The sequence below is a fragment of the Castanea sativa genome, chromosome 6, assembly GCF_040712315.1.
Source record: "Castanea sativa cultivar Marrone di Chiusa Pesio chromosome 6, ASM4071231v1".
Classification (NCBI taxonomy): Eukaryota; Viridiplantae; Streptophyta; class Magnoliopsida; order Fagales; family Fagaceae; genus Castanea; species Castanea sativa.
This window is the reverse complement of record NC_134018.1, coordinates 15,373,047-15,445,135: the sequence shown is the minus strand read 5'-3', so window position 1 is coordinate 15,445,135 and position 72,089 is coordinate 15,373,047. Positions and strand designations below refer to the sequence as shown.

Sequence of the window (72,089 nt, the reverse complement as noted above, 5' to 3'; positions counted from 1 at the left end):
TTTCATGCCTCGTCTCTCAAACGTTATGAAAAGTTAGATAGTGAAGTTATGGTTCCCAAGTCAATCCTGCTATGCTTCATAAAATCACAAGCATAACGATAAGCACCTTTTAATTGATATCATGATTTTTTATATATCATGATTTTTTAATTGATCTAAGCCTCTATCTGGATACGTAAAAAGTGACAGTGAAACGGCAACATATGAAGATAATAAATGCATAACAAAAAAAGCCAATATTAGTCTCTTATAAAATATTCCATACAAAAATCTAGCAATTAGGTCACCCCTTACATCCGTACATAAAAATAAAAAAAACAAAAACAAAAACTACTACAAAACAGCAATAACATGACTAAGCAACAGGCTGCTTGTCTTTTCTTTTTTCTGGTTCTCTATCTTTTTTCTTCCTTTTTACCAACTCTCCTTCAGCCAAGTCACTCTCAACTACTTCTTCCACGGGCTGGGCTGTAGGAGAAAGGTTTTTCGTTGTCGGCGCATCAGATTCAGGAGCAGAGACGGGCACAACTGGTTCACTGGTTGGCACAGGGGGAGCAGGGGCTAAGTGTAATGCCGGAGGATAATAAACGTTGTCTGGAGCGCGGAGTTCAGAATCGGTGGCTACTCCGGCAGCATCCAAAGCCCGACCCCATACCTCCAAGCAAAATGCTCTCGCAACCCCTTTGAGTTGGGCGGTCAAGCTATCAGCTGCTTTTTTCATTCCAGCGTCATACGCTGCTTGCTCAGCAGTGGCCTGCTCCTGCTCCTTGGTGGCTAGCGTTTTTTGCACTTGCTTAAGCTCAACTACAGTGAGGGCAAGTCTATTTTGAGCTTGCTTTTGAGCCTCAAGAGCAAGGTTCGCCTGCGCTTCGTAGCTTTGCAGAGCAGCCTCAGCATTTTTGTGAGCTTTTTCTACTTCAGATAAGCATGTGAGGGTCTCTTTTAAGTTTAGCTCTGCTTCTTTTTGAGCCTTCATAGCCACCTCAGCATTATGCTCAGCTTTCCGGGCAAGGTCAAAAGAGTGGTCTACCCATTCCTCGGCCATGAAGGAAGCCTGAACCGCCTATAATACACTTAACTAAGTTAGCCATAATAAAGAGTTAGGCTCATACAAGAAATATACAAGAGTATAGAAAATACCTTTGCTAAATCCTGTTTCAAGGACAGGAAGACTTCCCTCTTGCGGAATGACCGCAACTCAGCCATGTCTTCGGGAAGGCATAGAGCCTTCTCTAAACACTCGGCCACCAGGCTCGAGCTTCCCTTCTTCGGGTCCCTCAGGTTGGCGTCATCCAAAACAGGAGTACCCGAGCTAAGGGTAAAGTTGGGTCGCCAGGCTGATGCTTTTCGTGTAGACTCACTACTGGGGTCCTTGGACGAACCAGTAGGAGCAGACTTCTTGGAAAGGGCTTTTCCAGCCCTGGTATCTTTAGAAGAAGGGTCGAGACTCTCCCCTTCTTCGATTTCTATCACATTTTTACTACTTTGGCCCCTCTTTCATTTTTTGTCCATGATTTCCGAAGAAGGTGCACGAGTCACAGCAGGGGTAACTAGACGAGGAGGGACCGGCATCGCTGGTGAAGAATCGCCTGCGTGCGCTTGAAGCAAAGCCAATAGGTCGGGCTCTTTCTCTTGAAAACCCATTATGTTGGTCGAGGGGCTGGAATTGGAAGGAGCGTCTTCACGATAGAACACTTCAAAGTCCTTCTCTGTCACCTCGGGTTGAGTTGGCTCGGGAGTGGTAGCTCTTTCCTCGGGGACAAGATTAGCAGTTTGTTCCGGGGGATAATGTAATTGGGCGGCAAGCGGGGCAGGAAGCTGTGCGTCTTGAGTTCCTACAAGCGGAGGTGTAGGCAATAAGAATCCAGGGGCCGCAACGTCAATCTGAGCTAATCGAAGATCCCTTGCTCTGATTACGTTCTTCGGGCTTTAGAAATGTTTGGTGGATGGTGTGTATCCGAGGATGATGTGGGCTGCTCGGAGTTGTCCGTCCCTGTGTACAAATATTTCTGACCGAAGAATCCTGTTTAAATCAGCACGGTTCACAGCATACAAGTTCGGAGCGGTATGGTAATCGTCTGCAATAAGGAATGAAATCGTTAGAATGAATAAGTTAGGCAATACAAAACACATAAAAGGAAGTTGGTCACTCCTAAGTACTAGGTCAGTCCTCAGGAACCCTACCTGGCACCCCTTCTCGGGTAGGGCAGTGTAAGCCGTCATGCCAATTGCCCGAGATGACCAGGTAATCTTCATCCATCCCTTTACTTGAATCGGGTAAGCAAGAGATCAGCCTAACGGAGGGGAATCTACATTTCATGTAATATTTAATCCTGTCCCTTTTTTGGCAGTTGTACACCCAATTTACATCTTGCCAGGTCAAATTGGTCCCCATCCTTCGGTTAAGGGCGTGTACGCATCCTAAAATTCTAAGGACATTTGGGGAACACTGTGAGGGGGTAAGCCTATAGTTTATCAAAAAATCCCTAGTTACTCTACCCATAGGAATTTCCATGCCCCCCTCGATAAACGCAATCATTGGAATCAAAACGGATTCAGGTGAGCGAGATACGAGTGGAATCTCTTCTTCCTCACAATACATGATGTCTACGTCATCGGGGATCCTATATCGGTTTTTAAAGGCGGCCTTTGCCTCGTCTGTGTTAACTAGCTTAGCGTACCTACCCATTAATCCCCGTGACAAGAGGAGAAAAGCAAGCAAGTAGAAAGAAGCAAAAGGAAAATGAACACACCTCTGAAGATCGCTTAAAACTGGTCCTCGGGAGCTCACTCTTCTTTTAATACTTCAAAATGCCAAAATGAACTTCATCCAGCCTGAAGGTTTGCTTTTATAGGGGTGGGAAAGTAGAAATAATGAGGTAAAAATAAGGGCGGTAACTTTCCCGCTCATAACTAAGAGCGAAATCTGAGCCGTACATTACCCATCCAGCCGTAGAACGTGCGCAGGAAAAGAAACGCCAGACTCTATAAATGCTCCATCGTGGGATACGAGGCGCCAGACGCGGGTCATGGGGCAGTGAAAAGACGTCTGTACGTGTGAAAACAAAGGGACAGGTAAGAAGCGTGTATGCGAAGTTAAAACTTGGTTATTAATTTATGGTTAATAACTCAAGTGTTAAAGGGGCTGTTGTGAGGTGCCGAGGACCCAGGAACCCGAGGACCCGAGGAAGGGAAGGTCGACACGTAGTAAGCAAGAGAAAATAAAGGAATAAGGAAATTTACCTGATAATACCCAAAGATGAGGTGGCATGGGCACTGGTGACATAAGGGACATATTGCAAATATCTGAATGTGGCAGGATAACCTAGAAGATTGCATTAAATGTCCGGCACCAACCTTTCTGGCCGCATTAATTAGAAAATACCAACTTTGTCCGTTGCATTAATGTAGATATGACCTGAACAGTGTGGAACGCAGAGTTAGAGCTTTGTTCTATTACCGACCGACAGGTGTCGGGGGGAAAAGCTTGATAGATGGCAAGGTGTAAGGCTGAGATAATAGGAACCAATGATATAAATAGGAGCCGGAAGATACGGAAGGGGGACTTTTTGTTGTTAGACCCTCTCTACCAAATATATTGTATTCGGACCTTTGGTCAAGGAACAAGGAGTGAGAATCATAAGCTGGTTTATGATATTTTAGGTCCTTACAAATACAATAAAATAATATATCTATTACAATACAAAATTCATTTATTTATTATTTTCTTCTCTATTCTTGACTGTCTTCAAGCACCACCACCGCTAGTGTGAAACTCCTATGGGAAGAAAGAACAAAAAAGCCAGCAACCCCACCCCAAATCAGCCACAACACAAACACAAACCTATCAAATAACAATGAATTGTCAACCATAAAAATAACAAGTTTGAGCGATCCAACCAATTTGCTGATCACAAAAGGAATTCACAAGTGAGGCATATAGTGCAATCTTCATCACCTAAAATTCATTTTAGAACCTTAATTATAATCCCCATTGTGGTAGGTTGTAGATATCCCAGCCAAGCATCTAGAATGGCGCCCTTTTAACCCTCTTCAATGTCTGACAAACTTCTGTAAAATCACCAAGTGCTATTCTTTTCGTTGAGCCAAGCTTGGTTAGCTCCGCTACAGACCATTTCGTTCTGACCATTTGGTAGCTTCCACACCCACGGCATGACCACGACGTCGATGGAGACCAGAAGCGAGTTTTTTTTTCCTCTTTCTTAATTAAGGATGAGAGAATGAGTGAAGCGGAGGAAAAAAGAAAGTGAAAAAAGGAAGAAAGAAGTATTATTTTAATGAGAGGTGAGAATAAAAATTATTATTAGATTTTAGCTTTGAGCTACAGTTCATAGCCATAAATAGTTGTGCACTGTAGCTAAGTAAGTAAAAGTTTTACCAATACCACCACCAATGTTGCACACTTTTTATATATAGTGGTGCTAAAAATATCAATTTAGTTTTTTAACACCACCAATACTAACGCTCTTAGAGAGGGAAGGAGGGAGAGAGAGATGAGTTTGCGTAAAGTACAAGCAAGAAGAACGTAAAAGACGGATAACGGTGTAAAAAAATAGGATGGTAATGATATTGTTATGGTTATCATATAATCATTAGTATTGGAAAACAAATTATTACCAAGGACAGAGGATTTTCATGAATCATTATAGATTCACTTCCTTCTCTCTTTTCTTATTTATTTTTTTTCATTCCCACCACACATTTGCTTTTCTTTGGCTCTTCGTCTTTTGTTTTATTTTTTTACATCTTCCTCCATCTAACATCTCTTGTTGCATCTTGATGATGCACAAAAGTTGCTAGTGAGTTGATCGTCCACATGCGTGCTAATGGATGTACCTGAAGTGCAAAAGAGAAGAACCAATCAAAGGGCACCAGCAGCATACTGGCTAAAGACCCTCCAAAGGTTAAGTCAATGATAGAAGAATTTCCAAGAACTCAAGAGTGCAAGAGCTAGGGAGAATTCACGTACCTTGGGAAGGTTAGGGTTTATGGTTTATATAGTGGTGGAAAGCTGACCCGAATCCTTTGATACGGGGGAATTTCCTTGTAGAGAGAAGGATCCCAAGATACTTGGGATCACCTTTCCATATATAGGAGATTTGATTGAGTGAAAGGGTCTTTGGTCACTATCCACAAGTAATTCCCATATAAGGATGTATGAGTGGGCCCCACTCAAGTCCTATGGAAACCTTAAGGTGATGGGTCGTCGGGATTGGGGATCGGATCATCAGTCTGATCCGTCGGCCTGTGGGGTTGGTCATCCCTTTGGGATCGTCAGGGAGGTTCAGCATCCCCATACTGATCAATCAAAAATTATCCTTATCAACTGCCCCTTACTCCATGAGTCGTTGGGGTGGCTAACGGGTCGCAGAATGCATTGCCATAAATGCTTTGCCTCAGTGTTATGCGTCATAAATATGGGTAATTATCTCATTTTGATAGGGCTAGGGACATGTGTCACTCTCTAATTTGAGGAGCCAAGTGTCGCGACACTTCGTTTTCTATGCTAGAATGCCCTATAGATAGTCCAATGCCATTATTGTCCTCACTATTTGAACATTTTCCAGTCTTGATCCCAGAGCTCATTCGTCGGTACTCCTTCTTCGTCGGTACTCCTTCTTCGTCGATTTTTTGCGTTCCTCTGCTCTAGGTATGCCTTGTTAGTTTCTCTTTTTTCTTTTTTCCTCTTCCCCTTTTTTGTTAGTTACATAATTAGGAGGTAGAGTAGAATCTTAGTTTTCATTCATCGCTTATAGGCGAGAGATGTGTAGAGATAGTGATGCAATGAGTGATCGTACCCCGTCAGTCCGCATGGGTTCGAATGATGACTTGTCTAGTCATTCTAGCTAGGCTTGGGTACACGTCAAAGGATTCGTTGATTTTCGATAGGGAGTCAGCGTCTGATCCCCCTTCAGAGAAGCTAGTCCCTCGGGGCGACGACCAAGGGATATTTTCCTTCCCTACGACTGGTCCATCCATGATTTTCCAGTTGACATGAGCGACGAGATCTTTAGTAAGTAGAGGCCTCACTTCCAAATTCCTAACGACATGCCCATTTGGAAGGGTGACATAGGGGAGAAGTGTTACGATGGGAGGTTGTCTGAAGTAGGTTTTTATGAGACCGCCTTTATAGTAAGGCTTTGTTTGCCTTTATCCTCACTGCATCATCAATTGACCTCTTACATGTGCGTATCCATTAGTCCAATAGCCCATAATGTTTGGAGGATCTTCATTAGGGTTGAGGTGTTATGGGGTCAGTTCAATGGAGGTCGTTGCTCCCTAATTTTAAAGGAGTTTTTCTATTGCTACAAACCCCAAGAGATCCATCGATCCAAGGGCTTTTACAACATTGTGTGTCGTTGGGCTACCCTGAGATTGATATCTGATATGCCGAGCTCCAATCGTCAGTGGAAGGCTAGGTTCTTCTTCGTGCAAGGGGTTAATTGGGTGTATTGTCTCGACAAGTAGGGTAGCATAAGGTCTTTTTATGACCATTCTTGGGGACTCTTGAACAAGTCTGGTAAGTTGTTGGGACTGTCTGGGTCGTTGATTTGTGCTTTTCATTTGACTAATACAGTCTTCTTTGTTTGTTTCAGCCATAGCTTGTCCGACAATCCTTCTTGAGCAAGAGGCATTCCTAGAAAAGGTCTTTGAGATACCCTTTGAGGAGAGGTCCTGGAAGAGGCTTGTCAATTTGGACACACTTCACACTTTCTATGGAGGACCCGTCCCTTCTAAGGAAGCCTGGTGATTATATTATGTCTCAAGAGTTCATAAGTGTTTTTACTCGTCGCTTTTACTTTGCTTTAGTTTAAACTTGTACACTTTTTAACATGTTCGTCGGTTTTAGAAAGGGATCCCTTGAAGAACAAACAAGCTATGAAGAATAGGCAGGAGGAGATCAAGAAGGCTACGACCTTGAGGGTTCAAGGTGGGGGATCGTCGGCTTTGCCCCTTCATGTCTCCAAAAAGAGGAAGCATACCTCTGATGTTCAGTCGTTGAGTAAAGGTGCTAGTGGCTCATCCACTCATCCGGAGACACACGAGGTTGCTATTGATGCTCCTCGCCATGGGATTAGGAAGGATCTTATAAGTTGTCGCATTGCCATTAGAAAAGGTCCTATAATGTCCAATCCCCATTAAACGAAAGGCCATGGGGCGTTCATTGGGGTGAGTGGTTCTGATGGCTACCTCACGACATTACTGAAGTGTTGGCATTTGTCACATGCCTCACATAAGATTGGGCATCCTTCTGTAGTGTGAGCCAATAGTACCCCGCTCTTATAAGCTTGTTTTCAACGACCATGCCCCTGAGTGGTTCCCACACACCCCTTCATGGACTTCCCTCATGAAGTAGTCTGCTTCATGGGATCAAATACCTTAGGTATGGCCGGGAGAAGCCTCTCTTGTATACCACATCTACTCTCAACACAAAGCGTGCTACCCGAACCTTCAATCGTTGGGATTCATCACGGTCTTCGGGAAGTGTCCTATTCTTAAGGTAGGAGATGATTAGAGTTGTCCAGTCGATACCTTTTGGAATCATCTATATCTCCAATTCCTCAATTGAGGGAAATTACTAAATGAATGATAGGACCTGTCGATCGACCATCATGTGTTCTGCAGACGCAACTTTGGCCAATTGATAGCGTGCTCATTTTCTTCTCTTGGGACTTGTATGAATTCTACTGTAAAGGCTTAACTCGTCCGCCTTTCAATCAGGTCGAGATACTTTTTCATCCGTTTTCCCTAGGCTTTGAAATCATCGTTGATATGCACGACGACGACTTGGGAGTCGCTATGAAGGACGATTACTAAGGCCCTAGCCACTTTGGCTAAATCAAGTCTTGTGAGGACGGCTTCGTACATGACCTCATTGTTGGTCATCGAGAATTGGAGTTGGACGACACATTCGATGATGTCCCCTTCGGGGGATTAAAGGACTACCCCGATCCTTCCAGCATATTTGTTAAACGATCCATCCGTATGAATCTTCCAAGGGGCTACCCCCCAGTCGTCGGTTTTGCGAGTCGTAAATTTTGCGAAGAAGTTAGCTAAAGCTTGGGCTTTGATCGTGGTCCTCGGGTGGTACCGTATGTCGAACTTGCTTAGCTCTATTGCCCATAAGACCAATCGTCCGGCAACCTTAGGTTATCCATTGCTCTCCAAAGAAGCTTGTTCATTTGAACCATTATAGTATGTGCTTAGAAGTATGGCCTAAGCTTGTAGGCTTCTGTGATCAAAGCGAAGGCTAACTTTTCCATGGGGGGATATCTTTCCTCTACCCCCCTTAGTGCCTGACTAGTGTAGTATACAGGCAATCGCATGCGATCTTCCTCTCGGATTAGAGTTGAACTGACGATTATGGGGGACACGGCTAGGTATAGAAAAAGCTTTTCATCGGGTATGGATGAACTTAGGAGCGTTGGTAGGGATGGCCATGGGTAGGGTATTGATAAGGTATACCCATACCCTACCCAAAATATTTGCCCATGGATACCCGAATATCAATACCCATTAGTATCCATACTCGAATCTTACTGAGATCTATTATCCATGGATATCCATACCCTACCCGAAACCTGAAACCCATTTTATTTTATTTATTTTTAAATCCAAAACATTTTAACTTAAAAACTAACCAATAGCTTTATCTTAAAAAAGAAAAAACTAATCAATAAATTTAAAAAAAAAAAATTGATTAGTTTGTATCCATTTTTTTTTTTTTTTTGAGATAGAGATAGAAATTTTATTAGATAAAAAATTTTAAAAAATAAAATAAAATAAAGAAGCAACACATCATTCAACCTGTTTCAGATAACCTTGAAATAAAGAAGTAGTACAACCCTGAAACAAATGCAGGGGAACAAGGACCCGTTATGCAAAAAACAACAACTAAACAAATGCCAAGTGAGCAATATTTTCCTCTGAGCAAACAACAACAGAAATTACACAATCAAGTCATTGAGAAATATTTTCCTCTGCCTCTTCAGTTGTTTGTCAAGCAAATGCTAACTACTAAAATAAATTTCACAAAATCCCTTAACATAAAGGTCCATGTATCAGCAATAAAAGTCATCTAAACTCCATATTGTATCATAATGAATTCTAACAGCGTAGGACCTGTCAAAACAAACATAAATAATATTAAAAATCTAATGTCATTGGGTAGCATTTTTCCCCCAGAACTAACATAATCAAGGATAATCAAGGATAGTAATACCTGTCCATTAGTCTGAAAGCTCTATGGCATTACTTTCCTCCACTTCATTTCTTCATAATCATTGAGAACATTTTGAATGGTAGCATCTTTTTGTACACCTTTAAGTTCGTTCCATAACCAATTTTGCCCACACATCAATGCTTCTAAGGTATCATGATGAAGACGGCTACGGTGTGGACTTAACAATATCCCGCTAGTGCTAAACGCCAACTCTGAGGCAACTGTTGTCATAGGAATAGCCAAAATATCCCTTGCAATGTGTTGCAAGGTAGGATACTTACTACCATTATGCTTTCACCAACCCAAAACATCAAATTGTTCAATTCTTGGTTCCACTTTCTCATTAGTATAAAGTTCAAACTCCGATATAATAACCCTACCCCTTTGGCCTATGTTAGTAGTTGCATTACTAACAAACAAATCATAGTCCTTCATTGTATCATCATGTTCATGTGCAGCACTTGATGTAGGTGTAGAAGATGAGACTTGAGAATAAATGACTCCTCTATCAATGTTTTCTATGTCATACTCCGCAAATAACTCAAAAAGAAGGTTCTTAACCTTGTCAATTTCTTTATTAGCCTTACTACCATACATTTTATTAAAATAAAATGTCAATAACATCAATATATATCTTGGATCTAAAACAATAGCCAAACTCATGATGTCATGAACGTCACTCCAATATTTATCAAACTTAGCTAACATCTTTGCTGCCATTTTCTTAACTAACTCATCTTCACTTAAAAGCCACTGATTTAATTCCATCTTCAACTGGAAGACCGAAGGAAAATAATGATTAGTTGTAGGGTAGGCAGTACAAGAAAGCAACGCAGTAACTTTATGAAAGTAACCCAACTTCTCACAAACAATTTGTGCTACCTCCCAATCCCTATTAGTTGGAGTAGACTGATACTGAGGCTCACAACACAGTAAACGGGGAAAGACATCTTTATAAATCAAGGCAGTTGAAAGCATCAAATATGTAGAGTTCCAACGAGTCCTACAATCAAGTACCAGTTCCTTAGTACTTGCAATATGTGATTAGCGAGATATTTTTTCAAAACTTTTTGTTCTTTTTGGCAATTGTGTCCAAAAATATACACTACTTCGAACCTTCTCAATACCATCACCAATTACATTCAAACCCTCTTGAACAACCAAATTTAGAATATGTGCTGCACAATGCACATGCAACAATTTTCCACCTAAAATAAGTGAACTGGCTTGAAGCTTATCTGAAATAAGTTTCATCATGCCATCATTGTTGCTAGCATTATCTACAGTTATGGCAGATAACTTCAAATCAATGTTCCAATCAGAAAGACACCCCAAAAGGATTTTAGAAAGAGAATACTTATCATATGGAGATGGCATATGAATAAACCTAAAAAAATAAACATAAATATGGTAAACTAAAGAAATCAGAAAGCTGCAAACTAAAATTTGATAGCACCACTATTAAATTCACTTAAAAATTACCTCATAACTCGGCTTTCCAAAGTCCAAGAGTCATTTATGTAGTGCATTGTGATTACCATGAATGACCTCTTATTGTTGTTTGCAGTCCATAAGTCCGTTGTCATTGCAACTTTACTTGCATTTTTGTCAATTTCTACCATAGTCTTTTGCTTCTTTTCATTATAAATTTTTTTGCTATCTTCCTTCAATGTGTTTCTTCCTACTATCTTAAAATTTGGCCGAAGACCACCAACAAAATCCCAAAACCCAACATGATCTACAATTGCAAGAGGGTACTTATTCAAAATGACCATTCAAGCAAGGTCCCTCCTCGAAGCCTTTTGTTCCTCTTCATTAAAAACACTAGGGCTTGAGATCCCTTTACTTCTTGTCCTATTGTGTTGTTTGACAAGAATTTGCTTCCTAATATATGTTGCTTCCCTCGGAGGACTTGCTTTCCTCGGAGCACTTGGACAACTTTTTGCTATGTGCAGTTTTAAATAAGTTGTCCCTGATGTACTTGCTCCAGCCATAAGTCTTCCACAGTAGTTGTATTGGGCCTTAACTTTCCCATGAATATTTTTTTAAATGATTCCATACGTCTAAAGTTGTTCTTCTTTTAGTGCCTTATTGTTGTGGATTCTCAACTGGAACGGACTCAACTTCCTCTCTAAACAACGATTGTGATTCCGATGTCGTGCTAGTTGGAGGCCTTGGGGCTGGGGTTGAGGTAAAGGATGTGGTAGACATGTAGGCAACTACAAAGAGAGAGAGAAAGAGAGAAAGCAAGATAGATAAGATGAGGTCAATAAGATTGAGTACAAAAAATTGTTTCTTTAAATTGTTAATTCATATCAAGCTCTAGAATAAAATATTCTCCATTTATTGAAGACAAATCGACATTATATTCACAGAATGGATTGAAACATTCTACATATAAATATTCAATTAAGCAATATGTCTAGTTTTATGTAAAAGAAAAATGCATGGGGCAAATGATTCACATCAATATTGTGGAACAATCCTAAATAATGCATGCAATTCAAGGAAACTCAGAAAAAGTGCTGTTTTGAATGAGATTAAGAAAATTAAGTTAGTGCTACCTTGTGAAATGCCTAGTACAGATTTTATAGAAATTTGTCAATATCAGAAACCTATTCACAATTGTCAAATAAATTTTTCATCACTCAACATCAAAATTGTACTGCATTTCAGATGTGTACAGAGTACAGACTATTAGTTTTTAAAGAAAGGTTCAACCATTAACAAGAAATTAAGAATGCTTGAAGAATTACCAAGTCTTACATGCTCTGTTTGTGAAAAAATTTAGACAAATTCACTCCTCCCTATAAATAGACATATCCCCATATAGAACCAAAAACCTTAATGCAATCAAAAACCAAATCTAACACATACCCAGTTGATAAAATTTAATCAAAACCAAATTCAACACATGCTCAGCTGAATTCAAACTCTAAAACCAAAATCTAACACACACCCAGACGATAAATTGAATAAGACAACACAAGTAAACAACAAGCAAAGAACAAAAAACTAAACTAACAAAAGAGGGAAAAAGAATGTCATTTACCCGAGGAAAGAGAATGGTAGAAAGACCCAGTTGATTTATAGAGAACGAGGAACAAGAATAAAGCGCAAAATCAATGCCAAAACAAATAAATGTGTGTATATGTGAGAGGCAGAACCTTCGTCTCTCAACACGAAGCGGTGAGGAGAGATGATGAGGAGAGGCGGAGAGGCAGAGAGAGAGAGTGAGTGATGGTGAGAGAGGTTTAGGGTTTTTTTTTTTTTTTTTAAATATGGGTTGGGTTTGGATAATATCCATACCCTACCCAAAAAATTCGGGTAATACCCATACCCTACTCGGTTAAGCTCTACCCATAAAGAACCGAGTATTACCCAGAATATTTGGATCAGGTAGGGTTGGATATCCATTACCCAAATGGGTATGGCCATCCCTAAGCAGTGGGGATGCTAGGTATGCCTTCAATTCTTCGAATGCCTTTTGACATTCGTCGGTCCATTCAAAAGCTTTCTTCAGGATTCTAAAGAACAACAAGCATTTGTCAGTTGCTCGTAAGGAAAATTTGTTAAGTGCCGTGACTCTTCCGTTTAGGCTTTGTACCTTTTTGACGTTCTTCAGGGTTTCATCTTTAGGATCGCTTGGATCTTGTCAGGGTTGGCTTCGACACCCTGTTGGGATACTATGAAGCCAAAGAACTTTCCCGATGATACCCCAAACACACACTTGCTGGGATTGAGCTTCATTCCGTAAAGGCGAAGAGTTTCGAATATTTCCCTAAGGTCATTCAGTTGGTGATCCTCTTCTTTGATCTTTAATAACATGTCATTTGCATATACATTGACATTCTACCCAATCTGTCAGATGAACATCTTGTTTGCGAGCCTTTGGTACGCTACCCCCACATTTTTCAATCCGAATGGCATGACTTTGTAGCAAAAAAGGCCTTGGCTTGTGATGAACGACATCTTCTCTTAGTCAGACTCCTCAAGCTTAATCTAGTTGTAACCAGAGAAAGCATCTATGAAGCTTAACAACTAGTGTCCAGCCATCGAGTCCACAAGGAGGTCGATCCATGGTAAAGGATAGCTATCCTTTGAACAAGCTTTGTTTAGGTTGAAGTCTGCACACATTCTCCACTTCCCATTTGCCTTCTTGACCATGACCATGTTGGCCAACCATTCGGGGTAGTAAACTTCTCTAATGAAGCCCGCGTCCAACAGTTTATGAACCTCTTTGGCTATGGCCTTGTCCCTTTCTTGAGCAAAAACCCTCTTTCTTTGTTGGACTGGTGGAAAGGATGGGGAAACGTTGAGCTAATGGACCATGATACTAGGATCGACCCTAGGCATATCTTCATGGCTCCAAGCGACGATGTCGAGGTTTTCCCTTAGTTTAAGGATCAGCCCATTTCGGATTGAAGGGCTGGCTTGTGTGCCGATGCGAGTGATCCAATTTGTGTGCTCTTCGTCCAAGGAGATGGTTTTCAATCCCTTTATTGGCTCTACATTCTCTCGTCTTTCCTCAATGTTCATGGTTGTCATCTATTCATCCATCTCTAGCATGGCTATGTAACATTTCCAAGTTTCCATTTGCTCTCCATGGGCCTCTCCAATCCCATACTCCGTAGGGAACTTCAGTAGTAAGTGATACGTGGATGTGGACGTTTTCCATGCATTAAGCGTTGGTCGCCCGATGATGGCATTGTAGGCTAATGAGTAATCCATTACCAAGAAGGTGACATCCTTGGTGATTTGTTGAGGATAGGTGCCGATGGTAACCAGCAATGTAATGGACCCAATGGGCATGAACTTTGTTCCGCCGAAGCTAGGAATGGCAACGGGTCAGGTTTGGGCTGGGTTTTTGCATACTCAGGTCCGACCCGCGGGCCAAGACCTGAAACCCGGACCCGGCCCGATTATTAATCAGGTTTTTTTCCCGGGGCCCATACCTGCCCCGCCGAGCCCCACGGGCCCCATTTATCTTTTTGGGCCCAAATCTAGCCCAACAAAAAAAAAAAAATTTTTTTGAAGCCCATTAAATTTTTTTCATAGATTCAAGCCCATTCAAGCCATTTAGGGAGTTAGGGTTACAAATCTCAAATGCTCAATGATATATATGTATATATATAAGAGGGGGTTTAGTAATTTAACAAAACCGGGTTTTTATCCGGGGCGGGTTTCGGGTTTTTTTATAAAACCCGGACCCGATTCGAGTTTTTTTTTTAAAAAAAAAAAAAAACCCATACCCGACCCTATTCTTTATCGGGCCGGGTAAAATCCGGCCCATTAGGGTCGGGTCGGGCCGGGTATCTGCGGGGCGGATCTAAATTGCCATCCCTAGCCGAAGCCCACCGAGTCATTACTTACTGATCCTCATTTGCTTGAAGGTTAGATAGTAGAGGATGTCAACTAAACTTCCGTTATCCACCAAGACTCATTGGGTATTAAAGTTTGCTATGGTCAAACTGATCACCAAGGCATCGTAATGGGGATGGTGGACACGTCGAGTATCCTCCTCAGTGAAGCTTATAACCGAGTCATCCATCCGAGTAAGCTTGGGTGGATGATCGGTGAGTTAGACATTTTGCACCATTCATAGGTAGGTCTTCCTTGCCTTTCTTGAAGATCTGACCATTGTGCTCCCCCTAATAATCACTCTAATTTCTCCAATTGGGGCCTTGGGTTGTTCTTCAATTCATCGATTCGGCTCTTGGTTCCTTGGCGGGTTTTCTCCTGCCCTTTCTCGCCCTACCAATCATTGCAACTTTTCTTGTCTAATGAAGGCTTCAATCTGTTGCTTTAGGTCATAGCAATTGGAGGTGTCGTAACAATGGTCGCGGTGGAAGCGATAGTACTTCTTCCTCGGCCTTTTGTTTGGGTCGCTCTTTAACTTATCGGGTCATGTTAAGGCGTGGTCGTCCCTAATCTACATCAAAACCTGATCGAGTGGAGTGTTAAGCGGAGTGAAGTTGGTGATTAGTCCCGGCAAGGGCCTTGTCCTTCGTTCATCCCTTCTGTCACTCATTCGGGCTACCTTTCTTCCCCTATTTGGACGAGGATTGTCATGCTTCTCCCACTTCTTCGACCTGCCCCCTTTGGCGATCACGGCATGTCAGCCATAGTCTTTGGATCATTCTTGTAAACAAAGAATAAGAACTTTCTGGATTGGAGTCCATTGGTAAAGGCTGTGACCAGGACCTTATCGATGGCTTTGTCGATTAGTTGTGCCTTCTTATTGAATTGCGCAACATATGATCTCAAGCTCTTGTTATCCCACTGTTTGATGTTCAGGAGGCTTGCCGAAGGCCTCTTGTATCACTAACCTCCAATTAAATGTGTGATGAAGAGCCCACTTAATTCCTTGAAGGTTGAGACGAAATTAGGGGTAATCTTGCTAAACCATATTTGGGCTAGTCCTTTGAGTGTGGTGGGGAAGGCTCTACACATGATCTTATTCGGGACCCCTTGTAGATGCATGAAGGTTTTGAACAACTTCAGGTGGTCGAGGGGGTCCTTTGATCCATCGTGCGGTTCCACTTATGGCATTCTGAACTTGGCTAGAAGGGGGAAGGATGTGACTGGTGCAATGAAGGGAGAATCAGTGTGATGAACTTGTTCATCCAAGCTAGTGGATGCCCAACCCTTTAGGGCAACCATCATCATATCCGTCTTCTCTTTCATCATCTACATCTCTTGCGCCATGCCTAACGCGTTGACTTCCAGCTCGGAGGGACGACTAGTATCCTGCTAGTCTTGTCTATTGAAGACATTGCTTTCCTCTTGATCGTCCCTTTCTTGGTGATCATTCATCGGGGGACAATTTTTGTCGCGTTTGTCCCTATCATATCCATCATTCTGATCGTTCGGCTCCTGATCATTCCGCTGCTCCAACTGTTGTTCCAACTCATGGTTCCACTAAGTGAGGCGTTTGACCGCTACTACAAGGGTTTGCACCTGCCTTTCTAATGCATTGGGCAGGTTCTCGGTCTCTTGGTTGGTAGTGGCCATTGATCGTGTTAGGACCATACAAATCTTTGTCTTTGAAACAGCAATATGGCTTATCACTCGTCCCTACTGACGACACCAACTGATGGTGCACAAAAATCATCAGTGAGTTTATCGTCCACACGTTTGCCAATGGTTGTACCTGAGGAGAAACAGAGAAGAACCAATTAAAAGGCACCGGTGGGGTACTGGCCAAAGACTCTCCGAAGGTTAAGTCAATAATAGAAGAATCTCCAAGAACTCAAGAGTACAAGAGCTAGTGAGAATTCATGTACCTTAGGAAGGTTAGGGTTTGTGGTTTATATAGTGGTGGAGAGCTGACTCGAATCCCTTGATACAGGGGAATTTCCTTGTAGAAAGAAGGATCCCAAGATACTCGAGATCACCTTTCTATATATAGGGAATCTGATTGAGTGATAGGGTCTTTGGTTGTTATCCACAAGTAATTCGCATATAAGGATGTATGAGTGGGCCCCACGCAAGTCCCATGGAAACCCTAGGGTGATGGGTCGTTAGGATTGGGGATCGGACCATCAATCTGATCCGTCAGCCTGTGGGGTCGGTCATCCCTTTAGGATCGTCAAGGAGGTTCATCACCCCCATACCGATCAATCAAAAATTATCCTCATCACATGTGTCAGTAGAGAAGGAAAGAAATGTTTTGTGAGGGTTAGATCTCAAAAGTTAGAAAATTTGAGAGTTAAAGAAAGTTTAAAATTTTGAAAAGTGGAATTGTTGTGTGAGGGATTGCATAGTGTAATAGCCCTAGCAATGGCTATTACACCAGATATCAATCTGAAAGAAATGAAGTAAGGATGAAACAAATTGATGTGAAGATAATTGAAGGAAAAAGTACGTTGAGAAGAGAAGAAATTAACCCCTCTCTCTCTCTCTCTCTCTCTCTCTCTCTCTCTCTCTCTATATATATATATATATATATATATATATATATATCAATTCAAATGAAGTGAAGATGAAACAAATTGATGTGATGATAATTGAAGAAAAAAGTACATTGAGAAGAGAAGAAATTAACCCTCTCTCTCTCTCTCTCTCTCTCTCTCTCTCTCTCTCTCTCTCTCTCTCTCTCTCTCTCTATATATATATATATATATATATATATATATATATATATATATATATATATATATATATATAGATATGGTGTAACAACTGGGTTATTGCATGAGAAATAAATGCAAAAGATGATTTGATGAATATAAGTTCTATGTGTAAGAGCATTAACATTCAGGATTATTAAAAAAAAAAAAAACTTATTTTACACTACAAAAAACTACTTTATTTATTTTAACAATTCATTTAACAATACAACCAACATTTGATTTCTTATTTTTACATACAATCAAATGAAATAATAAAATAATACTAGCCTCATCAAATGCGTTCTACACATACGATGAGACTCTTCTTTTGAGTTTAATATAATTTATCAATTGTTAGTGAGCTTACACAAGAATGAATTTTTAAGAAACTAAAATTTAGGATTTGAAATAGAGTAAATTGCTGGTTTAATGTTTGCCACTAATTAGGAAAAAATGTATCAAAAGTGCGTGAGATATATTTAAATGAGAAATGATATGACCACAACATTAAATATATAGAGAGTATACTAATTTTTAGGAAAAAAGATTTTAATTACAATTTTAACCCCATTTTTTTTTATCTTTTAAGAATAAAGATTATCTAATTAGATTAGGGGTATTTTTGACATTTTTTAAAGTCATAACTAACTTTCCATATCCTCTTGATATATAGAGATAAACTACACAACCAAATAATATAAACTACTCCTCTGCTCCTTCCCTCTCTCTCTCTCTCTCTCTCTCTCTCCTGAAACAAACCAACCAGCCACCATTGAATCAACCAACCAACTAGCCACAACTGAACCAACCACACCAAAAACTGAACCAACCATCGAACCAACACCACCATTAAACCATACTAGCCGCCCAAATTGTTAATCACAATGATTCAAACCAAGGCCTTCGCCATCGATTCAAACCCAATGGAAGATTTTATACCCTCAATACTAATGCTCTATGCAAGTAAGAAGAAAGTAAGTACTAGAAGAAGATGGTTTGATGTTAAAATGAAAAGAAAAAGATCAAGTGCATTGCATTTGATTATATATCTTTCAATTATCCGTTACATTGTGATTATATTATGCAGAAATTATTGAATGACATTCATAATGAGTTTTATATTAATGGTATTTATTGGGAAATATGTTTCCTTTTTAAATAATAATTTTTGTTTTTTATTTTAAAATTTTATCTAACCAGAAAAGCTAATATATGCCTTGCACATGCAACAAAAACTAGTTGGAATAAAAATTTAGGGCTATGTTTTTGAGAATGAGAACAAAAATCAGCTTTATTGTGTTTTCATAATTAAAAATGGGTTTGGTTAGTTCAAAACAAGAGTCAGTTCGTTTCTCCATCAATGCGTGATTATTTATACTATTATTTAAAGGGTTTCTTTTATTTGGGATCTTCATTTTTTTTTGTTCAAAAATTGCCGAGTCCCGCACCCGTACCCGCACTCGCACCCGCACCCGCACCCGTGCTTCATAGCCTAGGGGCACTCCTCATCTTGTCTAGATCTCCCTCAAAGGACTTCAAATTCTTGCAAGACCAGCTTGAAGCTTGGCTTATGGGGTGGAGAAGTAAGTGTCTATCATGGGCGGGTAGGTGCACCCTTATAAACTCAATGGCTCAAACTCTCCCAACATATGTCATGTCCTCCTTTAACATCCCTTCTAAGATTTGTGATGGTCTTGATGCATCGACAAGGAGATTTTGGTGGAAGCCAAAGGATTCCGAAGGAAAATTCCTTGCTTGGAAAGCATGGGATAAGCTCTGCCTACCAAAAGGTAAAGGTGGTCTTGGTTATAAAAAAGCCAAAGACACCAATAGAGCACTTCTTGCAAAACTAACTTGGATGGTAGCATCCAAGAGAGATAGTTTATGCATGAAAATTCTTAGAGCCAAGTACAAAGTTCGTAATGACTAGCTATACAGGAAGCCTCTAAAATCCGCGTCGCCTATCTGGAAAGCTATTGAGAGAGTTAAAGATATCATTAGTAAGGGCGCTTGCTATCTCATTGGAAACAAAACATCTATCAATATTTGGCAATACCCTTGGGTCCCCTATATACAAGGATTAACCCCATCCAAAGTCAGCCAACTCTTATTCAAATCCAATGATGGTCTCCCAACTTATTGATCAAGTGTCTTTTGGTTGGAAAGCAAGCCTTATCAATGACCTGTTTGACCCTGAGTTTGCCAATGCCATTCTGTCCATACACCTACCACCTTCCCCAAGACCAGACAAGCTCTTATGGACACCCAATCCTAGTGGGAATTTCTCCGTCAAATCTACCTATCACATTGTAACCTAACCACACTCTCCACCACCTTAAGCAGATGTTATTTGGGGAAAAATTTGGAAGATAAAGGCTCCAGAAAGGACCAAAATGTTTATTTGGAGACTTGGAACCAACGCCATACCTACAAAAGAAAAGCTGCTCCACAGAATAAGTATTGATGACCCTTCTTGCGTGTTATGTGGCTGTGATATTGAATCCAGCTGCCACCTCTTCATCAAGTGTTCGGTTGCTAAAGCAATTTGGCACTCCAGCTGCTAAGGCCTTAGAGCTGACGAGTTACACATGTCCACAAATATTGACATTATGAAGCTAGTTCTAACTTCACCTCAAGCCTTATGCCCTCAGGAAGATCAATGGCTCATTTCTCTAAACATAACGCTGGTTCTTGACGAAATTTGGCACCTAAGAAACAAAGTCACATTTCAGGAGGCTCAAGTCGATATCCCCACTTTTATCAAGTAGATTCGGTTCAAGTTCCAAGAATTTACCTCCCTGGTTGTACAAGGGACATCCCCCCCAATCCCGGTCAATCACCTTACCTGGGAACCTCCTCCCTCTGGTTTGATAAAACTCAACGTGGATGTGGCCATATTTGTATCCTCCTTGGCTCTTGCTGTTGTGGCTAGAGATCACAAGGGCACTGTCATCAAAGTTTGTTCCATGCTCCACCAACTTTGCCCCCCATCTCTGCTATGCAATCCTTTGGGCAATGCAAATTGCTATCCATGAATGGTGGAGTCACGTCCAAATTGAATGAGATGCAAAATGCTACTTTGATGCACTTTTTGCCAATGATGTCCCTCCAGATTGGTCTATCTGTAATATCATTAGCAGCATTTTAAGTCTTAAAATTTACTTTGTTAGTATTTTTTTCCGGTGGGTCAAAAGAGAGTGCAATGCTGTAGCTCATACTGTTGCAAAACACTCCCTAGTCTTCAAAGAGTCTCTTTGCTGTAGTAAGGATAATCTTCCTAGTGTAGTTTATTTTACCTGTAGGAGGGATTTGTCTTCATGTTCCTTTTCCTTTGAATGAAATTTGAAGTTAAAAAAAAAAGAAGAAAAAAAAAGGAAAAGACAACATTGTGAGCAAATTGAATTGCACTCCAATACTCACGATAAGCAGATATTGCTAAAGGATATGGAACATCTATGCCTTGCTGGGGCCTACATAGCCATAGAATTTTAACAAAGGTGTCAGCCAAGGTTTGATACTCTACTTCTATTCTAGATCAATTCACTAAAATTTGCTTCTTGTTGCACCAAGACATAAGAGAGTTCCCGAGCAAAAGGCAAAATCCAATAGTTACAAGACGATCAATAGGAACCCTTGCCCAGTTAGCATCAGTGTATCCCCAAAGTGCAAAGGTGACAAGAAAGAGAAGTGAAGATCATGGAACAAGGTTCCTCTCAGATATCGAATAATTCAAAAAATAACAACATAATGAGCGGATCATGGTGCTGCCATGAATTGATTGACATTGCGTAAGATATAGGAGATGTCTAGTTGAGTGACAAAAAGGCTCCCAACCAACTATTTGTGAAGTGTAGCATAACAAAGAGGTTCTCTGTCATGAGCATTTAGGCTAGTGTTGTACTCTATAGGTGTGTCGACTATTTTGTTATCTGTAATGCCAGCTCAACAGATGAGGTTGGAGGTATACTTGGCCTAAGTAAGATAGTAGCCATTGGATGATGAGAAGACCTCAAGACTGAGGAAGTAACAGATGCGGCCAAAATCATTAATTTCAAAGTGTTAACCAAGGAATTTACTGAATTCCTGAATACTCTAGACATCAACACTCAGTAATCATGTCCTTCACATCAACAAAAGAAGAATGATATTGTATTCTGTGATCCTCTCCCAAAAAAAAAAGTATTTTGTGTGTCGAATGAACAGAGCTAAATTGTACAAGGTGGCTAAATATCCAACCTATATGGCCTATGGGAAGGTGGAGATGAAGTTAACAAACCATGCCTGTGTGGCTCTAATGTAATTGATCAACACACTTTGTAGGGATGGTTAGGCACTAACACAACTTCAACCGTTCACACGGTTTTGGCCTAATTAGAAAATTGATGGGCATTGGCCACAGCCTCTCACAAGTGGCTAAATTAGTGATGGAGTGGCTCGAATAGTTTGATTCTACTAGGAGCGACAAGTGTACTTACAAGTTTCTTCACAAAAATAGTTCATTACTTGATCGACTGAAGGCAGTGAGTAACAATGAAGTAGTTGACCTTGAACGGGATCAAAGTCATCAAGAAGTCCTATTATAAAATTATGGAGTTGTTGCTCACGATACTAATGAAACAAATTGGCTTTGAAGGAGACTTTTAAGGCGGGCTTGTAGAGGGCCAGTTGATTCTAAAGGAAAAACATTTGTGAATGAAACACAATGATGTGCTCCCTCAACTCTTGTGTGAGTTTGTATAGAAAAGCCATGAGCTGATGTAGTGATGTTCATTGGCAGCATTAAACTCAATATAGTGGGAAGTAGGAATATCTCACACTTACTCAGCTGTGTCATATCCTCTAAATTCCATGCTGACATATAGACCGAAGTGTTGTGCAGCTAGGAAATGATTTGAATGCCAAACATAGGAACTCAATTGCTTGTGTACATTTTTTTGATGAACCAATTGCTTGTGTACATATTTGAAAGCAAAACATAGGAACTCAAGATTTAAATTATCATATAATGTGATCATATGGGCTTCTTATTTTGCCTTACCAAGTTTTGCTTATTAGTTAATCATGTTAACTACATAAAATACAATATCACAAAGCAACTATTTTTGTGTATAACTAATCTAAAAAAATATCTCTTATTTTCTTTTCAAATGTGCATTATAGTTGATATATTTTTTAAAGTGCACCCATAAAGGCACATATCGATATTGCAGGGCACTCCACTTTTTTTCCCCCTTGCAAAATGTAATAAGCTTCTAGAAAATGTGAAAGATATGGTCAGAGGAGATACCAATTACAATCTTACTCGTCACATGGAAGACTTTTCTCATTATCTTCAAAAACATGTCATAGTTACAGAATAGTTTTCAATGAAAGACACGATTTTAGTTCAAAAAAAAGTGTAACAGGCCAACAGGGTGTGTAACAAGTAACAAACGCTACCCAATTTTCAATGCCACGTGATGGAGTTGGAAAAGGGATCCTCAAATGACCAGGTTCATGACTCACATCGGCATCCATTGTACTCGTAATTTTGTATACTTCTCTCACTAAATAATGGAGGAACCTCTGGTCTACGTTCAAATTCCACCTTGACATTTCTGCATTTCATAGCAAAATTTTCAAGGCCCACTCTAAAGTTCGCCAGCAGGACCAAGGTGCCTGAAAGTGAGTTTATTTTCGAAGGATCCCATTTGTAGCAGTTCGCCTTTTGTTGCATTTTTACTGAAAGATTAGATCTAATTTCAGCGAAAAAAAAGGGGGTTCCGAAGTGCCAAATACTTTCTATCCGTTTGCTCAGTGTAAACATATACGATGAAGGCCCTGAGTTGCAACAAATAACAGCTTGCTCTTAAATAAGCACGCCTTCTTGAATCATCTGTTTCTGCCTTTGCCTATCTAGAATTCATTTAGCTTGTACTTGGATACCTGTAAAGAGAAAAGTCTCATATTCTCCTAGAGAAAGTTTACATTGTGATAGAATGAACAAAATACGCCAATGCATATTCCATTCACTGCAAAGGGATTGTATTATATGTTACTTTCTCTGAACATAAAGGCACACATTTAGACAATGATTGTCTTTAAACCTCTTTTTGTGTATTATTTCTTTTCCTGCTTCTTAAGATTCTCTGCTACATTAGACAATCTCACTCCAAGCCATTCCATTAGAGATGGTGAGACTTTAGTTTCCCCTGGTAGAACCTTTGAACTGGGATTCTTCAGTCTAGGTAATTCAAAAGGCCGATACTTGGGAATATGGTATGGGATATCTACTGATGCAATTGTTTGGGTAGCTAATAGGGAGACTCCACTTGACAATAACTCAGGAGTTTTGAAGATTACCCATGAAGGAGATATTGTTCTTCTCAGCAACACAAGTAGTATTGTTTGGTCATTGAATACGTCAACAACTGCATCCAGTCCAGTTGTACAGCTCTTGGGTTCGGGAAATCTTGTTGTGAAAGATGGAAATGATAATAACTTGGAGAAACTTTTGTGGCAGAGTTTTGATTTTCCTTGCAACACATAGATTCCAGGAATGAAGATGGGAAAGAACTTTGTAACAGGTCAGGACTGGTTTTTAACATCTTGGAAGAGCACTGAAGATCCTGCTAAAGGTGAGTTTTCCTTAAGGATAGATACTCATGGGCTTCCACAGCTAGTTTCTATGAGGGGAGATAATAAAGAATAGAGCAGGGTCATGGAATGGCGTTGGTTATACAGGACGTCCTGCGTTAATACCGAATCCAGTATATGAGTCTAAATTTGTGTTGAATGAGAACGAAGTATATTTCCAGTTCAGACTCGTGAACAGTTCAGTCTTTTCAAGACTTGTATTTAACCCATCACGGACTGCAGGACGCTTCACGTGGATGGATCGGACACACAGTTGGGAACTCTTTGCTACATCCCAGGTAGATCAGTGTGAAAGTTATGCCTACTGTGGTGCAGACGCTATCTGCAATGCCAATGGCTCTCCAGTATGTGCATGCTTGGAAGGATTTGTGTCCAAATCTCCAAAAAAATGGTATTCAGTAGATTGGTCTGATGGTTGTGTTCGATGGACTCAATTAAAATGCAATGGAGATGGCTTCCAAAAATACACGAATGTGAAATTGCCTGACACATCTTCTTCCTAGTTTAATAGGACCATGAGCCTCAAGGAATATGAGGGATTGTGTATGAAAAACTGTCCTTGCACAGCATATTCAAATTTAGATATCAGCAGAGAAGGAAGTGGCTGTGTGCTTTGGTTCGGTATCTTGAATGATATGAAAGTATCCTCCCAGGGTGGGCAAGACCTATATGTAAGACTGGCCAACTACAAACAAGGTACTTTTTACTTCAGTTATTTATGCTCTGGATTGTGCTCTTTTATTATGAATTGAGGAAAAATTGGACAACTATATCGCTTGGTTTTCAATTGGTGGTTTTCTTTTTTAGAAGAATCGAATTGACTCAAAGATAAGAGCTCAATACAAGCACAAACTAGTGGTTGCTGGGCGGCATGCACAGTCTTGCACAGAAGAACCATAACAATCTCAGTATCTAGCTTCTATGGACAAACTAAACTTCCATCTTGTCCTAATTCAGAACAAACCATCAGGACTAACCCTTGCAATCACTAATTAATTTTCTTGCTAAATACAGAGAAAGGGATTCCCCTATACAGCCTAAGAATCTTTTTAAAAATGAGTTACTATAGTTCCCCTTAAACACCAACCAGCTCTAACTTCCCAATTAATAGCTTGGATTAAAATGTTCACTGATTAGGGTTGACAGACTATTATTTGCGTGTCTTTGGGGTGAAGGGGGGCCAAGTGGGAGATACGAACCAACATTGTAAAGCATAAAGAAAATCTGTTGGATGTTTGATTGAAGTCTGACACAACTGCAAGCTCGAGAACTGAAATAAAGTCTGAAAAGTGCAGTAGTGGTTGCTGTGCCATAGGAACTAGGATTTCATGTTATTGCACCCTACTGCTTTATCCGCCTTATTGGTACCATTTATCTTTCCTATTTAAGGTCAAGATAAATTTTTTTTTTATCAATTAGACTTGGCAAGCTACATGTATCTATGAAGCTAGTAATAACAGCCACATACATGTTCATTTACTCATCTTCCCATTTTCAGATAATACTACAAAAAACAGGGACTCCAGCAAGATAAGACAAGCAGGAAACATGGTTGCCTCTTCAATACTAGTCATTGGATTGATGTCATATGTGTGGAAGAAGAAACTTAGTTTCAAAGGTAAATCTTTAAAACATGGACTGGTAATTTCTGATGAATGATACATTTAAAACAAAGAAACATTACATTGAAGGTCTTAGAAATGCATCAGATTAGGTGGTTAGTTGATTCAATAATACCGTTCAAGTTATTCATGTCAATCCATATCCTAATATTTCAGGAATCACAAAGAATGATTACAACAATGAAGGTGGGAATGAAGAAATGGAGTTACCCATATTTGATATGATGGCCATAGCAAATGCCACCTGTAACTTTTCAAGCAACAACAAGTTGGGAGAAGGTGGTTTTGGACCTGTATATAAGGTTAAAAAAAATCCTAACTAGTTATTCTATCTTTTTTGGCAAAATTTCCTAATCTTTGGATTTTTAGGGGACACTGAATGGGGGGCAAATGGTAGCTGTAAAGAGGCTATCTAATAATTTGGGACAAGGACTGAATGAGTTCCAAAATGAAGTTCTATCAATTGCTAAACTACAACACCGCAATCTTGTAAAGCTTCTCGGTTGTTGCATTCATGGAAATGAGAAGATGTTGATCTATGAATATATGCCTAACAAAAGCTTGGACACCTTTATTTTTGGTTAGATTATTTTACCTTTTGCACTCCATGACATACATGTTAAGTATTGTCATCTTTCTTCAATGAAATGGCACTAACATGTGACATAAATTTTGTCAGATCATACAAGAAGCACATTACTAGATTGGCATAACCGCATCCACATTATTTGTGGCATTGCCAGGGGGCTTCTCTATCTTCATCAAGACTCTAGACTTAGAATTGTCCATAGAGATCTCAAAGCAGGCAATATCCTGCTAGATGATAATAAGAATCCAAAAATTTCAGACTTTGGCTTGGCTAGAACATTTGGGGGAGATCAAACTGAGGCCAAAACCAAAAGAATTGTTGGAACGTAGTAAGTACATTTAAACTTCTTATATGGTCAATACTACATTATTTTTTAAGCTTCTATTACTTTGCAATGGCTTTTTGTAGTGGTTATATGTCTCCTAAGTATGCGGGGCACAGAAAGTTCTCAATCAAGTCCGATATCTTTAGCTTTGGAGTCTTAGTGTTAGAGATAGTGATTGGGAAAAGGAATCAGGGATTTTGTCAATCAGACGACCACCTCAATCTTATTGGTTATGTAAGCGTGAAGAGTTTTATTCTACTAATTCACTTTGTTGACTAAAGTTTCAGTTTTAAGTCATGTAGTCCCTCTAAGCAAATTGTCCAATGACATGCTTTATCAATCATATACAAAGCCCTGGTTATTCTTATAATCCAGAAAAATAGTCATGGATAAAAAGTATTCCTACATAGAAATGAAATAGAAGTCCAAATCAACCACTGATATATATGTTTTGACCTGTTTAAGGCCTGGAGATTATGGATGGAAGATAAGGCAATGGAATTGATTGATAAATCATTATGCGACATGTGCACTTTATCTGATCAAGTTCTACGAAGCATTCATGTGGGCTTGTTATGTGTGCAACAAAGACCAGAAGATAGACCAGATGTGTCATCTGTGATTCTAATGTTAAGCAGTGAGATTTCATTGCCTAAGCCTAGTCAGCCAGGTTTCTATATGGAAAAGACTTTACCAACAAAGCATGAACCATGTTCAGTCAATGAAATTACTATCACATTAGAAAAGGGACGGTAAAATGTCATCACATTGTTCAAGACTAAACAGCTTTAGTTTATAGCAAGGGAACTCTTACTCTAATGTTTCTCATCAATCTAATTATACTTTACATGCGCAACTGGATCATGTCTTTCAAGCTGAACCTTCTATTATGTGTGGGTACTTGTTCTATTAATTCCTTCTATATGCATACTATAATATTACATCTAATTTAGTGGAAATGACATTAAATAATGGAATTCTTTATTTTTTTTGCTGAATAAATAGTTAATTTACTGCAAAACTAAGAGCTGCAATCCAGTTTGTGCCTGGGGCCATCTTGATCCAAAGCCTGAATTATCGATGGCGATAGATTAGAGAATTATCAAATAATGGAATTTGATAGTTTGATGAACCGTATATGACCATAAAAGCCATGCTATTATGATTTTTATTATTTTTTGGGATCTCGGATTTTGAGAGTTGAAAGTAATACCCTTAAAAAGCTTCTTTATGAAGAAAAAAAAAAGTAAATTAGTCACAAACTAGTATGATGCATGGGAAAGCTTTACATAAATGTATAACTTAATTTTATTTTTCTCAAGTTGAAACAATTTAAGTTCGTTTTTTTAGGTCTCTACCTAACCTAATGGCTAAAGCCACAGCTACAAGGATGCTCAAGACAAAGCCAACTAAAACCAAAACTGGTGAAGAAATGGAAAGCACCTCGAAGAAAATAAAAGATAGCAAAATACGAAATGAAACTCAGAAACAAAGAAAACTGTAGGTTATAAGCAGGTGATTATCAATATAGCAAAGTGCTTGCCATTATTATAGAAGATTAGTAAGTTGCTCATGCAATACATGAATAATGATGTAATATTTTATATAAGAAGGTTTTGGAGAATGTCGTACATATATTATAAAGAAAAAGTAAACTAATTTAATAATTAGAGCAAATAAACATATACATTTTGAGATATTAAAAATTAATTTAGTAGTAACGTATCATAAAGATCAACCTCCTCGAACTATATAATGAGTCAATGGCAAAGCGTTCTTTATCACAACAATGAGTTAAAGATTAAAAATAAAGAGATAAACCACGTATAAAAGAAAAGGCAACAGTGTAACAAAAAATATGAATATTTTCTTCAATATTCCTCCATAAGCATATTTTTTATTAGAATTATTATTTTTTGCCTTTGTTTTTAATACTAAAATGGTGGGTATGCTAAAAATCATCAAGAAGAGAGAAAGGTATGGTGTAAGCTCATGTAATTAATTATAGATTAATGAGATAATAGTAAAAATAAGTTAAATGCTAAATGCAAAATTAGAAGCCACATAACAGAACCTCATGCATTCATGCATGAGGTTTCTACTTTTATATTGATATTGATTATCATAAAATGTAACCATATCTCCCTTCAAACCTTTGATCGATCAATTTGCCATCTATACGTATGCAAAATCCCATATCTAGAAACATCAAATAGAAGGAGCACATAGCTCAAGAATTAATTTCCCATATAAATAATCAAAACAAATTCTAACAAAGGAAAACAAAAAGGATATATTTTGTTACATTATATCCAAAATTAAGAAATAACATTAAGTATAAAGTTGGCTCCAAACATATTTGGAGCTTTGAGCTCCAATCACCAATAGGAAGATGACATTTGTCCTTATGATATGCAATGCACATTACTCACTCGAAAGCCTTTTCCTAATAACCATGATAAGCTATTTGAGAGGTAAATCTAATGGGAGATATATCATACAGTTTTTAATAAGAAGCAAACATGAAAATCCAAAATATAAGACAATAACAACACGCACTTGAGGAAGAAAGAGTAAATTACACCAAAGTCTCTCTTTTATTATTATTATTATTATTATTTTTTTTTAAGTAAGAAAGAAACACCAAAGTCTGTTAAAACACAAATTTTTTTCACTCCATATATAAACACATTTAGACATGTATTTATAATTTTATACCCTTACGGAATCAGAAATTCAAAACAAAACTGCTTTGTTTAAACTTTGAATCAATATGAAGTTTTTCTATAAAATTTTCTGGTTGCTACCAATCAGAAGACAATGAAGCAGCTAAAGTGAAAGAATTCCAGTTCATTTTTCAGTAATCAACTTTTTTTTTTCTTTTTTGCTTTCCTTTTCTACTGAGAACAAATGACTAACCAAATCAGTAACTCCAATTTGCACTCTTTACAAGTGAGAATAAAACTCGCAAAAACTTCATGACTCAAATTCCAAAACCAAAAACCAATAAGCCTTGGGCCTCAACTTTCCCATTGGCCTAAATATAGCTTCTGTACAGAACGTTGCTTCTTTGCTAGCCCGATACCCACGAAGCCCACCACGATAATGCCACGGGTACAGGGCCCAAAACTAGTTGGACCTCAAATCCTAAAGCACCAAGCGTGAATCCATACTCTATCATGCCACAATCATGATCCGGGTAATCCTCGTCACCCCACCAAAAAGCCAGGAAGCACTACAAAGCCAGCTACAACATGAGCCGTGAAGATGAATGTCCTACTTGGTCGGGGAATGCAATTTCCCGAGGAGGTGAGTCCCAGTGAGCTTGGCGAAGCCTAGAGAGTATCGTTGCCAAGCAGTCCATCCAGCGGTGGAACTAGTTCCCATGCTACTCTCACCACCTCCCACTCCCAACTAAACACCCACTTAAGGGTAATAGCATTGGACCTCTCCTCCCACTCACTATGAAAACAATCATAACCTCTCCACTCCCTAGGGCTATAAATAAGAGATGGGAATTTAAGAGAAGGGGCTGGCAATTGGAGAGCAAATACTGAGGAAAGAGGGTAATCGTTCTGAAAAAGAGAGGGAGAGTAACTCTGAGAGGACAAAGAACAAGGGTATTTGGGTGCCGGGCATAGGACCACCCATTGTAGGAAATCCAAAAGCCCACAAAATAAATAAATTGTGAGCCCACATAGAAGTTGGGCTTGTCAGCTCCTTTTTGGGTGCGCACAATTGGCGCCGTCTGTGGGAAACTCCTACGTAGCTATGGTTTTATCATGACACACCTAGGAAAATGTCTGGGAGTCGACGAGGGAGTTATGCTGAAAGTGGTTATGGAGGGTCTTCGCAGGGGTCCACATGGCAAGAGAGAAGGTAGAAAAGGCATGAAGACAGGCAGCATGAGGAAGCAGAGCAGTCCGGGCTCGGAGAAAGATCGTTTCAAACACTCTAGACAGCGTCCGACGCCTCAGGGCACAACCGCGATGACAGAAGGGACCAGGAGCTTGAGCAGAGGGACTAGGAGCTTGAGCGTATACGTAGGATGGTGAGGGATTTGGAATTGGAAGCAAGGGGTAGACGTCAGAGAAGGGACCATGAGGAACGAAGGGAAAGGTCGGCTAGTGTGGGGAACCATCGTGCAGCAAGGTCCCATCAATCTGGGTCTCATCGACACCGCGATCGTTCAAGGGAATATGCGGACCGTGATTCAACTTCCCCAGATGGGGGATGACCTCGAAATATGGCCCTGGATGTAATGAGCCGAGCGTTGCGCCAAGCTGCCCGATCACCATTCTCAAGAGATATTGAAACTGCACCTATGTTGACCAGATTCACAAGGCCTCCGTTCAACTCTTACAACGGAAAGACAGACCCGGTGGCGCATGTAAGCCACTACATTCAAATGATGTTTCTGCATGCTCAAAATGAAGCGTTGATGTGTAAAGTTTTCCCTTCAAGCCTCGGGCCCACTGCCCTGAGGTGGTTTAACGGATTAAGGAAAAGGCTCGATCCACAGCTTCTCCGAACTAATCCAGGATTTTGGTGTAAGATTCATGACTTGCAACCGAGTTCTGCAGCCCGTGGACGCGTTGCTGTTGATGAAAATGGGGGCTGGGGAGACCCTCCGCAACTATGCTAACCGATACTGGGAGTTGTATAACGAGATCGGAGGGGGGAATGAAAAGATTACGGTGAGCACTTTCTGCATGGGGTTGCCCGAAGATTCCGGACTGAGGGAATCGTTGACGAAGTGACCTCCCGAGGATATAAGGCAGTTGATGAGGCATATCGAAGAGTATAAGCGGTTAGAAGATGATTGGTTGCAAAGCAAGGGGAAGGCCTCGGTCATAAATCATCCTCGGAATATTGATTTCCAACCCAGACCCCGAAAGGATCTAAGGATTCAAGAGCCCAGGCCAGGAATTAGAGAAGTTAATGTAGCTTTCAAGGAGCCGGTGCACAGGATCATCGATCGAATAAAAAACGAGCCGTATTTTAAGTGGCCGAACAAGATGAGGGGCGACCCATCGAGGAGAAATCAGAATTTGTATTGTACATACCACAAAGATAAAGAGCACACCACCGACCAGTGCAGAGTATTGAAAGACCATCTAGAACAGTTGGTGAATGAGGGGCATCTGAAAGAGTTTCTGGTGGCAACAAGAAATCAGGAGGCCAGGCAGGCAGATCGGCTACGTGGGAATCCTCTTCCACCCCCTCTGGGAGTAATAGAAGTCATCCATGCAGTTCCAAAGGGCGCTCCAGCGTCTAGGACAAGGGGGATATTGGTCGTGGTACTGATAGAAAGTTGCGCGAGTGAAAATTCTCCCGGGAAGAAGCTGAGGTACACTAAACAACCCATTGCATTTGATGATGATGATATGGAAGGCACCACTTAGCCGCACGACAATGCCTTGGTAGTCACGGCCCGTGTAAGAGGTTTCATAGTAAAAAGAATAATGATAGATCAGGGGAGCGGTGTGGATGTAATGTACCCTGACTTGTACAGGGGGCTTGGGCTAAAGAATGGAGACTTATCCAAGTATGATACGCCATTGATGGGGTTTGATGGCCATATGGTAATTCCAGAAGGGCAGATTTCACTCCTAGTCAGCATGGGAGGTAAGGAGGTAACTGTAACGTTCATAGTGGTCACTTCTTTCTCGCCATACACGACAATCCTTGGAAGGCCATGGATTCATGACATGGGGGCCATGCCGTCCACCCTGCATGTAAAGGTCACGTTCCGCACCGAGGATGGAATCACGGTGATAAAGGGCAATCAACAAGTAGCCCTACAATGCTTAGTGGCCGCAGCCAACCGACAGACTGGGCAAAGGGAGTCTAAGAAAAACCCCTTATAGCAACTATAGCAACCCCAAGAGGAAGTGGGGGCTAGCTGTGCCGAGGACCTGGTGAAAGTGAAGATTCTGCCTGATTGTGAAAGGAGTTTCCTGATAGGGGCAAGCTTGAAAGATGAAGAGAAGGTGGAGTTGTTGCTTTTCCTTGTACAAAACGTGGACGTATTTGCTTGGAGTCCATATGAGGTGCCCGGGGTTGACCCAGAATTTATAGTTCACAAGCTTAATGTGGACCCTTTATACCCTCCTAAGAAGCAGAGGTCAAAGAGATCGGCTAAAGAGCATGTCGAAGCCGTCAGACAAGAGGTGGGGAAGTTGAAGGAAGCTGGGGCCATAAAAGAAACGTTCTTTTCAGAATGGCTTGCAAACACTGTGGTAGTAAGGAAGAAGAACGGTAAATGGAGGGTCTGTGTTGACTTTACTGACTTAAACCGAGCATGTCCAAAGGATCCATTCCCGATGCCGAAGATCGATCAATTAGTAGATGCAATGTATGGGCACCCAAGGGTGAGTTTTTTGAATGCTTTCCAGGGGTATCACCAAATTGCCCTAGCTGCCGAGGATCAGGAAAAGACTGCCTTCATAACGCTTGATGCAAATTACCATTACACTGTGATGTCGTTCGAATTGAAAAACGCGGGAGCCACTTATCAACGAATGATGACGAGGATGTTCAGGGATAAGATTGGGCATACAATCGAGGTGTACATTGATGACATGGTAATAAAAAGCAGACAAGAAGGGCGACATATTGACGACCTTAATGAAGTATTTGAAATACTCCGGCGATACCAGCTGCGTCTCAATGCCGATAAGTGCACTTTCGGTGTGGGAGCCGGCAAGTTCCTGGGCTATTTAATCACCAAACGGGGCATCAAAGTTAACCTCGATCAAATTGAAGCCGTGAAACGTCTCAACCCTCCAAGCAATCCGAAAGAGGTTCAAAAATTGACCGGTATGTTAGCTGCCTTTAACCGATTTATTTCCAAGTTCGCTGATCGGGGACGAAGAATGTGATATGGCCTTCCAAGATCTAAAGGATTATCTTGGACGAGCATGCCACGAACGCAGTGCTGCTGAAGAATAATGGCATACAGCTACCAATTTACTACATAAGCAAAACATTTGTTGACGCCGAGACGAGGTATTTGCCGCTAGAGAAATTGGTGTTGGCGCTCGTGCACTCTACCCGAAAGTTGCCCCATTACTTTTAGGCTCACACCATCCACGTTCTGACAAAGTATCCTCTACAATCATTGTTGAGGAGATCTGACTTTACGTGAAGGATAGCTAAATAGGGGACTTAGCTGGGTTCTTTTGACATTAGATACAGGCCAAGGAACTCAGTGAAGGGCCAAGTACTCGCAGACTTCATTGCTGAGTTTTCACTGAAAAGTACAGAGATGGTCTGCCTTGTAGGAGTCAACCCGTGGAAGGTATTTGTGGATGGCGCAACCAATGCGGTAGGGGCAGGAGCTGGAATTGTAGTCATCACCCTGGAAGGGATAAAGCTGGAACATTCATTCAAATTGAGCTTTAGAGCCTCTAATAACGAGGCAGAATATGAGGCTCTACTGACCGGACTGAGAGTTGTCTCAGACTTGGGAGCGAAGGAGATGGAAATCTACTCGGACTCCCGGCTGGTAGTTAACCAAGTGCAGGGTTTCGAAGCCAAAGATCCCCGGATGGTTGAATATCTGCAGGTGGTGAAGCAGACTATGGGTTACTTCTCAAATGTAAAAGTGGAACAAGTCGCCAGAGGGCAGAACCGTCACGCCGACTCCTTGGCCATATTAGCATCATCAATAGCCAATGAGGTGCCCCGATTAATCAGGGTGGAATTGGTGGCTGAACCGAGCATAAGCGTGAGGACGGAAGTTTCACAAGTTACCACTGCTGTGAAGTGCTGGATGGACCCTATAGTCGAATTTTTAGCTGAGGACCGAATACCAAAGGACGAAAAAGAAGCGGCCAGAGTATGACGGAGCGCTTCTCGGTATTGGCTATCTACAGATCAGAAGTTATACCGAAGGTCTTTTGAGGGCTCGTATCTGCAATGTCTGCACCCAAGCAAAACTGAAGAACTACTGACCGAACTGCATGAAGGCGTGTGTGACAGTTACGTCGGTGGACGTTCATTAGCTCACCAAGCAATGACTCAGGGATTTTGGTGGCCACAAATGCAGAAAGACGCCATCGAATATGCACGGAAGTGCGAGCAATGTCAAAGGCATGCCCCAACAATCCACCAGCCTGCCGAGAACCTGAATCCTGTTAGTAGCCCATGGCCTTTCGCTCAATGGGGGCTGGACATAGTTGGACCTTTTCCTCGGGCAACGGGCAACCGAAGATGTGTACTGGTAGCAGTGGACTACTTCACAAAATGGGTAGAAGCGGAGGCGCTGTCGAACATCCGAGATGTTGATGTTAAGAAGTTTGTATGGAGAAACATCATAACGAGATTTGGGGTGCCGGAGTCTCTCGTTTCGAACAATGGTCTATAGTTCGACAGCAAAGCTTTTCGTGAGTTCTATAGTAACCTCAGCATCAAGAATCGGTATTCTACACCGGCGTATTCGCAAAGTAACGGCTAGGCTGAAGCCAACAATAAGGCCATCGTTAATAGATTGAAGAAAAAGTTGGAGGGCACCAAATGTAAATGGGCCAAGGAATTGCCAAGCGTCTTATGGGCATACCGGATAACTCCGAGGAGATCTTTGGGAGAGACACCATTTTCTCTAACTTTCGGAGCAGAGGCTGTCATTCCAGCTGAGATAAACCTATGCATCGCTCGAGTCGCAGGATTTGCTCCAGCCGAGAATGAAAAACTGATGTTCGGACAGCTAAACTTGTTGGAGGAGCACCGCAAAGCAGCAACCATTCGGCTGGCAGAGTATCAGCAGAAGCTCACCCAAAGGTACAACAGAATCGTGAGGAGAAGGGAGTTTACGGTGGGAGATCTAGTGCTTCGCAAGGTTGTTGGGAATACACGAGACATCAATGCTGGGAAATTAGCCTCGTCCTAGGAAGGGCCCTATAGAGTGACTACCATTGCAGGTGTAGGAGCATACTACTTGGAGGATTTGGAAGAAAAACCGCTTCCTCGGCCATGAAACGTTCACAACTTAAAGAAGTTTTACCACTTACCAGATATACACCAGGGTGTAAATTGAATGTAATCGTGCATATACGTTTTATATGTTAATATGATGGTATTTATTCATGCAGACGCATTTGAATCCATTGCTGTTAATTTATTATTGCCGATCAACAAATAAGGAGAAAGTTGAAGTAGGCCAAGGCAACTCGTCTTACGCTAAGGACAGAAACCTATCCTCGGTTCGATATGATGGAAATATGCATGTGCGCAGCGGAAAAAACAATGAATCTACTTCATTCATAAAAGGTAACATGTACTATATAAATTTCAGAATTTAAGAACAAGAGAGTGTACCTTGGAGCGGTCAAAACCAAAGATCAGAAGCGCTTAGGAACACTTTCAATCTTCACTCTAATTCCACTAACGCCCAAGATGTGTGGTCTCTCAATCAGTTCCAAAGGAAGAAATGTCAAAGGGTCTAACACTAACATGCACCATTTCACAATAGTGTTCTTACAAAATTCTCTACAAAAAATTCTTTATTTTTCTCTATTTGTGTCTAACCGATTATCTAATTGGGCTGGCCTTTTGGGCCTTTCCAATTAGGCTTAAGTGTGTGGCTTGGAGTAGGACAAAAAAGGACCAATAAGACACTAGCTCCAATGGGCCTTGGGCTTTTCTGTCAACTCTTAACAAGTTCAAAGTTATCATTAATTATATTTAATACCACTCTATAAATATAGTTGCACTCTAGGCCTTATCTATAAATTATATCCCAAGACTTTATTGTATATGCAACCCCTTCATAAAATATTCGTAGTAACACAAAGTCATGAATGTAGACTGCCACTTTGTAAATTACTACATCTTATCCTTGAGTACCCGGTTTAATCCTTTAAGTTATTCATCATATATTTATGTAATCCAATTTCATAAATATATACTCTGGTAAGTATTTACTAAAATAGTTAGGCCTAACATTCTGTATAACAACCCATTAAACTTATCTCAAGGGAATATTTTGTATCTCCGTTAAGAGACTATGAATTCCATCTTGAGAATATATGTTCCATCAACATTAAATGTAGTTGCCCAACGTACTGAGATTTTGACCGTTATTCTAGATCTCACTCTTGATATATCAAAGAAACCTACACCTCATGATCAAGTCCATTATTCTCTCAGGATTAAGAGTTCATGCAAATATAAGTCGTGAGTTTATTATTCATTTGACAGTCGTTGGAAGAATAATAAATCTCACACCGGTCCAGTTCAATATGTTTTAACTCTTAAAACATATCAACTAAAAATCTTCATTTTCATGATCAAGACAAATCATCTTAGTTGATATGTTATAGTCTTCGCAGATGAAATGCCCAATTTCATCACCAACTACGAACTAAAATTCTGAGTTTACAAAGAACTTGTGATTTATATCTTCTGTGACTTTTCACATAAATCACATACTATACATTTCATGGACTATATGATAATGTCTCAATATTCATGTTACAATTATTTTTAGATAATAACAAAATAATTTTATTAAACACAACATTAAGTCATACATAATGTCATACATAATGTTATACAATAGGATTTAAGGGCACACATCCTAACACGATATTCATCACCGAGCAAGTGGAAACCTTAAGCTATAATATTCTAAGGACAGAAACCTGTCCTCGGTTCGATATTCATCACCGAGCAGGTGGAAACCTTAAGCTATAATATTCTAAGGACAGAAACCTATCCTCAGTTCGACATTCATCACCGAGCAGGTGGAAACCTTAAGCTCTAATATTCTAAGGAGAGGAACATGTCCTCGGTTCGATCTTCATCACCGAGCAAGTGGAAACTTTAAGAAACTTCTTATCGGTTCGATTTTCATCACTGAACAAATGAAAACCCTAAGCCGGAACATCCTAAGCCTGGATGAACCTCGATAGAAGCTCCCAGCCACCGTGAGTGAGAAAGTAAGGTATAATGAGCAAATTAACCATAATCATGTGCAAATTCGGCAGTTATCAAAAAAGCATGGATGTATTTAAAAGTAGGGGCAGGGGAAAGGAGTAAAACGCACAAGTCTCCATCTCAACAAGATTAATTGAAACCATTCAAAGGCTAAAGAAATTGTTTTATCGCCACAGCCCGGCGACCTAGGCTTACCAAACATAAAACCAGTAAAAAAAAAAAACTGTCTTCACGCAGCGGGGTCGATAGGTGGAGTCTGAGTAGTAAGTTGCCCGGGAAGGTCCTTGGCTGACTGAGCTGTAAAGGGGGTCTGGTTTTGGGCATCTTCAGTTTCGATATGAACATTACTCATGCTTGGTGTATCCTCATACTCCCGCTCTAGATCCCCCATGCTTGGCATATCCTCCTCATCTTCAGCACCGGCTCAACTCTGAACCGGGGGGGAGGGGTCGGATAGGGAATCTGCTCCGGATTCCACAATGGAGAGTCCTCAACCACTCCCATTGCTTGAAGGGAGGCCAACCACCCCTCCCTGAACCCATGATGCCGGGCTTGGAGGATAATAGGCTCCACCGAATCTTCTGCCGCTGTGAAACCCGCGTTGTACCATTTATCCTCGCAGGCCTCAAGAGCATCTTTTAAGCCAGCAGTCAGGTTAGCTTGGGCCAAATTTAGGCTATATGCTGTTGCAAGTTTAAGCTCGGTCTCTCCTAATTTGGTCACAATATCTGTTAGCTTCTTCTCTACAGCCAATCGAGCCTTCTCAGCATCTATTGCTTTTCTTTCAGAAGCAACGGCAGCTTCGCCCTTCTCCTTGACCTTAGTCTCGGCAACAGCCTTTAGCGCCTTCTCCCGATCAATGACCTCGGCCGCCTCTTTTAGTCTCTCATCAATGACGTAAGTCAATTGTGCGGCCTGAGGATGTAACGGCAATAGAGCGACAAGAGTAAAAAGATACCTACATATAGCAGCTTGTAAAAAAGAGGAGACAGGAAATTACCGCGATGGTGTGCCATTGCAACCGCCTAGCTAGCAACTTGTCGTCACCGTCGGAGAAGAAGTGAACATCCTCGGGCAGGAGGAGGCCTTGCGCCAGACTCTGAGCAACTTGCCCCCCTTCGCCCTGTGCCCATAACCAAACATTGGCGGTCGCCGGCAAAGGTTCGTCGCCCAATCTAAAGACGGGCTGCCAACCAACCTCGGGCTGGGAAGAAGATGCCACATTGGTCCCGACCTGGGCCGCTAGTTGAGTAACGCCCATTGTCTCCTGGATCTTGGACCCACTTTTTGCACGGGGCGGGGTCTTCGGTGGAGTGTCACCTAGGACGGGAGTGGCTTTCTCGACAGCGCGTTTCCTTTTTTTGCTTTCACTAGCGGGAAGAGCCTGACAATTTCTTGGGGGGGTTAAGGTTGAGCCACGGGGTTGGCCCCAGACAAAAATCGAGCAAGGGTCATCGTTCTCTGCTTCACCATTTTCTCAGCTGGGCCGGATTTGGCGCTCGAAATGCCGATCGGTTCGGCTGCCTGGACTTGGGCTTCGTTCCCCTCGACGGGAATATGTCCCTGCTCTCTGAGAGCCCGGGAAACTCGTTCGGCTAACTCATCCCTGACCGAGGCAAGGTCTACGGTAGTTACGTAGCAAGGACCGAGATCTTGGGTTTCGCCGATAGTGAACAATGGGGGGAGGAAGTTGGTGTGCCAGACATCAATATAAGACAACAATGGGCTATCTACTAAAAGGGCTTGGCTAAAGGATTGCCAAGTCTTGTACACGGGGGTACAACCAAGTATGAGGTGCGATGCTCAGAGTTGTCCATCGGTGTGAACGAATATCTCAGACCTAAGCACGAAATTTAGGTCTCTTACATTCACCACTCTAAGATCCTGGGTAAATACTTTACCGTCTACAACAAAGAAATACAATGGGTCAATGTCTAGATAAAAAACAAAGAGAGAAGGGAAAAACAAATTAGTGATCGGTACGAACCAACTTCGCGCTGCGAGAGGGGGCAAGGAATGTCACCAATAAACTAGTTGCCGCGCACCCGGACGAACTCCCCGGCAGAATTCCTGTTAGAATCAGGCAAGCATGAAATTAGCCGTACCCGCGTATCTCTGACTTTCAAATAATAATCGGTGTCCTTATTCCCACACAGACTGTACATGTAGTTTATATCGTGATGGTTCAATTTCAAACCATATATTTGATTCAACCTACTGACGCAACTAACTACCTAGTAAAAATTGGGAGGGAGTTGGTCTGGACACAAACCATAAAACCTTAGGGTATTGAGTAAGAAAGCATCCACAGGGAACCTAACCCCACCCTCCAAGATTGACATTAAAGGGAAAAAAGCGGTGTTAGAACCTCTAGAGAGAGCAATTTCGCTCTCATGGCAGTACGTCACATTCACAAACTCAGGGATGTTGAATGTTTGCCTAAAAGTGGCTAAGGACGCCTCAATGTTTAGAAGGTGAGCATAACCCATCCTAGACTTCGAGATTGAAGAAAGAAACTAAAGTAAAAGAGAGAGGTAGAAGACTTACTTTAGGCTCTAAGGAAGAGGCGTATTCTGGGCTGAAGGATTAACACGCAGATGAATGCTCGGTAGAGAGGAAACTCAGAGAATAAAGATCGTAAAAGTGAAAGAAGGATTCGGAGTAACTTATTTATAGGAACCAAGAGGGGAAGGGTTAATGCTGATTAATAAATGAGAAGCGGGAAATCTTGCAAATCCCCACATAAACTGCCACACGCATGTCGCCTCAGTTCACGAACCGTCAGGCATTGATGACAACTGTGACAGCGGTCACATACCACACGCCTTTTAAGGAGCACATTAATGAGTCTCTTGAACCGCCCTATGCCTGTCCGTTGAGTCTCTCAGATAGCGCTTGACTCTAATCCTTGACTCGTGCCCGAGGTCCGGGCACGAATCAAGGGAGGGCTATTGTACGGAACATTGCTTCTTTGCCAGCCTGATACCCACGAAGCCTATCACAATAATGCCACAGGTACAGGGCCCAAAACTAGTTGGACCTCAAATCCTAAAGCACTAAGCGTGAATCCATACTCTATTATGCCACGAACATGATCCGAGTAATCCTCGTCACCCCACCAAAAAGCCAGAAAGCACTACAAAGCCAACTACAACATGAGCCGCGAAGATGAATGTCCTACTTGGTCGGGAATGCAATTTTCCGAGGAGGTGAGTCCCAGTGAGCTCGGCGAAGCCTAAGGAGTATCGTTGCCGAGCAGTCCATCCAACGGCAGAACTAGTTCCTATGCCACTCTCGCCACCTTCCACTCCCAACTAAACACCCACTTAAGGGTAATAACATTGGACCTCCCCTCCCACTCACTATGAAAACAATCATAACCTTTCCACTTCCTGGGGCTATAAATAAGAGATGGGAATTTAAGAGAATGGGCTGGCAATTGGAGAGCAAATACTGAGGAAAGAGGGTAATCGTTCTGAAAAAAGAGAGGGAGAGTAACTTTGAGAGGACAAAGAACAAGGGTATTTAGGGTGCCGGGCATAGGACCACCCATTATAGGAAATCCAAAAGCCCACAAAATAAATAGATTGTGAGTCCAGATAGAAGTTGGGCTTGTCAGCTCCTTTTTGGGTGCGCATAGCTTCTTTCTCCAACTTGATTTAAGAAATAAAAATTAAAAATAATAGGAGGAACTCCGATCGAGTAGTTCTATCATTTAATTTTTAGGCAAAAATCCAAAACTAACCCTCTAACTTTCAGCCTATTTTATTTTAGTCATTTAACTTTTAATTTTGTCATTTCAGTCCTCTAACTTTCAATTGTTGTCAATTCGATACTCCGTTAGACCTTAGTTACCTGCGGCCGCTAAGTGAGCCAAAACGACGTGGTTTTGACTTTTTTTTTTTTTGTAAATTTTGGAATTAAAAGAAAAAAAAAAACTGTTATTAAAAAAAAACATTTAGGTGATGGAGACCGAGATGAAACCGAGTTGCAGAGAAATATTGAAACCGAGACCGAGATATTCCCATTACCTGAAATCAAAAACAAAGACCTGAAATCAAAAACAAAGAAATATTGAGAGAGACCGAGATGAAACCAAGATCGAGATATTGAGATTAAGACCGAGATGAAGGTGATGGAGTTCTGATATTGAGACCGAGTTGCAGAGATTGAGATTGAGACCAAGATCGAGATATTGAGATTGAGACCGAGATGAAGGTGATGGAGTTTTGATATTGAGACCGAATTGCAGAGATTGAGACCGAGATGAAGATATTGATAAGGTGTACTTCGTAGCTCCAGCGCCAACCAGTTCTTCCTTTTTCCCAAATGTTCAGTACTGTAATTGAAGGGTGTTGCAAGAGGGAGCTTTGGGGAAGACTCATTAGTGTCCGATTCCATAGAAATGGATGGAGCGGGCACAGGAGCTTCAAGCGGAGAGCAGAAGCCATCGCCTTCAATTTCAGGTACCATAGCTTTGATATAAGGTGATGGAGAAGCATATTCTGGAGAAAGAGAGTTGTCTGATCCATATTCAGGAGCCAAGGGTTCTTCTTCCCATAAATGTTTTTTTTTTTTAATAATAGTTTTTTAATTTTCTTTTAATTCCGAAATTTATGAAAAAAAAGTCAAAACAACGTCGTTTTGGCTCACTTAATGGTAGTAGTCAACTGAAATCTAACGGAGTACTAAATTGATAACAAATTAAAGTTAGAAGATTGAAATGACAAAACTGAAAGTTAGAGGAATGAAATAAAAATAAATAAATAAAAAGGCTGAAAGTCAGAGGGTCAGTTTTAAATTTTTGCTTAATTTTTAATTTTAATACTATTCAATCAAATCATTAAAAACCAAGCCCATTTTTTCTTAATCAGATTCCATTTTTTCTTAATCAGATTAAGGTGTGGGGTATAGATTTGTTTCATTTTATAGGTGAGATGAATTATTAAATATTTTAATGCTATAATTACCATTTTGATTCCTAACATTTGTTCCCATATTTTAAAATGTATCAAAAAATGCCAACAGAACACTCCACTTATTTTAATTTTCTTTGCAAAATTCAATAAGCTTTTATAAAGTGTGAAAGATATGGTCAGAAGAGATACCAATCACAGTCTTACCAGTCACCCAGAAGACTTTTCTTAACATCTTCAAAAACATGTCATAATAATCAGCCAATCAGGTTACTTGAACGGCCTGACAAATTGGATTGGGATAAAAAAAAAAAATTTCAATTCAACGTGATGGGTGGGTCTCGCAGAAAACCTCATTATAGCAAGTTGGACTGTTGTAGACTTGTAGTTGGAAAATGTATACTCAAATGAACTGATTCATGACACATCCCTTTCCATTGTATTTTAAAATTTTGTTTACCTTTCTCGCTTGATAATGCAGGAACCTCTGGTCTACGTTCATATTCCACATTTACATATTATTCTCTAAAGTCGTCACCATTTCATCACAAAATGTTCAAGGTCCATTAAAGTTGGCCGGTGTTTGAAAGTCCATTTTTGAGGAGTCCCTTTTGTAACTGTTCGCATTTTGTCGTTTATTTTAATGAAAGATTAGATCTCATTTACGAAATGCCAAATTCCTTCTATCCTTCTGCTCATTGTGTAAACATATGAGAAGGTACGAAGGCCCTGAATGACAACAAATAACAGCTTGCTCTTAAATAAGCACACCACCTTGAATCATCTGTTTCTGTCCTTGCCTATTTAGAGTCCATTAAGTTTGTACTTGGATACCTGTATTGTGATATAATGCATGAAATACGCCAACAATCAGTGGTGCATATTCCATGCCTTGCAACTTGCAAGAAAATTTGTGTACTATATGTTATTTTCTCTGGAAAAGAAGGCATACTATGAGACAATGATTGTCTTTAAACCTCTTTTTGTGTACTGTTTTTTATCCTGCTTCTTAAGATTCTCTGCTACATTAGACACTCTCACTCCAAGCCATTCCATCAGAGATGGTGAGACTTTAGTTTCCTCTGGTGGAAGCTTTGAACTGGGATTCTTCAGTCTAGGTGATTTGAAAGGCCGATACTTGGGAATATGGTATCGAATATCTACTGATGCAGTTGTTTGGGTAGCTAACAGAGATACTCCACTTTACAATAACTCAGGAGTTTTGAAGATTACTGACAAAGGAGATATTGTTCTTCTCAACAACACTAGTATTGTTTGGTCATCAAATACATCAAGAGCTGCAGACAGTCCAGTCCTACAGCTTTTGAATTCAGGAAATCTTCTTGTGAAAGATGGAAGTGGCAATAACGAGAACTTTTTGTGGCAGAGCTTTGATTATCCTTGCGACACACTGATGCCAGGAATGAAGATGGGAAAGAACTTTGTAACAGGTCAGGACAGGTTTTTAACATCTTGGAAGAGCACAGAAGATCCTGCTAAAGGTGAGTTTTCCTTACGGATAGATACTCATGGGCTTCCACAGCTAGTTGCTATGAAGGAAGATAAAATAAAGGATAGAGCAGGGCCATGGAATGGCCTCACTTTTACTGGAAATCCTCGGTTAAAACCGAATCCAATATTTAAGTATAAATTTGTGTTGAATGAGAATGAGGTATATTATGAGTACACACTCATAGACAGTTCAGTCTTTTCAAGATTTGTAATTTACCCATCAGGTGTCATGGGACGCCTCGTGTGGAGGGATCAGACTCACAGCTGGGAGACCTACTCTACATCCCAGGTAGATCAGTGTGAAAATTATGCCTATTGTGGTGCATATGCTATCTGCAATGCCAATGCCTCTCCAGTATGTGCATGCTTGGAAGGATTTGTGTCCAGATCTCCAAAAGATTGGAATTCAGTAGATTGGTCTGATGGTTGTGTTCGAAGGACTCAATTGGAATGCAATGCAGACGGCTTCCTGAAACACACGAATTTGAAATTGCCTGACACGTCTTCTTCCTGGTTTAATAGGACCATGAGCCTCAAGGAATGCGAGGGATTGTGTTTGAAAAACTGTTCTTGCACGGCATATTCAAATTTAGATATCAGCGGAGAAGGAAGTGGCTGCTTGCTTTGGTTTGGTATCTTGAGTGATATGAAAGTATTCTCCCAGGATGGGCAAGACCTATACATAAGGCTGGCCAACTCCGAACTAGGTACTTTTTACTTCCGTTATCTGTTCTCCTAGGATTTTGCTCTTTTATAATAAATTGAGGACAAATAAAACACCTATATTGCTTGGTTTTCAATTGGTGCTTTTCTTTTTTGGATGAATCAGTGAATTGACTCAAAGATAAAAGCACAAACTAAACCTCCATTTTGTCATAATTCAAAACCAACTATTAGGCCTAACCCATGCAATCACAAATTAACATTCTTGCTAAATACAGAGAAAGGGATTTCCATTTAAAGCACAAGAATCTGTTTAAACTTGAGTTACTATGGTTACCTTCAAACACCAACCAGCTCTAACTTCCCAATTAATAGCTTGGATTGTAATGTCCTCTGATTTTAGTCGACAGACTATTAGTGATTTTCAAAAAAGTTAGCATATGTTTACTCAGACATTTTTCTTTGTATGTTTCCGGGGTGAAGAGGGAGCAAGTGGGAGATATGAAAGAACATTGTAAAACATAAAAAAACTCTGTAAAATGTTTAGTTGGAGAAGTCTGACACAACTACAAGCTAGAGAACTGAAATAAAGTGTAAAAAGTGGAAACTATGGTGATTTTTGTGCCATGGGAACTAGGATGTCATGGTGTTGCACCCTACTGCTTTATCCACCTTATTTGTACCATTTATCATTCCTATTTAAGGTCAAGATAAATTCTTATTTATGATTATACTGGGCAAGCTGTAGGTATCTATGAAGCTAGTAACAATAGCCACATATATGTTCATTTATACCTTACTTCTCATTTTCAGATAATATTACAAAAAACAGGCACTCCAGCAGGATACGACGAGAAGCAATCATATTTGCCTCTTCAACACTAGTAATGGGAATTCTTATACTTGGAGTGATCTCGTATGTGTGGAAGAAGAAACAGAGTTTTAAAGGTAAAGCTATACGACTTGGACTGGTAATTTCTGGTGCATGATAATAGATTTACAACAAAGAAATATTAAATTGAAGGTCTCAGAAATACAACAGATTAGGTGGATAGTCAATTCAATAATACCAATCAAGTTATTCATGCCAATCCATCTCCTAATATTTCAGGAATCACAAGGAAAGATTACAACAATGAAGGTGGGAATGAAGATATGGAGTTGCCCATATTTGATATGACAGACATAGCTAATGCCACCTGTAACTTTTCAAGCAACAACAAGTTGGGAGAAGGTGGTTTTGGACCTGTATATAGGGTAAACAAAAACATCCTAACTAGTTAAGCTATCTTCTTTCAAAAAATTTCCTAATCTTTTGATCCTTAGGGTACATTGAAGGGGGGACAAGTGGTAGCTATAAAGAGGCTATCTAAGAATTCGGGACAAGGATTGGACGAGTTCAAAAATGAAGTTTTTTCAATTGCTAAACTACAACACCGCAATCTTGTGAAGCTTCTTGGTTGTTGCATTCAAGGAAATGAGAAAATGTTAATCTATGAATACATGCATAACAAAAGCTTGGACACCTTTATTTTTGGTTAGATTATTTGATCTTTCGTACTCCACTACATTCATGTTAAGTATTATCATCTTCCGTCATTGAAATTGCACTAACAAGAACCTAAAATTGGTCAGATCATACAAGAAGCACATTACTAGATTGGCATAACCGCATCCGCATTATTTGTGGCATTGCCAGGGGACTTCTCTATCTTCATCAAGACTCTAGACTCAGAATTATCCATAGAGATCTCAAAGCAAGCAACATTTTGCTAGATGATAGCATGAATCCAAAAATTTCAGACTTTGGCTTGGCAAGAACATTTGGGGGAGATCAAACTGAGGACCAAACCAAAAGAATTGTTGGAACGTAGTAAGTACACTTTAACTTATTATATTAACAACACTACTTTATTTTTTAAGCTTCTATTAATTTGTGATGGTTTTTGTAGTGGTTATATGTCTCCCGAGTATGCGGGGCATGGAAAGTTCTCAATCAAGTCTGACATCTTTAGCTTTGGAGTTTTAGTGTTAGAGATAGTAAGTGGGAAAAGGAACCAGGGATATTGTCACTTAGACGACCACCTCAATCTTCTTGGACATGTAAGCATGAAGAGTTTTATTCTACTAATTTACTGTGTTGATCAGAGTTTCATTTTTAAATCATGTAGTCCATCTAATCAAATCTTCCAATGACCTGCATTATCAATCATATACAATGCCCTAGTTATTCTTATAACCCAGCAAAATAGTCATGGGATAAAAAGAAGTCCAAATTAGGAATGAAATAGAAGTCCAAATCAACCACTGATTTGTATGTTTTTGACCTGTTTAAGGCCTGGAGATTATGGATTGAAGATAAGGCAACGGAATTGATAGATAAATCTTTAGGCAACAAGTGCACCTTATCTGATCAAGTGCTTCGATGCATTCATGTGGGCTTGTTGTGTGTGCAACAAAGACCGGAAGATAGGCCAGATATGTCATCTGTGGTTCTGATGTTAAGCAGTGAGAGTTTATTGCCGAAACCCAGACAGCCAGGTTTCTATATGGAAAAGGCTCTACCTAAAGCAGATTCTTCATCAACAAAGCTTGAACCATGTTCAACCAACGAAATTAGCATCACATTGTTAATGGGACGGTAAAATGTCATCACATTGTTCAAGATTAAAACCACTTTAGTTTATAGCAAGGGGGCTCTTTATCTAATGTTTCTCAGCTATCTAATTAGACTTTATATGGAACTATATACCATGTCTCAAACTGAACTTTCTATCCTGTGTTGGTACTAAATTCATTAATTCCTTCTTTAATATATGATATAAATTAACTCTTAATCACTCAAATTAAACATTCTATCCTGTGTTTTAATTTTGCTCCTCTTGTTGAAATAAATAAAGTTGGTTCCTTTAGGTCTCTACCTATTGGCTAAAGCCAGAGAACAAGATGCCCAAGACAAAGCCAACTAAAAGAAAAACGGGTGAAGAAATGGAAAGGTGCCTCAAAGAAAATAAAAGAGAACAAAATACAAAAGAAATTGATAAACATAGCAAGCTGTGAAGGTAAACAAGCATGTCAATATGAAGATAGCAATGTGATTGCTAATACTATAGAAAATTACCATTAAATGTAGCCATATCTCCCTTCCATCCTTTGCTTGATCAATCCACCCTCTATATGTATGCAAAAACTCATATCTAAAAACATCAAATAGACGGAGCACATAGCCCGAGCATTAATTTCCCAATAGTTGCATATAATCAAAATAAAATTCTAATAAAGGAAAACAAAAGACATGTATTTGCCTACAACAATCCCATAATTAAGAAACAACATTATTAGCCATGAAAAGTTAACCGAGAGGTAAATCTAATTGGATTCTCTCTTTTCATATCATTGATAAATTTATCCATTTGGTTAGTCTCAGAAATCTGGAATCCAGTTTGTCATTATTTGTAGTAATAGTGAATTGAGTATTAAGAAAACAAAACTGAAAGGGAGATATATAAAAAGGATGGAATTGAATCCTTACCCAAGCTCACAACAACAGCAATTGTCTCAATAGTTAATGTCCCTCTGGGGCGTGCATTGAGCATTTTCTAGCAAATGGAATGCAAAGAAGCTCCAATGAACTCTAAGCATGCAAAAACAAATCACATAATTCTAACACACATTTTCACAAACACGTACAATGCATAGACTTTTAATAAGAAAACATACATCAAAATCCAAAATCTAAGGCACAATAACAACACACAAAAGAAAGAATAAATTATACGAAAGTCTACGGAATCAACAATTCAAAAGAAAATTTATTTGTTTAAACTTTGAATCAATATGCAGTTTTTCTATAAAAATTTTCTGGTTGCTACCGATCAGAACACAATGCAGCAGCTAAAGTGAAAGAAATCCGTTTCTTTTTTCAGTAATCAACTTCTTCTTTTTTTCCTTTTCTGCTAAGAACAAATGAGTAACTCCAATTTGCACTCTTTACCAGTGAGATTAAAAACTCACAAAAACTTCATGATTCAAATTTATAAACCAAAAACCAGTACTCCTCGGCTTTCTAATTGGTCCAAATACCGGTTTCCTTCTGCAACTTAGAAAAGAAAAAAGAAAAAGAAAATAGGATAGGAGTAGAACTACTCGATTCAATTTTTTTTTTTTTTTTTTTTAATTCCAACTTACTGTCTATCCAATCAAATCAAGAAATATCGTGCCCCTTTTATCTAAATCAGATTAATTTTATTTTATTTATGTACTTACTTTGGGTGGAGAGAGAATAGACTGGTTTCGTTTTGCATTTCACATATGAAATGAATTTTTTATTATTCAGCAAAAACATGATTTTTTTTAATTAATATATTTACCATTTTGAATTTTTGATCCCTAACATTTGTCCAATATTTTAAAATAGTCGAAAAACTTTAAATTTTAGGAAAATTGTAAATTACACTCCAATAATTTTAGAGTGATTGGATTTTACACTCCAACAACTTCATGCTAAAGTTTCATAATTTAAGGTATAAAATCCAAGCACTCCAAAACTTTAAATGGTAAAATCTAAATTTTGATATGTTAGGATATACAATTCAAACCAAGGTAGTCAATCTCGTATCAAAAGTTGTATCGATTTGGCCAGTGAAGCGATATATTTCGGTACCGGTCAATATTGATGTACCGTTACGGATTTACCGCTATTTTATATATTTAATATATATATATATATATATATATATATATATATATATATAAAAACTAAATATTTTTTACAAAATAAGAACAACCTGAAACTTAAAATCTGTTGTAAAAATATTGTAAAAATATTATGTATATAACATTTTTATTTTTGTTTTGGTACACTTATCTCAATTTTCAACTACCACAATTGCCAACAAATTGTTAATAACTCACATTTTTTTCACCTACACTCATCCTCTTTTACTTTTGCAATTTATCTTTCTTTATCTTTATCTTGATTTTATGTCCTCCACATGATTACCTCCACTGAGTCTTATCTCATTTCAAATTTCAAAAAGCAAGTCATCTCCTTACCTTTGGTCAGTCATCAGTCATCACATGGGCACCCAAAGCAAAACTCAAAATCTTTAAGAAACAGTAAAGACATAAAAACAAAAAGTAAAAAAAAAAAACAAAAAAAAAACGAAGAAGAACATCAAAGGAACACAGACGTTGCAGAGACCACGAAGAAAAATGGAAAGCTAAGTAGAAAAGAGACCGAGATACATGAAAGATGCATCAGATCATGAAATTTCTTGAGAAATTATCCTAGGTGAGTGAAAAATTACAAAGAAATCTCCGTTTCTGTTTTGGGCCGGTATCCATTTTCCAGCTGAAATCCAATATTTCGGTCGGTACAACCGGAACGCTCCCAATACTGCTGGTATTTAAACATGTACGGAATGAGGACTTTTCTGTATCGTTCCAGCCACCGGTACGGAAAATATCAGTCGTACCAGCCAGTATGGTATGAAACTGACTACACTTATCCAAACACCCTAAAATTCAGGGGGTAACATCCAAATTTTGAAATTTTAGGGTGTAAAATCTAAATAGCCTCAAACTTTAGGAGTGCAATTTGCAATTTTCCATAAATTTTATAAGATGTTTTTTTTTTTTTGGAGATATATAAGAATTTTCAACCTTAATATTGTATCAAAAATTAAATTTTCACTTAGTAGTTAGTACTCGATAGAAAATTTATTGTGGCAAGTGGCAACCCATGATATTAAAATAATTTTTTTGATGTCACTTGGAATATTTACCAATGATGTATTGTTGGGCAAAATTTGCATAACAATACTTTTTTAGAAAAAAAATTGGGTGAATATCATATGTTTGAAGTTTTTTAGTTAGTTAGACTGTTTTTAGAAGTCGAGTTTGGGCTAGAAGTCGAGTTTGACAAACTTGACTTCCAAGCAATATTGATGCATCTTACTTGGTCCTGCTTGAAAGTCGAGTTTGTCAAACTTGACTTCTAACCCAAACTTGAGTTTGCCAAATTTGACTTCCAAAAGCAGTCTAACTAACTAAATAACTTCTTTCGTATGCTGCTTTCCTAAAATTTTTCTAAAAACATACTATTTGGCAAATTTTTCCCGCTACATTGCCTTAATTAAAAAAAAAAAAAACAAAAACCCACCATCCAAACTAACTTTGGGAACGAATGAGACAAATAACACTCAATAATGCTCAGGATAACTTGGTAAATTACTAACAGTAGGCTCTATTAATTGGATTTTCTTTTAAATTTAAGTTTCTTCTAATACCTTTATAATTTAGTGTAATCATTAAAAACTTTTCTTCAATTTGTGAGGAACATGAAATAATGCATCAAAGGACAACCATACCTAGATTATGATACCATCTGTCATGTACACAATATGATTCCATCTAAAATATTTAAGGTCTCTACATATGAATTATGGAATGGATGACAACCATACTTAGATTATATTAAAGTATGTGCGTGTTTAGCCTTTCATAGGGTTTTCGATCTTAACATAACTAGAGTAGGATCAAGCAATATTATGAGTGATTATATAGATTATGGTGAAAATTCGAAGACATATAAATTGTAAGTTCTAATGTAATTGTGGAATCAAATGGATGTTGAGTTTATTGAAGATAAATTCAGTCATGATTTGTGGATGCCTCAAAATCCATTCAAAACACAAGTACATGACTCCAATTCTAATGTCTCTTTAAGTGTTATTATGAGAATTGGGTGGCTCACCAAGTGAAGAAATGAGTACTCAAAGAGTGAGGATAGAAAACGACTTTAGTTTGGATATCATTTCCTATCAAGTTCGTGTATACCTTATGGAAGGTAATAGAGATGTGAAACTAAATAAAATACTCATAATGTTTTTGAAGCTATGATATTATAATCAAGGCACCACTTGGACTCCTTGCGTTGTACTATAAAGTATTATCATATTTATTTTAGATTTACATGGTTTATGTTTTTCAACTTATTATATCATCTCTCTCGCAATGTAATAAATATTTCAAATTTGTTTTTTTCTTCTTATGAATTTCCTTGTGATTTAAGAATAATGCTTTGCATGGGAATGCACTAAAATAATTTAAAGTTGTTTTTTTATTTAATCAAAATAATTTCTACTTGAGGATTATTATACAACTTTTTTTTCATGCTTATTTATGCTATACTATTTTCTATTAACCTTATAATATCATGAAAATTTATTTGATTGTCTGTTTTTTCAATGTTTTTTAGATGTTTTAGTCAATTTTGATAGTATTTACAAATTTAAAACCTTTATTTGTATTTTAATGAACTAGATAATGTCTCACGCGACATGTGGATGCTTTGAAAAAAAATTTTGAATTTTTTTTTGAATTTTTTAAAGACCTATATACAATACTTGTTTTGTTATATAGTATTTTATGATATTTCCCCACACTATTGCTGAATGCTTTGAAGCTCGATCTTCTTAATTCATATTTAAAAAAGTTTCTTGTCCTAGAAGTAGTTTCTGACTCTTGAGTTGGTTTTTTTTTTTTTTTTTTTTTTTTGAGAAGAATCATGAGTTGGTTTTGTTTGCTAATTTAGATATATGAGATTAGAATTGTATAGTTTTTAGATATTTCTTGGAGACTATACTATATTATAAATTTAATATTTGAAATAATAAAATAACATCTAGATAAAAATTAGACTTCATTTCCGAAACCAAATACTTCCATAACCACTCCATTCTTGCCACCAAATCCTAAGACCTCAATCTCAAACACCTTGTTCATTATCTAAATGAAACAAAATTATTTGTGTACTAACATAAAGAGAATGTGATCAAGCAATGAAAATGAGGTGAGTGAACCTCCAAATGCAATATTAAGAGATTTTGATGATTATCTAAAGGATGATGTGGGTCATGTGGATACTCACGATGACGATAATGTTGTTTATAATGAGCAACCGTACTGTTGCAGAACCTATCGCAACAAAACTTTCGTTGCAACAAATTATAGTAACAATATTTTTTGTTGCAATAAAGTATTTTTAATAATAATAAAAATATTTTATTGTAACAAAATTTTTGTTGCAGTGTCTATTGCTATAGACTTTACGGTAATAGTGGGCAACAAAAACTTTTCATTGCAATAGAGGTATATTGCAACAACAAAATTTGTTTCAATAAGGCTTTTTTCTTGTAGTGATTTGTAATTTGGTACTTTATTAGTAATTTCACTAATTTGTGTCAAATTTTGTTTAATTTTTCTTTCATATATATTAGAAATTAGAAATTATAACAATGATGATAATTTTATTTATAATTATCAACTGTACTGTTGCGCTAACCTATCACAACAAAAATTTTGTTGCAACAAATTATAGCAAAAATTAGTTTTTGTTGCAATAAGGTATTTTTAATAATAATAATAATAATAATAATAATAATAATAATAATAATAATAATAATAATAATAATAATAATAATAATAATATATTATTGCAACAAAACTCTATTGCAACAAAATTTTTGTAGCAATAATCTATTGCCACAGACTTTATCCTAACAGTGGGCAGCGCCATCAGAAATTATCAAAATTATGGGAATCCATGTCACCGCCATTAGAATTGCATTCACCGCTAGCACCATTAGCAGCAAAAATTGAAGAAGCAGTACTTGGAGACAAAGATGGGTTTAGAAAAAGTGGAAGCCAAGACACCGCTGCCATCACAGTTGCAATGTGCTACATTGGGAGAGAACAAGCTATACTTATATTTCTAGCACACATATAGCCCAGTCATGTATACCTTGTATGAGATTGAAATTCCAAAACTTCCTCCTTCTCCCCTAACGAAAGTCACCCAAGTCGCCGAAATAGACAATTTGAGTAAACTTTCCTCAATCCTCCAACTTATAACCGGAGAATACCTTGATAGCATGTGTTGCGTTTCTTTGGGCTCTAAATTGTACTTTTTTGGCAGCAAATTCAATATTAATGACCCCACACATTGATGAAGATGTAAAGAAGAAGCTTAAGAAGGAAGAGGGGGAGATAGAGGAGGAAGAGGAAGAAGAGCAAACAGAGGTTTGAGAGGTGAAAGAAGAAAAGGAAGCAGAGAAGGTCCATCATACAAGAAAAGGAAACAGAGAAGATCCTACATAGGATCAATGAGAGGATTTAGGGATCGGATCATAGGATCGGCCCAAGAATCGGAAGATCTCACTTTTTTATTAAAAAACATATTAAAAAATACCCATAATTATAATTTATAATTTATATTAAAGAAACATTGAAAAAAGTAATTTTTGACACAAATTAGTGAAATTAGTAATGTACAAAATTACAAATCACTACAAGAAAAAAAAATCTTATTGCAATGAAATTTTTTGTTGCAAAAAACTTCAAATTGTTGCAATAAACCTTTATTGCAACGAAGAAATTTTGTTGCCTACTATTACGATAAAGTCTATGGCAATAAAATTTTGCAACGAAAATTTCGTTGCAAAAAAATATTTTTGTTATTATTAAAAATTGACACAAATTAGTGAAATTACTAATAAAGTACCAAATTACAAATCACTACAAGAAAAAAACCTTATTGCAACGAAATTTTTTGTTGCAAAAAACTTCAAATTGTTGCAATAAACCTCTATTGCAATGAAAAAATTTCATTGCCTACTGTTACAATAAAGTATGTGGCAATAGACTATTGCAACAAAACTTTCTTTGCAATAGAGTTTTGTTGCAATAAAATATTTTTTAATTATTAAAAATACACTATTGCAACAAAAAATATCATAAGATTCGAATCAAGATACTGATAACCATGCTTGCAAAGTTGCTTAAAAATCACCACCTTCATTTTGTCTCAAAAGAGATGAGTATGGATGCTTTTGTAAATCTTCCTCCACAGTTGCAATCATCATTGAGCCTACCTCACTCGAGGAATAGACACTTTTGTTATGTAAGGACTGACATGCCTCTGCATCTTGTCTTTGGTGGTGATCAGCATTGCAATTTTTCACACACCTAGGAAAACGTATGAAAAGGATGGCAGTAGACATTTCTAAGTAGAACTCCATTCTGGTCATTATGTTGTCAATGCCCTGTTTCCAAATATAGATTACATCTAAGGCTACTTCTCTCTTGGCTTGGTATAAAGCATGTTTCAATGTATTTATGGAGATTTGGAATTAGGAAGCACGGGTGTGCCAATTTGTGTTTAGTTGGTGAAAATATTATCAATTGGAACTATTCTACTTGATTCCCAATTAATAAATTTATACATTCTAGATAGGAAAAGAAAACATTGTTTATTGTGCTTAATTGGAAAAATGTTAAATTTCCTAAATGAAAATCTGTACTTCAGAAACAACACTGCATTATCTTATAAAAAAATGGCATGTCATTGATTCCCTTTGAAGCCTAAAAGAAAGCCTCAAGCCTAAAACATGCCAAATAGCGTGAAGGATATTAAATGTGTATATTTATTTATGAACACAATTTATTTATTTATTTTTTCCTGAATATTATGAGTATAGGATTGTCTGTTTCTTTCCTTTATGCTCGTATTGCTTAAATATAACAACATCTACTCATCCCCGTTTGTCTCTTACACAATCAATGGAATGATATCTTAAATAATAAAAATTAAAAATTAAAAAAAATGGGAAAAAAGGATTGAAAATCTAACTATTATATTACATGTTCTTTATATTCTTAACATATGTACATAACACCACTAAGGTATGAGAAAATGTATAAGTGGTTGAATTTGGACTCTACACGTGGAGTAGCTATGATGTAAGAGAGAGTAGGTGACGGCTAAAAGATTTTGTCTTGGTCAGTGCTAAAGGCATGATTGCCTTGGGAAAGAAGTGAGATTTATACCTAATACGGTACTCAAGCATTACCAAAAAGGGATATAGTGACTTTTTAGAGTTGAAGGCTATGAGGACATTTCTTATTGGTTGAATGCATAATGAGTTACCTCAGAGACACGTGTACTAATCATAGTATTCCCGATGTCCTTCTTGATGACCAAGACTTGTCTCCCAAATAGTGGCAAAGCTAGCTCTACGGGTCCTAGTGCTACATTGGTTGAATCTGGACTCTACACGTGGAGCAGCTATGAGGTAAGGGAGAGTAGGTGACAGCTAAAAGATTTTGTCTTGGTCATTGCTAAAGGCGTGATTGCCTTGGGAAGGAAGTGAGATTTACACCTAATACGGTACTCAAGCATTACCAAAAAAGGACATAGTGAATTTTTAGAGTTGAAGGCTATGAGGACATTCCTTATTGGTTGAATGCATAATGAGTTACCTTAGAGACACATATACCAATCATAGTATTCCCGATGTCCTTCTTAATGACCAAGACTTGTCTCCCAAATAGTGGCAAAGCTACCTACCTACAGGTCCTAGTGCCACGTTGGCGCAATCCTTATCCCTTAGTTAGTAGATGACATCACAGTTGTGAAAAGATCTTAAAAGAGAGAATATGATAACTTGACACCTATCCTTGTACTCAGCCATGTTCCTTAGAGTATAAAAGGAACATGCAACTAAACTTCTAGGGCAAGAACCTAAATAGATATTTGAGATGAAAGTGGAGAGTTGGTAGGAAAGAAAGACAACTTCATTGTAAACTAATTTCTTTCTGATACATAATACAAGTCGAGTCGAGCAAGAATGTTGTGTTCTTACTCAAATCGTTGTTTTTTTTATCCCTTTTCTAGGGTTTTCCACGTACGTCCTGTATTGTTTTGATAATCAGCTTCTTCTCTTTGTCTCAATGTGCGTCTTTTTCATGTCCTACCATCATATTTTCTATTTCTTGTTTGAGTGTCATGTCAATGCTTGCGTCTTTTCGAGCTTTCTCATGTGAACATACTATTAGATAACTTATTTCACTATCATAAATAAGCTCAAATCTAATTTGCACATACATTTTTGGTAACTCCACTGGGGGTCTCTGGTTATTTTCCTTTTTAAGGGTGTTTTGTTGAGTTGTACACCTCTATTTGTAGTCGCTTTCTCCATGCCTCCAAGGAAGAAGGTGATTACTGGGATACTGACTACACACCTCCTATATTCCCTAAGTATGATAGCATAACGGGGAATGCTAGAGAGCATATCATGCGGTATGTAGATGCACTGACAACTCACTCTCATGACCACAAGTTAAGGCTCAGAAAGTTCTCTAAGTCTCTAGAAGGATGAGCTTTTACTTGGTATACCAGTCTTGCACCAGGATCAGTTCCAAGTTAGAATGATTTGGCAACACAGTTTATGAAAAAGTTCTTTACTTTAAAAGAAAAGCTCATGTTGTCAGATCTACAACACGAAATGTAAAGGGTGTTTGAAGGATTGCTGGAATGTATTCGCAAGTTTAGAGATCTCTCTTTGCTGTGGTGGATATTTGTATCGTGTATGTTGTACGAATATCAACCTTACTTAGAGAATCTTCAGATCTATAGTTTTACGAGACTTGTAGAAGCTACAAGGAGGACAAGTATGTCTATAAGGAAGCCTTCAAAAGGTTCAATTTCACAAATTGTGAATGCTCCTAGACAACCGTGGAGGAGAGAAAATAAGAAAGTAGAGGTTGCTATGACAGAAGAACCTAAAAAGGTGGCTAAAGGAAAGAAGAGGGACAAAAGTGGTATTCCCCCTCCTTTTACTGTGTCCACTGAAGAATTGTATAGCATCTTAGAAGTTTGGGTGAAAGATGGTATAGTGACGTTGCTTGAATGTAAACATGAACCTATAGAAGAGGAAAGCGAAATCCACTTTCTTGTAGGTATCACAAGAGATGTGACCACTATACTATGGATTGCTATGCTTTGAGAAATATCGTCCATGATAGGGTAGCCAAGGGAGATTCGGTTATCAAAGCTAGGAAGAGAGCTGACCCAAGAATGCGTACACCAGAGGTGGCAATGACTTTCTTCATAGGTCGTGAGGATCTTATGGAAGAAGAAGCAAAGAACCTGGCTAGCAGTAGCTTAGCACCGCCACCATTAGTAGATGAAAAGATGATAGCGAGAATCCAGCAGGAAGATAAAATACATTCCTTTCTTGAAGGAATAGGTCTTAGACCAATGGCTAGAAAAGAAGTAGCCCAAGCGTTGACCAAGGTGATGGAAATGAATCATGAAGTGGCCGCTGTTGAAGGGAGTTTGATGCAAGTGGCATACCAGGAAGCGAAGGATTCAACCACTTTTTTTTAATAAAGATCTAGTCAATTGAGCTGTTGATGGTGATAGACCTTTGTATGTTACTGCCTTTGTGTGTGCATCTCGAATCAAAAGGGCATTGGTAGATACTAGTGCATCCACTAATATTCTACCTCTCCTAACTTTTGATGCCTTGGGAATTTCGAGAGAAAGAATTATTCCAGAGTCAACGCAAGTGGCAGGAATAGGATCTTTATAGCAAAATACCCTTGAGCATGTATCTTTGGACCTTAGGGTTGGGCCAATTCGAGCACCTACTCTCATGCATGTGATGGAAGGGTATACATCTTATTACATCATCTTAAGTCGTCCATGGCTAAAGGCGTACAAAGCAGTGGCTTCCACATATCATCAATGTGTGAAGGCCATTTGGAAGAACAAGCAGGTAGTCATTGAGGCCACCAAGATGCCTTTTGATAGAGCAGAACTTCATTTTGCTGAAGTAGCTTTATACCATGAGTATGAACTTGAAGGTGAAAATAGAATTCTTCCTTTCAATCCTATTGCATTGCAAATAGGGGAAGAAGATGATGGCGAAGTGGTAGAACTAGAAAGGCCTTCCAAGATAAGAAGGATCACCAGGCTTGATGGCCGAGTGGTATATGAATTCCGACGGTTAGAGGAAGGGGATGAGGAGGATGGCAAGCCTAATTCCCTTAATCCAATACAACAGCCAGAGGAAGTTCATACAGTTGAGGAGTTTGTGAAAGAAGCCCCTGAGTGTATGAATGATGGTGTTAAGAATGTACAAGAAGAGCTTGTTGAAGTCAACCTGGGTGATGGTGAAGAAGATGAGAAAATGGTAAAGATTAGCAAAAATCTATCTGAAAATGAGAGAGGAAAGCTAGTAGCTTTGTTGAAAGAGTACAAAGATGTCTTTGCTTGGAGTTATCAAGAAATACCAGGTCTGAGCCCAAATTTGGTGGTGCACAAGCTAAAGGTGGATCCTAATGCTAAATCTGTTAAACAGCCACAGAGGAAATATTGTCTAGATGTGGAAGAAAAGATAAAGCTTGAAGTATAGAAGCTTTTAAAGGCAATATTCATTGAGGAGATTGAATGCCCGAGCTGGTTAGCTAATATAGTTCCTGTAAAGAAGAAAACTAGTTAGATAAGAATCTATGTAGATTTTTAGGATCTCAATAAAGTTTGCCCAAAAGATGAATTCTCACTTCCTAATGTTGATATCCTGGTAGATGTAGCAACAGGTCTCGAGCGTTTCGCTTTTATGGATAGTTATAGTAGGTATAATCAGATTCTCATGGACCCAATAGATTCTTTGAAAACTACTTTTAGGACACCTTTTGGGAACTACTTCTATAGGGTGATTCCTTTTGGATTGAAGAATGCAGGTGCAATGTACCAAAGAACCATGACATTAATCTTTGGAGACATGCTGCACAAGCAGGTAGAAGATTACGTTCATGATTTTGTTGTAAAAGTGAAGAATCCTTTTGAGCATTTGGTGCACTTGAGACAAGTCTTTGAAAGATGCAAAGAGCATAGTTTGAGGATGAATCCTTCTAGGTGTACATTTGGAGTATCTTCAGGGAAGTTCTTGGGGTTTCTTATTCATCATAGGGGAATTGATTTGGACCATACAAAGGCTAAAGCAATAACTACTCTCAGTCTTCCTACAACTCTAAAAGAGTTAAGAAGTTTTGTGGGAAAGGTTTCTTATCTGAAAAGATTCATTCCAGGTCTAGCCGAGATCTTAAAGCCTCTTATGAAGCAGACAGAGAAAGGAGTAACTTTTTTATGGTGTGATCAATGCCAGAAAGTGTTTAATAAGATTTAGATGATATTGGCGGATCCCTACACCATGGTGGCCCCTGTACCTGGGAAACCTTTGCTATTGTACATAGCAAATATGAAGCAATCCTTGGGAGCATTATTAGCTCAGGAGCCAAAAGGGGTAGAGAAACCAGTGTACTATATAAGCAAGCTTATGAAGGGACCAGAGTTAAGATATTCAACTGTTGAGAAAATATGTTTGTCATTAACTTTTGCTTTGACAAAGTTCAATCATTACTTTCTAGGACATCATGTACAGCTGGTGACTAAGAGTAATCCCGTGAAGTATCTTTTGACACGACCTCAGTTATTAGGAAGAATGGTACAATGGGCCATTTTGACATCATGTCTTGATATCGAATGCATACGGCCAACCGCCATCAAAGGCCAAGCAGTGGCTACTGGATAATTTTCCTAGGACAAGTGATTTTTCACCCCCCCCTCAACAGGAAATTATGGTGACAGAGGAACATAAGTGGTCGATGTATTTTGATAGGTCATCTACAGTTCAAGGAGGAGGGATTAGAGTAGTCTTAAAGTCACTAGGGGAAGAGCATACGTTTTCCTATAAACTACATTTCCCTTGTTCTAATAATGAAGCAGAATATGAAGCCTTATTGGTAGGACTGAAGGTTGTTAAGGACATATTTTATGTAGTTGGCTAATCCTTTGACAAAACACACTTTACTTGCAATTAGGTAGATCTAGGATGTATTTTATACTTCAAAGAACATGTTGTTCAAGTCTAGTATTAAAGCCATGAAGATTGGACCAAGAAACAAGTGAAGAAAAGGTGTTCACTAAAGCTGGATAGATAGCTTGACACTTACGGACACCTGTGGACAGCTGCTCGACAGATAGCTATCTATCGAGGTATCTATCGAGGTTATGAAAATTAGAATTTTCAGATCTGATTTTCAGCCCATGCTTTTGTATTTGTGTAAGGTTTCTTTTCTCACAACCCTAGATATATATAAGGCTTATTTCAGAGGCCGTAACATAAGAGAATACAAGGAGAACATATGCAAAAGGTGACTGAAGCCTTATTCCTTTGAAAGAAGCTACTGCGTCTTTGCGCCTTAGGGTTTTGTAACCAAGTGCTTCTTGATCTTCATTGTTGATGAAGTGAAGAACTTTACAGCCAATATTCTTCTTTCTCAAGTTAGTGAGTAAGTCATGTACTAGGATTCGTGCAAAAGAGTTAGTCATGTATTGGGATCCGTGCATCAAAGGGTGGCGTTCATATATTGAAGAGTTCAGAGGTTCTGAAGCGGTAGAAGGTTTCTGCTGTGAGTTCTTTTACAGGGATTGTAGAGTCTAGGGACAAAGGTTTTGTACTAGATCTGAAACTTCTCTTTACTATAGTGGATTGCTTTTCAGTAAGGTTTCCCCCTAGATTTTTTACTGCAAAACTGGTTGGTTTCATTGGTTTTCCTAGGTCATCATATCTTGTCTTATTTACTTTTTCGCTGCATATGATTTTGACATGATATTGATGTTTGTTTGTTTTAACAAGTTTTATGCATAATAAATCTAATTAACAACTTGGGTTTAAAACTTGTTACTTGTATCAACCGGGGTCTAAATTTCCTAACAAAGGCTACTAGAAGGTTAGGCATAAAAAGATTGAAGGTATTTGGTGACTCTGAGTTGGTGATAAAACAAGTTGATGAAATTTATGGCGTGAAGAATCCTAGTTTGACTGCTTACATAACTGCAGTGCAAAATGTCATGGGACACTCTACTTTCATAGAGTACAAGGTGGTTAACAGAGGTGAGAACAAGCTTACTGATTCGCTAGCTACTCTAGCCACCAAGTCTGTACTGAAGAAAGAAAAGATGACACTCCAACTTGAGAAGTAGCCTAGTTTAGTTCAGGATGAATTATGTTTCCCTCAAGATTGGCGAGAACCCTTACTAAAGGAAATGGCTTAAGGGAAGTGTGTTAGGTTAGAGTTACCAACAAACATGAAAGACTTCCTTAGGATCAATGAAGATTTGTTTCTCAAAGGAGCAGAAGGTTTGCTAATGAAATTTGTTTCAAGGCAGGAGAGATTGACATTGTTGCATAGATTGTACTATGATATTTGTGGTGTAAATCTCGATGTCAGCCTCTATAGAAGATTGCAAAGGCTAGGGATATTCTGGCTAGTGATGCTAAGGAAGAACAACGGAGTTGTAAAACTTGTTCTGTTATTTCTCCAGATCAAGCAGAGGTACTTAATGACAAATTGCTAGGAGAAGATTGGTAGGATCCATACTTAAGATACCTTTGGCAAGGTATTTTGCCTGCTGATTGTGTACAAAGAGAGAAGTTAAAAAAAATATGTGACTAGGTTTAAAGTGGTAGATGGAAAATTGTTCAAAAGAAGTTTCCAAGGAAGATAGATGGTATGTATTCCTACCAAAGAAGTTAATGGCGTTCTTTCAGACTTGCATGAAGGAGAACCAGCAGGACATCTGGGTGGGAGAAAGTTGTGGCAAATGGCTTTACACCAAGGATATTACTAGCCCACAATGCAAAGGGATGCTCAAGACTTTGCAAGGAAGTGTCAAGAATGACAAAGGCGAGTAGCGAAATACACACTAGCCATTAGAGTCATCATCCAACTGTGGCTCTATATCCATTCCACAACTGGGGGCTAGATTTTATAGGACCTATAACCCCCCCCCCCCCATCTGAAGGATGTACATGGATATTAGTAGCCACTGAGCTATATACCAAGTGGGTAGAAGCTGTGCTCTAAAAAAGGCAACAAGTAGCTCAGTATCTAATTTCTTTAGGGAGAATATAATATGTTGTTTTGGGGTACCCAACAAAATTATTTCTGACAATGGCACACCATTCCTGAACAAGGATGTGTGCCGTTGAATAAACTAGTACTCCATTTCTCACACGAAATCTATAGCTTATTATCTCAAGGGAAATGGTCAAGCTGAGGCCTCCAACAAAATATTGCTAAAGATATTGGGAAAATGATTAAGGAGAATGGAAAAGGGTGGAAGAAGGAGCTTCCTACAGCTCTGTAGGCTCATAGAACAGCCAAATCACAAGCTATAGGAGTTTCACCATTTTCTTTAGTCTATGGCACAGAGGTTGTCATCCCAATAGATTTAGTAAGGCCAGAGGTGAAATTGGTAGAGATTTCAGAAATACCCAGAGAAGATACTTCGGAAAATATGGAGGAAATGTGCGACAATGCTGCCTCTCATAACCACCTTTGGCAGGCTAACATGAAGGCTAGGCATGAAGGCCAAGTTAAAGAAAGAAAGTTTCAAGTGGGAGAACTTGTTTGAAAAGCTGCCCCACATGTATGAGGAGTTGCTGGAGCTGTCAAACATAAATTTTCTCCAAAATGGGAAGGACCAGACATAGTAGAGGAAGCACATGCAACATGACCTTATTGGCTAAAGGATCAAGCAGGTATAAAGGCGTATAGCCCTATTAGCGGAGCTCACCTTAAGAAATATCATGGTTAACCTTGTAAAATTTTTTTTTGTGTGGCCATCATGTCAAAAAAACAATGATTTTGTGTTTTACAAAACCCATACTATTATAAACAAAGACTTATATGCAGTTATTTCATATGATGTTGTTCATAATATTCATGCAAAGTCTAAATAGTTTGGTGAAATAAGGCATGGTAAAGTTAGAGTACAACCCCATGGCCTTTCAAGACCACAAAAAAACAAATGTATATATATATATATATATGTGTGTGTGTGTGTTTGTGTGTGTGTGTGTGTGTGTGTGTATGATGATGAACTAGAAATTTATGGTCGTCATTATATGCAGATCATCATTCACTTAGAGAAGATGTTACACATTTATTACGGTCATTGATGACAAAACATAACTGACGAAGCAACGGTCAGAGAATGAGCTGTGGCCTCCAGACAAAGATTTTGTAACGCACTAGCCATTGAGCATAAATGCAGTGCATCATTGCCCATTAATGAGGCATACAACTTAAAAGAGAAGATAACAGAAGCTAAAGATACACACAAATACTTCACGAAATCACTCTCTACTTGTTTTCTCTCTAGAATCTTTCACCCTTATTGACGTAAGCATTGGAGGCGGTTTGGCTGACGCCACACCGGTGTGTTACTCTTCCACCCAGTTCATTTTGCAGGTTTCTCATCTACAGAACGTCGGTGAAGAACTACATCGGTGAACAGGTGAGACAATGGAGAACTGCGAAAGACAATGGAACCCCAAAACGCAGAACGTCAGTGTACAGGTGAAAACCAAAATGAAGAAGAATCAAACTCTCAAGCCAATAGGCAAGACAGGACCTCACGAGGGTGGAGAATGAGCTTCACAACATGAGGAAGGAGATGGACGAACTAAAAAGTGCTATGAAGGACAAAGGCGGAGAGAACTGGATGGGATGATCCGAAGGACAGTTTCACCATTCACTACTGAAGTATTGAATCATCCCCTCCCACAAACATTTCGTCTCCCACAGTTGGAGTCATATGACGTTTCCAAAGATCCCTTGGATCACATTGAATAATTCAAGATGCTGATGCTATTGCAGATGACCCAGAAAAAGTGATGTGTAAGGCATTCCCAACAACACTGAAGGGAGTAGTTAGAGTATTGTTCAGCAAGATACCCCTAGGAACCATTGCAGACTTTGAACAACTCAGCAAAGGTTTTGTTTGTCATTTCATTAGTGGGCAAAGACACAAAGAGCCAACCGGCCATCTTCTCAACATCCAGCAAGCAGAAGGAGAATCACTAAGGTAGTACGTCACTCAGTTCAATAAGGAGCTACTGCAGGTAGACGAAGTTGAAGATCAATTCATCCTAACAACCTTCCAGGCAAGATTGCTACTAAGAGATTTCTTCTTCTCAATCACTAAAAGTCCACCAATAACAGTGGCGAAGTTGCTCCGTAAAGCTCAGAAGTACATGAATGCAAAGGATGCAGTGCTTGCAAAGGAGATGAAAGGGAAAAGGAAGAGAGTCGAAGGAATAAACAACAATCGAGATAAGAATAAGGAGACACAAAGTGGTGGACAGACCACATGGAAAAAGGAGCTTCTAGACAGGAAACCCAAGTTCACAAACTTCACTCCCCTAATAATGCCAATTGAGTAGGTCCTTACACAGATAAGAGATGATCCTTCCCTGCAGTGGTTGAAACCAATTAGTACTCTAGTAGAAAGAAGAGACAAGAGCAAGTACTTCAGATTCCACCAGGACCATAGGTATCATACTGATGAGTGTAGGCATTTGAAAGATTAGGTGGAAACTTTAATCAGGCAAGGGAAGTTACAGAAGTACGTCAGAAAGATGGAGCCACACAGGTACCAACAAAAGGAAGAAAAGGACAGAACTCCGGAGATAGGGGATACCAAACCCCCTATAGGAGAAATAAAGACGATTTCGGGAGGAATAACAGCAGGCTTAATGTTGAAATCCTTGAAAAAGGCACAAGGAAGGAAGATAAATAGCGTGCATTCACGGCTCCCTCCAATGAAGATGACAAAGAATGACGAGTCTGATATTCTCTTCTCAGAGAGAGATGGTCGCAGCATCAAGCAACCCCATGATGATCCACTAGTAATCATGCTTAGAGTGGAAGAGTTTAACATCCACTAGGTGCTTATTGACAACAAAAGCTCAGCAGATATCATCTACTTGCCCGCATTTCAGCAAATGAAGCTGGATTAGAAGAGGATCAGGCCTTTCACCTCACCTCTGGTAAGCTTCACAGGGGATAGGATCGTCCCTAAAGGCATCGTCACTCTAACTGTAATTACAGGAACTTATCTGGCATAAGTCACCAAGGAAATTGATTTCCTTATAGTTGATTGCCCTTCATCATACAACATCATCTTGGGAAGACCTGCACTCTAGGAGAAATTAGAGGAGACCAAATTCTAGCAAGAGAGTGCTATCAAGCTGCCTTAGCATCTTGAGAGAATCACACATGAGTGATCAATGAACTAGAGCCCATTCCCAAACAGTCAGAAACACCACAAGAAGTAGAGATCATCCCAGGAGACTCGACGAAGATATTAAAGATTGGAACGGATTTCCAACCCCTGAGAATGAGAAAATGATCTCCTTCTTAAGGGCAGACCAAGATGTTTTCACTTGGAAACATGAAGATATCCCCTGGATTGATAGGAAGATCATACAACATTGTCTTAACGTCAACTTGGAATACAAACCTGTACAGCCAAAGAGGAGAGTGTTTGCACAAGAACACAACAAAGCTATAACTGAAGAAGTAGAGAAACTACTAGAAGCTGATTTCATCAGGGAAGTCTTCTATCCAAATTGGCTTGCAAACATGGTTATGGTAAAGAAGAGCAATGGCAAGTGGAGGATGTGTGTCGACTTCACAGACTTGAATAAGGCCTGCCCAAAGGATAGGTTCCCCTTGCCAAGGATTGACCAACTGGTAGACTCGACTATTGGACATAAGCTCTCTAGTTTCATGGACGCATTTTCTAGATACAACCAGATTCTTATGGATGAAGACTATCAAGAGAAGACCTCATTCGTTACTAGCCAAGGGTTATACTGTTACAAAGTTATGCCCTATGGACTGAAGAACGCAGGAGCCACCTACCAAAGATTGGTGAACCGCATGTTCTCTCATCAGATTGGATGGAATGTGGAGGTGTACGTAGACAATATGCTGGTGAAAAGCAAGGACAAATCTAACCATTTGGACGATCTCAAGGAAACCTTCAGCACACTAGGTAAGTACAATATGAAATTAAACCCTGCAAAGTGTGTTTTTGCTGTTGCTTCAGGAAAATTCTTGGGATTGATAGTGTCCTAACAAGGTATAGAGGCAAATCCAGACAAAGTAAAGGCAATAATCGAGGTCAAATAAAAAAAGACAGTGAAGAGGTGTAGAGCCTGACAAGAAAAGTTGCAGCCCTAAACAGATTCGTCTCTAGGGCAACGGGCAAGTGCATGCCATTCTTCAAGGTATTGAAAAAAGCTTTTTGGTGGACTGACAAATGCAAGGAAGCCCTTGCCAAGTTAAAGGAGTACCTGACGAAGCCACCTCTGTAAAGCCCCTCGGTGATGGGAGAGAAGCCGTACCTCTACTTAGCAGTATCCAACACTACAGTGAGTTCGACATTGATCAGAGAAGAAGGGAATGTGTAGAAGCCCATCTATTACACCAACCAGGCATTTCAAGGTGCAGAGGAAAGTTACCCAAGGATGGAAAAGATAGCTTTTGCATTGTTGGTTGCCTCTAGAAAGCTCCGTCCTTATTTCCAAGCACACCTCATCGTCGTCATGATAGATCAGCCCATAAGAAAGATGATGAATAAGATAGATGCAGCAGGATGACTCATTCAATGGGCAATTGAGTTGGGCCAATTCAACATTGAATATCGGCCCCAAGCAGTAGTCAAAGCCCAGGTGCTAGCAAACTTCATTGTAGAATTCACTTACCCCTATAAGGAAGAAGAACCTCTTATGGAAACATGGACGGTCCAAACAGACGGGTTTGCAACGAGGAAAGTAGGAGGAGCAAGAGTTGTGCTCATATCTCCAGAAAAGAAACATTGAAGTATGCAATCAATTTACAGTTCCTAACAACAAATAACGATGTAGAGTACAAAGCATTGCAAACAGGGCTAAGTCTAGCAAGGGCTCTAGGAGTAAAGAACCTTGTCGTCCAAATTGATTCTCAGCTGATAATTGGACAAGTGAAAGGAGATTATGAAGCCAAAGAAGAAAGGATGCAGAAGTATTTGAAGATCGTTCAACGAATTTCACAGTATTTTGACAATCTAGACATTGTACAAATCCCTCGAGCCAAAAATATAGAAGCTAACTTTCTAGCAAGATTGGCCTCGTTAGATGATTACAATGCGACCTCTGAACTATGTGTAGAGATAAGGGGGCAACCGAGCATAGAAGGTGAACAAGTTCTAAAGATAAAAGAACAAGACGAGTGGATGACTCCCATCGTCCGTCACTTGAAATAAGGATGGCACCCTGAAGATAAGATGGAAGCAAGGAAGATACAGATCAGAGTAGCTCACTTCATCATTATCGATAGCGTGCTATACAGTCAAGGATACTCACTCCTATATCTAAGATACGCTAGCTCAAAAGTAGCAAACTATGTGCTCCGCGAGATACATAAGGGAACCTGCAGAAATCATGCTGGGGCAAGATCCTTAGCAGGAAAGGTGCTTAGAGTAGGATATTACTGGTCAACCATACAGAAAGATGCATATAACATCGTTAGAGCATGCGACAAGTGTTAACGCTTTACAAATGTCCAGACGAGACCAGGAGAGACGATGACACCCATATCCTCACCATGGCCCTTTGCCTAATGGGGAATTGATATCATGGGTTCATTCCCTGTAGGGAAGAAGTAACTCGAATTCTTGATCATCACAATCAATTATTTCACAAAATGGGTAGAAGCAAAGCCAGTGACAACTATAATAGAGGCTAAAGTCACAAGCTTTGTGCGGAAAAACATCATTTGTAGGTTTGGAGTCCCACATGTCATAATATTAGACAACGGAAAGCAGTTCGACAACCCCAAGTTTCAAAGATTTTGCCAAGACTTAGAAGTTAAGAATCACTACTCTTCTCCAAGACACCCTCAGGCCAACGGCCAGACAAAAGTGATGAACAGAAGCTTGCACAAAATTATCAAAACTAGGCTTGAGGGGACAAAGGGGGCATGGCCCGAAGAACTACAAAATGTCCTTTGGGCATATAGGACGACCACAAGAGTCCTAACATGAGAAACACCATTCAGACTGACGTTTGGCACGGAGGCTATCATACCAGCGGAAGTAGGACTGACGAGCTTTAAAGTCAAAACATATGAAGAGCAAAACAATCAGTAGGAGCTTAACAGCAATTTGGACCTAATTTATGAAGTCAGAGAAGAAGCTATGAAGCGAATGGCTAAACATAAAGAAGCAATGGTCAGGTATTACAGTAGAAAGGTTAGGGTGAGAAGGTTCAACACAAGAGACCTCGTCCTTAGGAAGGTGTCACAGGCAACAAAGGACCCATCCCAAGGAAAATTAGGGCCAACTTGGGAAGGCCCCTACGAAGGAATCCGTCATTCCAAAGAAGGCTCTTACTACCTGAAGTCTTTAAACGGCCAGGAACTGCTTCGACCATGGAACATAGAACACTTGAAGAAGTACTACCAGTAAGGAACGCTTTACATTTCAAGTTGCCTAATCTTCATATCAGTATGTATGACAACCATTACTTTCGTCATTCATAAGATCAATAGTACATGAAAGCATTATCCATGCATATTTATCAATGATTATCCATAATCTGTCAAAACATGTACAACACGTATTTATCAATGATTATCCATAATATGTCACTATCAAAACGTGTGCAGCGCTTAGGAGTCGTCCTTGAGAGATGTCTTAAGGATATTTGCCATTAAAATTTCAAATTAAAAGCGATTCATGCACAGCCAATGGCGTCATAGCAATCAAAGTTATTGATACACAACTACTAAAGTCAACTAAATCGAAGTTGTTCAAACATAACCAATATAATCGTCATTCAAGACAAAACAAAAAGTGGTTAACCCGAAAGACTCTCCAATACCACAACTCCGAGTCACAACTAGAGTGCAACATCGTCATTCAAACATGACTCAACAAAAAGCTGTTCAACCACAGCTAAAGAAATACTAAGTTGTTCAAACATAACCAACATCATCATTTAAACATGACTCAACAAGAAGCTGTTCAATTATGGCTAAAAAATACTTAGTTGTATAAACACAACTAACATAGTCATTTAAACATGACTCAATACAAAACTATTTAAGCACAGCTAAAAAATACTAAGTTGTTCAAACACAACTAACATCGTCATTTAAACATGACTCAATACAAAACTGTTCAAACACAGCAAAAAGAAAAAAGAAAAAAAAAGAAATACTAAATTGTTCAAACACAACTAAGATCGTCACTCAAATATGACTCAATAGAAAATCATTCCAACACAACCGAATGCAAAGAGCTGTTCATATACAAGCTAAGTACGAAAAAGCTGCTCAAGTGCAAGCTAAACCTAAAGGTTGTCTCAACACAACTAACATCGTCGTAAAAGGTTATCCAAGCATAAAAGAGTTGTTTACTATAGCTAAAAGCAGGAAATCCATAAACCTATCTATCTATCATCAAAGGAATTGTTTAGTTACTCAAAACAACGGGCCAAAGAGAAATATTGTTCTTGCCTTGCAAGGAAATAAAAAAAAGTGAGAAGAAAAAATAAAAAATTAATGCTCATTAGGGGCATGGTCTGCAGGGGTTACAACAGTGGTCTCCTTCATTCCTTCAGCAATGTTTGTGGCTTTCTTGGACATAAGCTCTTTCTCGATGTCATTAATAGCCAAGCCTGAAAGGTCCAAGCTAGGATGATGCTTTGCCATCCACTTCACGAGAAGATCAAAGCCCTCCACGTAGTACTTGCATAATTGATCAGAGTACTCGTCAGAGTCTTTAAGATCCTATACCGCCATCGCCCCAACATTCTGCAACTTCAACTCTAGGTCCCCAATTTGCTTGTCCTTAAGCTTGTGGAAGTCCTTCTCCAAGGTTGCCACATGCTCCTTGTCATTCTCAGCTTTAGTAGTGAGGATGGCAACCTTGTTCTTAAACAGCTCATTCTCAGTGGATAAAGACTTGATCAAAGGCTTGAACTAGCCACCCTCTTTTCCAAATCCAAGAGTTTTCTAGAGACGAAAAGAGACTTCCCCAAAGCCTACAAAAACTTCCCTTAGTAAAAATAAAGCAAAAGAAAAAAGATGTAAAGACGACCAACTACATATTCCTACACAAGCTTTTGGATGTGAGACAACATCACTTCACTGGATGACTTTGCCATCAGAGGACTCAGATCATCCATAGAAAGTGCCTCATGGGCCTTCAAAGTTGCTATGTCAACATCTTCCCAGAAGGTAGGAATGAAAGATTTACCACCAGCCTTCTTCTTCTTCCTAATCTCCTCTCCACCAAAGGCAATCATCTCTAGTGACAAAGTGGGAGAGGCAAGGCGCTTGGCAGGAGGAGGCGTTTTCGCGGGATCTTTCTTAACGACGTCACTAGCCTTCTTCTTGGACAAAAGGTCACTATCTGTTCCACCCTTGGCCTTCTTCTCCTGAGCTTCAGCTAATTTTTGCTTACTGAACCTGGTCGTCATTCCTAAAAGGAAGAAGAAAATCATATAAAATAAAATTTGTGAGGAGACGGTTCCAGAAAGCACTCACTCTTCTTCATAACTTCCAAATCTCTCCGAACCTTAGTAGATGGTTCCGAACCCATGAAATGAAGAAATAAAGATTGAGGAGAGACTAGCTCGTCGATATCCTTGGGGTCTCCAAATATTCCCTTACTTTTTCAACACAATGCTGGTACCTCTTCTTTAGACGAGGACGCTGGGCAACTGCAAAACAAGAGTACAAGTAAGTCACCTATCACCGTCACTCCTAAAAAAAGGGAAAAACAACTAAAAAGACAAGGAAGACGCACTAGACACGGGAACTCGCCAACTACGAAAAAACTTGGGGGCTTTGTCCAAGTCCTCACTAGGGACGAACTCCCAACTACTTCTAGAAATAAAAAGAAATTTGGCTTCCAATTTCGGAGAGACGAGGAGTAAACAAGGATTAACCTAAAAGCCCTATCCCATGGCTTAAACTCATAATAGCCGGGGTCCTTAGACTTCATCAGACGATAAAAATAGAGGAATTTGTCCCTCCTAATGACATCACCATCAATGACAAACATCCATAACCATGCAAGAAATAAGGATCCACCAAGAATTAGGCACCAATTGCGCCAGAGTGAAATGCAAATAGGAAAAAAGTTCCCTAACAAAGGGATGAACAGGGAAACGAAGGCCACTAGCAAAGTTGGCCTTGTAAAAACAAACCTCATCAGCATACGAGTGACAAGCCCTTTCTTCGTCACTCAGGATCCTAATTTTTACAAAAACAGGGAATTGAAATCTATCCCTGATCCACTTCTCGTCCTTTTTTCGAGAGGGAACACGAGATGTTCTAGGCTTTATAGTGGGTAGAAACAGAAGTGGCCTCTAAGACCACACGATCATCAGACGAGGACAACCTTGTCTCTAGGTCACTAGACCTTACCTCGGACATCCTTAACAACCTAGCTACCTCAGCAGAATGGGAAACTAAAGGAAACAAAGAAGAGAGGATAGAAGTATACAGACAGTCCTTCCCTACAAAGGAACCGATCCTCTCAAGACAATCCCCCTCTACGGACTCAAGTAAACTACCTAAGTGTGCAAAAAAGAAAGCTATTGAAGGAAAATCTACTTAAATAGCAAAATAATCTATCATGGAAGAATCAGAAAAGAAGAAGAAGCACGAAGGGCTTACCAGGAAATGCAAAACAGAGAAAGGAAGCTCGGAGGAAAAACAAATCCTAGAACAGAAAACTGAATAAGGAAAAATACAGAAGAAAGGAAAAAGGA

At 39.2% G+C, this 72,089-nt stretch overlaps 1 protein-coding gene, 1 long non-coding RNA gene and 1 pseudogene across 3 annotated transcripts; 2 read left to right on the top strand and 1 right to left on the bottom strand.

Annotated features, from left to right (window-relative positions):
* Positions 1-22,651: 22,651 nt before the first annotated feature.
* On the bottom strand, positions 22,652-48,622 carry LOC142641183 (uncharacterized). The gene is made up of 3 exons (XR_012845320.1): positions 48,095-48,622; positions 47,684-47,759; positions 22,652-23,283 (listed from the first exon to the last, which is right to left on the bottom strand). It is a non-coding gene; the product is annotated as an uncharacterized LOC142641183 (long non-coding RNA).
* LOC142641182 (G-type lectin S-receptor-like serine/threonine-protein kinase At4g27290) lies at positions 23,414-27,301 on the top strand (annotated as a pseudogene).
* Positions 43,058-47,335, top strand: LOC142641181 (G-type lectin S-receptor-like serine/threonine-protein kinase At4g27290). 2 transcript variants are annotated; one of them, XM_075815585.1, is made up of 7 exons: positions 43,058-44,606; positions 45,376-45,510; positions 45,674-45,819; positions 45,901-46,099; positions 46,198-46,435; positions 46,515-46,665; positions 46,899-47,335. In XM_075815585.1, the coding sequence occupies exons 1-7, from the start codon at positions 43,241-43,243 to the stop codon at positions 47,205-47,207; spliced, it is 2,544 nt and encodes an 847-aa protein (XP_075671700.1). In that variant the 5' UTR covers positions 43,058-43,240; the 3' UTR covers positions 47,208-47,335. The 2 variants fall into 2 exon arrangements, with proteins under 2 accessions (XP_075671700.1, XP_075671698.1); XM_075815583.1 differs by having other exon boundaries at positions 45,889-46,099.
* Positions 48,623-72,089: the final 23,467 nt, after the last annotated feature.

What these genes read in the sequence shown, in the direction of transcription:
- LOC142641181 (XM_075815583.1), top strand. Translation starts at nt 43,241, where the DNA reads ATGAAATACGCCAACAATCAGTGGTGCATATTCCATGCCTTGCAACTT. An exon ending in GCTGGCCAACTCCGAACTAG is followed by an intron (nt 44,607 to 45,375) that starts GTACTTTTTACT and finishes TCTCATTTTCAG; the next exon opens with ATAATATTACAAAAAACAGG. An exon ending in CTTGGACACCTTTATTTTTG is followed by an intron (nt 46,100 to 46,197) that starts GTTAGATTATTT and finishes AAAATTGGTCAG; the next exon opens with ATCATACAAGAAGCACATTA.